Source organism: Felis catus, chromosome C1, assembly GCF_018350175.1.
Source record: "Felis catus isolate Fca126 chromosome C1, F.catus_Fca126_mat1.0, whole genome shotgun sequence".
NCBI classification, from domain to species: Eukaryota; Metazoa; Chordata; class Mammalia; order Carnivora; family Felidae; genus Felis; species Felis catus.
In genome coordinates this window covers 199118771-199190859 of record NC_058375.1, presented here as the reverse complement: position 1 = coordinate 199190859, position 72089 = coordinate 199118771, and the positions used below count along the sequence as shown (strand labels likewise).

At 37.1% G+C, this 72089-nt stretch overlaps 1 long non-coding RNA gene across 2 annotated transcripts; it reads left to right on the top strand.

Moving 5' to 3' along the window:
* Positions 1–29907: 29907 nt before the first annotated feature.
* LOC123379414 lies at positions 29908–47112 on the top strand. 2 transcript variants are annotated; one of them, XR_006583794.1, is made up of 3 exons: positions 29908–30202; positions 37169–37295; positions 47011–47112. It is a non-coding gene; the product is annotated as an uncharacterized LOC123379414 (long non-coding RNA). The 2 variants fall into 2 exon arrangements; XR_006583795.1 differs by having other exon boundaries at positions 37169–37311.
* Positions 47113–72089: the final 24977 nt, after the last annotated feature.

Sequence of the window (72089 nt, the reverse complement as noted above, 5' to 3'; positions counted from 1 at the left end):
CTTGATTGCAGCTCAGGTCATGATCCCAGTGTCATGGGATTGATCCCCGCATCAGCATGGAGCCTGCTCAAGATTCTCTCTGCCCCTCTCCCCTTCCCTCTCTCTAAAGTAAAAAATAAAAAAAAAAATTATAACACAGCGTAGGGTATTTTTTTCCCCTATAAGGATGCGTAAAGTTGCATATTTTTTTAGTGGTTATATAATATTCCAGTTTGGGAACACTTGGTGGTTTCTTGTAATTTGAATTTACATCCTAGAGTTTCTTGAAGTTGAAAAGGGTCTTGTTCTTGGCCTGTCCATATCCTACAAACAACCATAATTAGGGGATGGGGATAAGAAGCATTTCAAACCAATAGAACAGAGCATTAGGGAAAAGGAGGGAATAAGTTTTTTGTTTCTGCTGATGAGACCAGGAATATTGGAAAGGAGGCAGAAGAGCTACAGGCTAACCTGTCACTTCCTTGAGCATAGTTCCTTGTCTGGTCATGTCGTTTCCTAGATATTAAAATTGAGCCACCTGGCCTGCCCCCAGTATGATGAACTTCCTCCAAGTAAACTCAATGAACTTGTGTGGCTGATGATTTTGCTTTTTGATTAGACTTACTTTGCATTTCTTTGTGGAAGTATATAGATCTTTAATATTTTATATCTTATTTTAATATTTTTGCTTTCTTTTCCACCTCAGGTCTGCGAGCTTATTTTTATTCATAATTGAGTTCTTGAAGGTGATAACTAACCTTTCTTTTATAAATATTTAGAAATATATTTTGCTGTTGGTTTCTGATAAGTCCTTTTATCAGATTAATGATATTCTATTTCATGATGAATACTTTTTCTTAAAAATCAGGAATGGATATGGAGTTTTACTCAACTTGTGGGGATATCCATCATAGTGGTTGTGTATGTATTTACTTTTTTCTCCTTTAATCTATTCATGTGATGAATTGCATTAATGCATTTCCTAATCTATTTTCAATCATTCACTTGGCATTCATTTCACACATATTTATTTAGTGCCTTCTACATGGCAGATGCTGTTCTGAGCACCAGTGATACAGTAAGAAGCAAAACAGACTTTTTTTTTAAACATTGCTAAACGCAATCTTACAACATTTAAATGTTTCGTATTTAGGTTTTAGAATTTATCTTAAGAGATATTCAAATGTACACATAAAGATATATAATAAGTGATTATTATAACATTGTTTCTAAATATTTACTTGTCCATCCATAGAATGTCATAATATATTTTAGTTTCTCCACAGCACAGAATAATGTATAGTAGTCCAAAGAATCAGGTAACCAACACACGCAAACATAAAAATATTTTTAAAAAATCAAGTTGCAGACTTTATATATATGGCATCATCATTTTTATAAAAATGAAATAAAAAACCTACTTCTCTGTGTGTTCACACCTTCTATAGAGATAAAAAAAATATCTTGAAGGATATGAAACAACAAACTATTTAAAGCGGATTATTTTGCGATATAAGCTGAGAGGTGAGAAGCATGAAGACAGATTTTCATTTTTCTTTCTTTTTTTAAAAATGTTTATTTATTATTGAGGGGGAGAGAGAGGACAGACAGACAGACAGACAGACCAGGGGAGGGACAGAGAGAGAGGGAGACACAGAATTTGAAGCAGGCTCCAGGCTCTGAGCTGTCAGCACAGAGCCCGACGTGGGGCTCAAACTCATGAACTGAGGTCATGACCTTAGCTAAAGTTGGAGGCTTAACCGACTGAGCCCTCCCAGGCTCCCCTCATTTTTTTAATGTATAACTTTGGCATTGAATCCCTTTTCTTTTTTCTTTTTCTTTTTTGCAACAGGCAGATATTGTTGTAATTACAAAAGGAGAAAAATTAGTGTTAGAGAACTTGAAAGATGGTATATAAGAACATTTTGAACATGACCATCGGTTAATGCTCAATGGCAAGTAGCAGAAGTATCATAGCTAGTTTTAAGCAGAATGGGGTTTTTACTATGTATGACATATTGTAAGAAAAATTATGATTGCGAAAGTCAAAGGAACAGGTGGTAGGTGGAATTTCAGCAGTAGCTCCTGGCCCCAGAATCACACTGCCTCTGTTGTCCCCAGTACAGTTGCCACCGCTGCTGTAAAAAGCTGCTGAGGCAGGAGGCTGGGGAGCAGACACTGCTGAAACATGCAGCCTGTGCCATGATTGGCCTCCATCTACACCCCACAACCTGCCTCCCTCCCCATTCCACTTACTTTCAAATTCTAGCCTCACATGAGGGCATCTGATTGACAGAACTTAAGTCTCATCTGGAACCCTACAAAGCATTGCTGCAAAGGACTCTAAAATTTTCAGCTTTCCAAACACCACACTATAGGAAGATGTACTTGAAAGAGGCTGGAATGGATATTAAGCAGGCAAGCCACACACCGTATGTACTGCAATGAACAAATAGCTTGTTGCTTTTCAAATACAATAAATGACTCTTTTCCCACAAAGGTTGGGAAGAACATTGGTTCACTGGCAAGGTCGTTTTTGCATTGTATAAGAAATATATATTTACTGTAGAAAAAGGAGAAAATAAGCAAGCGCAGATAAGAGAAAGGTAAATAGAAATGATCTGAAACCCCACCATCCATTGTTAATATTTTGATGTATGACCTTTCAAACCTCTAAACACACGATTTTCCAACCTACCCCAACTTAAAAAAGTATAGAATCCTTTTGCACGTTGACAGAATCTGTTTCTAATGTGTAGCAAAGCTTGAAACAATGTTTAAAAAGTAAAGTTAATTAAAAATCATAAAATTGAGTTAATAACTTGATTTAAAAATTCATTGAAGTAATAGATGCTGAGTTTTTAAAAAAATGAAATTCACTTTTAAGTCGCTGTCATCAAGTCAAAATAGGCTATCTTTTCTTCATTTTAATAAACTTTAATTTTGACTAAATAAGAGTTTGTTTTAATTAAATTTTTTTTTTAATTTTGAAGAGCATCCCTTAACGCCTTTTTTCTTCAGTAGTTAGGAAAATTTTGTACTCTTTCCAGTTTTAAAACAATGGAAAGAGATGACTTGATCAGTTGTCAAGCATCCACATGACCCACAAAGCCGTAAAACCTCTCAAAAGCTTTATTTCAATGTTTGTAAACTGAAGAGGCTGAACTAGGCTCCCTGGTCCAGATGTGTGAAACAGAACATTCTGCGAAGAGATTTCCATCCTTAGGTAAAAGTTTCAGTCTACAGAATCCTGGCTTTGATATCCAGGCCTGCTTCTCATGGGCCAGGTGACCTTGAGCTCATCATGAACCGCTGGATGCCTGCGTTTATGAATCTGAGCCCTGAGATTAAAAGTAGTTCCTACTTACTTCCTGGAGGTTGTCAAGGCTGCCAGCTCCCTTGCAGCAAATGTCCTATATACATATTATAACTAATTAAAGTAAGGACAGTAATGTGGTCCAAGAGATAGCTAAACGGAGTTCTTTAACTTTGGTGTAGATTTTAACCTTGAGATGACTCTGTGAGATGTAAAAGCAACAATGACAACATTTTAAGATAACAAAGAACACAGGAATTTATTTTAGATAATGAATGGATGATAAGATCATTCCAAATGAAAAGTTTACCAGGCAATATATATTTCTCTATTTGTAAGCCTACCAATCTAGTGACTTATATTCCATATATCTACATGTATCTGGAAGGGTTTATACAAACTAAATATGCTAATCTCTGGGGGTGGAGTGTTAAGTAATTTTCTGAAATCTCCAAGTCATTAATTAAACAATTTACCTTTAGTGAGCTGATGATATTTTTGTATCTAGATACTATACAATCACCTGGGTTTTTTATTTTATGTTTTGATGAAAATTATGTTTGTTGCATATGTTCTGAGGCTATAGCATCAGGTAGGTGGGGTTACAAGGAGAAAGAGAATATCCCTGTTAAATTATTCTTCCTGTTGTGATGGAGAGATTGAGAGAGAGGGAGAGAGAGAGAGAGAGAGAGTAGAGAATTCCAAGATCCTGTCAGTCGTTCATGATCCTAATTTCCCATCTGTTAGATGACCTTAACCTCTGTACATAGTTTTAGATTTATCTGTAGGAATCAATGTTCTTTTCTCAAAACTCACTTGTCTTTCTCATTATAGGCTCCAGTCTTTACTAGGTGAAAAACTTGACTCATTCGCTATCTCCCTCATCTTCCTTGTTCAATGACCATTTAAACCCATCCTGTTTAGCCCTTGCAACAAATGGTGGGTTCTGGGATCGCCAAAGGAGCAGGGTGACCTAGTTCCAAGTGAGGTTTTCTGCAGACGTCACCTGGACTGTTTCAATAGATTCTGGTTTCTCACTGTCTCCAGCCCCACTTACAATCTTCTTTCAGTTGTTTTAGGAAACACAGCTCAAATATTTTCACTCTCTTACTCAGTAATCACAAGTATATCCCTAGCATAGGAAAACAAACAAACAAAGAAACACCAAACAAAACAAAACAAAACAAAAAAATCCTCTAAAGTCTTTAGGCGATTTTCAAGGCTTCTCTTGTCTGTTCCCCAACCTATCTTTCCAACCTTATTCTTCCTTCTACAATCCTTTCCTTTCCGGCTTTTTGCCTCTACTCATGCCAGTGCCTTGCACTGCCCTTCTTCATCACCTCCACACTTCCATATCCTTGCCATTTAGGACTCAACTCAAATCCCTAGAAGCTTTTTCCAATTCCCTTTCTTGAAATACTATATCTTCCTCTCAGATCCCATAACACTCCATTTTTTCTTCTCTTGGGCACTTGCTACCTTTCACAGTGTATTGTGGCTATTTGTGCCCTCTGGGAGTCCAGCCATAAGCATACTCTGTCTCTGATCTCACTCAGTGTTTTCCATTGTACGCTTGTAATAAGTATGCATTATTGAAGAATTGGATCCAACATTGTTTCTGGGTTAGATTCTACCAGGATAGCTATACGGTGGATGCCTATTGAACTTTAAAAAAATAAAATAAATAAAATAACTTCCCTAGGCCACAGAGGTACCATTTAGTGCTATAATTTATTAAATCTCCCTCTACCAGTTCAGTTATTTTCTTGAAGATGAGTTGCCCATAGTTAATACTATACTGTCTTTTTGGGGGATTGTGAGCTCTTTGTTGGTACTAGCCTTAAATCCACATGGATGACTCCAAAGCTAGAAAACGGGAAAGTAGTTTATCATGGCTTTTGAAATCACAGGCACTGGAATAAATTTTAAACTTCTTATCACATTTTTCCCACTTTTTCTGCTCTGCCTCTTGCCCCTCTGATTTATTTGTTTATACTTTTTTTTTGTACAGGTTGGCTCTAGGCTATTTTTTAGGGTGATTCCATTGGGGTGGCTGCCAACTTCTATTAATGACAACCTGTGAATGCTTTAGGAGGTTAAGTGGGAGCTTGCTGAGAGAGAGCCAGTGAAGATTTTTTTTTCTTTTCTGGGGAGGGGGATGAATCATCAAGGATAGTGGAAGACCAGATTGCCCTTTCCCAGAGCTGTGTCACCCATCCTCCTCTATCCTGTGTGGATACCCTGAGTCAATACAGGAATCCTGAAATCAACAGATGACCATGAAATGACCAGTATAGAATTTCTCTCTTCAGCAACAAAAAGTTTCAAAGTTCAAGATAGGGAAGAATAAAGAAAGTAATGTTTCTTGAATAACTAAGTTTATGATCTGAGATTTGGACCTATTACATTTATATCATTTATGTCACTCTTAGATGATTTTGTTTAGTTGTCTCAAGTCCAATAAATTCTGGCTTCCCTGATTATGTTGAATTTTTAGACTGAAGAGCTGTGATTAAGTCCTGGGGTAATGATAACTTCACTAGAGATATGCTATTCCTGAAAACCTCTTCTGAGTAGCCTGGCAGTCTTCCCTTAGCTTTTGACCTTACCACGACTCTTTAAATTGCTATGGAAATTATTAATGGGGAAAGACAAAGAGTGGCATTGATGTGGACATGGTGACATGTTATAGGGGTGTTTTTTTTCTGGTTACATGTGTAGCAAAATCTTAAAAGAAACTTGTAACTATTCTATAATTACACATTTCAAGAGAATTATCCTATGGTTTTAATTTAAAAATATTTAAAATTTTTGTTGAACACATATATACAACTACTGCCAAATTGATTCCACAGAATTAAATAATTGATAGGTAATTAAAAAATACTCTTTTTTCTTCTTTCAAATCATATAAAATAATCCATGTAGGAGAATTAGAAAAAAAGAGGAAAACAGACAAAAGAAAAATAACACAGCAACATGCAAAACAGTACCTTTTTTTTTTTTTGGCATTGAGTTTCAGCATAGACTTGAAAGGCTAAGGATAACAAAATAGGTTTTATGTACCCCACATTCAAAAGTGAGATGTGGACCATGCACACAGGACACACTAGGAGAGGAGGGATCAGTCAGCAGCATTAACCCAGAGTGATCTTCCATGTGGACAGCATAGAAGAGTTGAGTTGCTTCTTCCTCACCATAGCCAAGTGAGACAAGGAGTTTCAGAAGATTTACTTGGAGGATTTGACATTCATCCCTGGAGTGTGAACTCAGAACTGGGGCCTGATTCTTTCCAGGAAAAATCCAAAGGTAAGAGACTGGCCAGCAACACTGAGAGTGAGCTGTGCTTCCTCTGAAGGTGGGACAAAGGTGTTTCTTTCTTGGAAACCAGATCCCATTGAAAGGAGCAGCCTGTGATTATATTAAAACAGACTGTCCAGACCATATGAAAGGACAATCTGACCCCAGCCTGAATGTGGAGTGCTGGAAGTCCAGGGCCATGGGGGTTTCAGATGTGTGTTCGAGGAGAGGAACTGAGGGTTTGAGAAGGAGCCCCAGTTAGAGGTACAAGAGATGACTATCTCAGAAATTTGCAAAAGATCCCTATGAAAGGAAGAGTCAACTTTGGAATCCCATTTCCAGAGAGCCTCACCATCAGATTACAAGGGAATCATTAGGGAAAAACCTTCGCTGTACCTTTTCTTCTCCTCACCCTTCACTCTCAGCCAACTCTCAAGAGGCCACACATTTCAGCTGCCAAACTGTAGAGGATGCACAGACAGAACAAGCCAAGCTGCCATCCCTTTTCCACTGTGCAGGATTTGTTCTAAAGCAGGGCTGAGCTTTTACTGTTTATTTAAGGTAAAAAGATATATTGGATAAGAATTTGAAGTTTTAGGGGTACCTGGGTGGCTCAGTTGGTTGAGTGTCAGACTTTGTTCAGGTCATAATCTCGCAGTCTGAGCGTTCAAGCCCTGAATCGGGCTCTGGTGCTGACAGCTCAGAGCCTGGAGCCTGCTTCGGATTCTGTGTCTCCCTCTCTCTCTGCCCCTCCCTGGCTTGTGTGCTCTCTCTTTCTTTCTCTCTCTCTCTCTCTCTCTCTCTCTCTCTCTCTCAAAAATAAATAAACATTAAATAAAATTAAAAGAAAGAATTTGAAGTTTTAATATTACACCTGACTGGAGTTGTATGATTCTTGGGTTGGACTGGACATTTTATTATCCAGGCAAAGAGACTATTCTTTTATTATGTAAGAGTGACCAGAGAATATTATGCAAACTCTCTGAAATTTCATCCAAGGGACAGGGCACAGCAAACTCATGAGTGGACCCTAGAAGCAGTGAAGAGAAAACATGTTGGTTTCTGCTTGCTGTTTCACTATCAACCACCCAAGATACTGGCCACCCACATATAATCAGTGCATCTTCGTTTCTTTCTTTTCAGTCTTCTTTGTCTATGCACATTTCATAAAAACAGAATTGGGGTCATATTCTGTTGATTACAGTGTATGTTTCCCATTTATTTTTCCTCATCTTTTATTAAAGTATTTTCTTTAAAAGCCAGAAGACAATAGCAAAGTCCTTTAAAAAATAGATGGGGGTGAATCTGGAAGAGGTAAGTCACTTTAATGCTATTAATTTTCTGTAAAGGTCAAGGCAATTGTGTAATTGTAGAATGACTATTATTAGAAACTATTACAGTGCTTTGCAAATCAGTTTTACTTGCTGCCTTTTGTTGACAGAATGAGGCACTGCAGCATATGAGAGTTTTATACTCCATTTCAGTTCTATGTAGAACTCAAAGTGTGTGAGCTCCTGGTCTGTCCCCTTCACCATGAGTCATCTGTCTCTGTTGAGGTATCCAAAACACCTGGTAATTGCAGCAAGACAACAATCTTGGCACTGTTTCATTAATTATGTCTCCTTCCCAGCTGGCGTTTTTATTTCTGGAATGTTTTGTCTTCCTCATGTAGACTTCATGCCCCCTGGGCAGGGACTGCATTTTCCATTTTGTCTTGTCTTGAGTTATTGCCTAACAAATACTGAAAAATAATTTAAAAAATGGATTTGGTTCACTTAGAATTCATCTACAGAAACTGACAATGCCACAAGTATCTTTTTAGCTTTATGTCTTGCAAGATAATATGTTCCCAGTTATAGTTTATCCAGCATCTCCTTCTATCATAGGCACATGGGAAAAGGATTCATAGCTTCTTTGTATATAAGAATGTCAGATATTAAGAATATTCGTCATCAGAAGGTACAACCTCTTTTAACTAAGGTGTGACTGAGAAATATTGGCAAAGTTGCCTTTTTTTTTTTCCTATCACAGTTGTGAATTGATAGCCTCTGATAGGCTTGCTTTATTTGGTTTACACATTTTAAAAAGTTGAATTAATTAATATGTAGCAATCCAGAGACTCACATAAATATTAAGATACAACAAAAAAAGCTGGAAACTCAAGGCCTAGATTCCTGCATGGTAATAATTAGCTGATTAACTTTTTTTTGGACAGGGCATGGGCACTCCTTAATGCTGTCATCCCTACCACTCCAACTTTGTAGCAATTTATTATTTATCATTTAACATTGCTTGCAGGTTTTATCCCCCCGATATCCAGCTTACTTCAATCACTCATATAGCTTGCTTTGACTCTGTAAGCATTTTAATTTTCCAAGCTTTGCTCTTACCCATATTGTTTTACTGATCTGCCTGATTACTGTTTGGTAATATTGAGGTGCCCATACAGGTATCTTAATCAATCACTGGCATCCCTGAGTGGTGCTGCTGAAGAACCCTTAAGGCAATGAAATCACAAAGGAGTTTATTTTGAAAGAAGTATTATAAAGTGATTTTAAAACAATAAATATACTTAAAGCTCCTTATTAACAAATATAAACAGATTCCTTCTTGAAGTAATAACATTGTTACCATGCTCTGCAAAGCAAAATGATGCTAAGCTCTGCTTAAGACATTACTTATTTAAGTGGTTGAAATTCTGTACTTCTTTTCCAATTCCAGCTGTCAGGAGGACCATATATCTTTATAAGGACTTATGAAAGCTAATCAGTCACTCCCAGGTCCCTGAAAATTATGCTGCAGATCAGCTGCTATTTCTGCCATTGGGAAGTGTAGACAGTTCTTCATAATTTTAAACTAGTTTAAATTTTAGGTAAAGGTTCTGTTTCATTCTTTGCTAGCCTCTTCCTCCTCTAGTGACTTCCAACTCAGTAAAGTTCCTGTCTATCCAGTTGATCAAGTCAGACAGCAGGGTGTTATCTCCAACAGTTTTCTTACCCCCCCCCCCCCCCCCACTAACTTCAGCCATTCAAGTCCTGCTGATTCTACTTCTTAAGTCCTCTTGACTTCTCTGCTTTTCTCCTTAACTACTTCTGCTCTCCCGGTTCAAGCCACCAACCTTCCAGAAAAGCCTCCCAACTCATCCCCTAGCAACCTCTCTTGCCCTTCAGCAGACCAGCCTCCACAGGACAACAGTGGCTCCCCATTACCATCAGGACAGATCCTACCATCATTAACTTCTCTGTAAGACCTTCCACCTTGTACACTGGCCAGATTCCCATCGTCTTCCCAGAATCATTGTCTTTTTTTTTTTTTTCTTTTTTTTCACCACCTCCATGCTCCCTCTCCTACAGACATCATGCATGCTCTTTGCCCATCCTGGGACACTCTTACCCTCACACCTTACTTCACATCTACTTTTCATCTTAAACCTCCTTCCTTAGCCGATCCTTCTTTGCACTCATGGCTGCTTATCACCTTTTAATTTACTTCTTCAATATCCTGTTCTCTACCTAGGCTCTGAGGTTCACGATTCTAGTTATCTTATTCACAGTTGTAACGTCAGTGCTTAACACAGGGTCTGGTACCTGCTTAGTGCTCAGATACATTAAAGAATCTATACATGAAGCCATGAGTTGCTTTCTACATAAGAAATAGTATAAAAGGTGAAAAAGCTGAGCAAATTAGTTATTTAGCACTAGAATATTATAGTTTTATTACTGAAGGAAACAGAAAAATCATAAAATGCACAAAAATAAGTATAATAAAAATCACTCCAAAGCTCCCTTTAAGATAAGTAAGAAAAACTGCAAATATTTTTGTATGAATCATTTTCATATTTATTCTATGCACATATAGATATAGATGTAGGTTGGTAATCTGATTTTTTCACTTAACACATTATGAGACTATTCCTATACTATTAAATATTCTTTAAAACATCATTTTAGCGGCGCCTGGGTGGCGCAGTCGGTTAAGCGTCGGACATCAGCCAGGTCATGATCTCGCAGTCCGTGAGTTTGAGCCCCGCGTCAGGCTCTGGGCTGATGGCTCGGAGCCTGGAGCCTGTTTCCGGTTCTGCGTCTCCCTCTCTCTCTGCCCCTCCCCCGTTCATGCTCTGTCTCTCTCTGTCCCAAAAATAAATAAAAAACGTTGAAAAAAAAATTTTAAAACATCATTTTAATGCTCATGGTATGTATGTTTCATACTTGATGCCCACATTCTTACCTATTATAGAATTTTTAGATTGCTCATATTTTTATTTTTACTTTTATTTATACCCTAAGTATTTGTCTATTAAATGTTATGTCATGTTATGGTTATGCCCTTAGCTTTAGAAATGGCTGGGAAGGACAGTTTATTATTGAAAAACCTTAATACTGAGAAGTCCAATAGCAGAAGGGTTAAGAGTATGGACTCTGGAACTAGATTTCCCAGACATAGATCACGACTCTTTGGCAAACCAGTTATGTGACTTGGACATGTTACTTAACTTCTGGGTACTTTAGTTTCCTCATCTGTAAAATGGAACATAATGCCAAATGAGGATTTTTGTTAATAAATCTCACTCAGACTATTTTAATAGACATTTTTTTCTACTTTCTTTTAATCTTCCCTTCCAATCCAATTTACAGTATGTTTTCTATTGACTCTTCTTTTTTCTTTTCTTTTTAAAATATTTTTATTTATTATTTTTTTAAAATTTACATCTAAGTTAGTTAGCCTATAGTAAAATAATGACTTCAGGACTAGAACCCAGTGATTCATCTCCTACATATAACACCCAGTGCTCATCCCAACATGTGCCTTCCTTAATGCCTCTTGCCCATTTAGCCCATCCACCTCATCCAAAACCCCTCTAGCAACCCTCAGCTTGTTCTCTGTATTTAAGAGTCTTTTGTATTTTGTCCCCCTCCTTATTTTTATATTGTTTTTGTTTACCTTCCCTTATGTTCATCTGTTTTGTATCTTAAATTCTACATATGAGTGAAGTTATATGATATTTGTCTTTCTCTGAATGACTAATTTCTCTTAGCATAATACACTCTAGTTCCATCCACATTGTTGCAAATGGCAAGATTTCATTCTTTTGATTGCCAAGTAATAATCCATTGTATATATATACTAACTCTTCTTTATCCATTATCAGTTGATGGACATTTGGGCTCTTTCCATACTTTGGCTATTGTTGATAGCGCTGCTATAAACATTGGGGTGCATGTGTCCCTTCAAAACAGCATCCCTGTATCCCTTGGATAAATACCTAGTAGTGCAATTGTTGGGTCGTAGAGTAGTTCCACTTTTAATTTTTTGAGGAACCTCCATACTGTTTTCCAGAGTGGCTGCATCAATTTGCATCCCACCAGCAGTGCAAAGGAGTTCTTCTTTCTCCGCTTCCTCACCAACATCTGTTGTTGCCTGAGTTGTTAATGTGAGCCATTCTGACAGGTATGAGGTGGTATTTCATTGTGGTTTTGATTTCTATTTCCCTGGTGATGAGTGATGTTGAGAATTTTGTCATGTGTCTGTTAGCAATCTGGATGTCTTCTTTGGAAAACTCTTTTGCTCATTTCTTCACTGGATTATTTGTTTTTTGGATGTTGAGTTTGATAAGTTCTTTATAGATTTTTTTATACTAACCCTTTATCTGACATAGCATTTGCAAATATCTTCTCCCATTTCATTGGTTGCCTTTGAGTTTTGCTGATTGTTTCCTTTGCTGTGCAGAAGCTTTTTATCTTGGTGAGGTCCTAATAGTTCATTTTTGCTTTTGTTTCCCTCACCTCTGGAGACATGTCAAGTAAGAAGTTGCTGCGGCTGAGGTCGAAGAGGTTTTTGCCTGCTTTCTCCTTGAGGATTTTGATGGCTTCCTGTCTTACATTGAAGTCTTTCATCCATTTTGAGTTTATTTTTGTGTATGGTGTAATAAAGTGATCCAGGTTCACTTTTCTGCATGTCGCTGTCCAGTTTTCTCAACACCATTTGCTGAAGAGACTGTTTTTTTTTCCATTGGATATTGTTTCCTGCTTTGTCAAAGATTAGTTGGCCATATGTTTGTGGGTCAATTTAGGGGTTCTCTGTTCTGTTCCATTGACCTGTTTGTCTGTTTTTGTGCCAGTACCATACTGTCTCGATGATTACAGCTTTGTAATAGATATTGAAGTCGGACTTGTGATGCCTTCAGCTTTGGTTTTATTTTTCAGGATTGCTTTGACTATTCAGGCTCTTTTCTGGTTCCATTCAAATTTTGGGATTGTTTGTTCTATCTCTGTGAACAATGCTACTTTGCTAGGGATTGCATTGAATGTGTAGATTGCCTTGGGTAGTATTGATGTTTTGACAAAATTTGTTCTTTCAATCTGTGAGCATGGAATATTTTTCCATTTTTTGTGTCTTCCTCAATATTTTCTATAGTTTTCAAGGTATAGATTTTTTACCTCTTTGGTTAAGTTTCTTCCTAGGTATTTTATAGGTTTTGGTGCAATTGTAAATGGATCAATTCCTTGATTTCTCTTTCTGCTGCTTCATTGTTGGTGTATGGAAATGCAACCGATTTCTGTGTGTTGATTTTATATCCTGCAACTTTGCTGAATTCATGAATCAGTTCTAGCAGTTTTTTGGTGGAATCTTTAGGGTTTTCCAAATAGAGTATCATGTCATCTGCAAAGAGTGAAAGTTTGACCTCCTCATAGCCGATTTGATGCCTTTTATTTCTTTGTGTTGTCTGATTGCTGAGGCTAAGACTTCCAATACTATGTTAAATAACATTGGTGAGAGTGGACATCCTGTCTTGTTCCTGACCTTCGGGGGAAAGCTCTCAGTTTTTCCCCATTGAGGATGATATTAGCGTTGGGTCATTCGTTCACATATGGCTTTTATGATCTCGAGGTCCACTCCTTCTATCCCTACTTTCTTGAGTGTTTTTATCAAGAAAAGATTCTGTATTTTGTTGGATGCTTTCTCTGCATCTATTGAGAGGATCCTATGGTTCTTGTCCTTTCTTTTATTGATGTGATGAATCATGTTAATTGTTTTGCGGATATTGAACCAGCCCTGGATCCCAGGTATAAATCCTGCTTGGTTGTGGTGAATAATTTTTTTAATGTATTGTTGGATCCGGTTGGTTAATATCTTGTTGAGGATTTTTGCATCCATGTTCATCAGGGAAATTGGTCTATAGTTGTCCTTTTTAGTGGGGTTTCTGTCTGGTTTTGGAATCAAGGTCATGCTGGCTTCATAGAAAGAGTTTGGAAGTTTTCCTTCCATTTCTATTTTTTAGAACAGCTTCAAGAGAATGGGTGTTAACTCTTCCTTAAATGTTTGGTAGAATTCTCCAGGAAAGCCATCTGGCCCTGGACTCTTGTTTTTTGGCAGATTTTTGATTACTCATTCGATTTCCTTACTGGTTATGGGTCTGTTCACATTTTCTATTTCTTCCTGTTTCAGTTTTGGTAGTGTATGTGTTTCTAGGAATTTGTCCATTTCTTCCACAATACCCATTTTATTGGCATATTATTGCTCATAATATTCTCTTATGATTGTTTTTATTTCTGTTGTGTTGGTTGTGATCTCTCCTCTTTCATTCTTGATTTTATTTATTTGGGTCCTTTCCTTTTTGTTTTTGATCAAACTGGCTAGTGGTTTATCAATTTTGTTAATTCTTTCAAAGAACCAGCTTCTGGTTTCATTGGTCTGTTCTACTGTTTGTTTTTTTTTGTTTTGTTTTGTTTTGTTTTGATAGCATTCATTTCTGCTCTAATCTTTATTATGTCCTGTCTTTTGCTGTTTTGGGGTTTTATTTGCTGTTCTTTTTCTAGCTCCTTAAGGCATAAAGTTAGGTTGTGTATCTGAGACCTTCCTCCTCCTTTAGGAAGGCCTATATACTTTCCTCTTATGACCGCCTTTGCTGCATCCCAGAGGTTTGGGATTGTGGTGTTATCATTTTCATTGACTTCCATATACTTTTTAATTTCCTCTTTAACTGCTTGGCTCTTCAGTCTCCAAGTATTTGTTACCTTTCCAAATTTTTTCTTGTGGTTGATTTCAAGTTTCATAGCATTGTGGTCTGAAAATATGCACGGTATGATCTCAATCTTTTTGTACTTACTTAGGGTTGATTTGTGTCCCAGTATATGGTCTATTCTGAAGAACGTTCCATGTGCACTGGAGAGGAATGTATATTCTGCTGCTTTAGGATGAAATGTTCTGAATGTATCTGTTAAGTCCATCTGGTCCAGTGTGTCATTCAAAGCCATTGTTTCCTTGTTGATTTTTTGATTAGATGATCTGTCCATTACTGTGAGTGGGGTGTTGAAGTCTCCTACTATTATGGTATTACTATCAATGAGTTTCTTTATATTTGTGATTAATTGATTTATATATTTGGGTGTTTTCACATTTGGAGCATAAATGTTTACAATTGTTTGGTCTTCTTGGTAGATAGACCCCTTGATTATGATATAATGCCCTTCTGCATCTCTTGTTACAGTGTTTTATTTTAAAGTCTAGATTGTCTGATATAAGTACGGCTACTCCGGCTTTCTTTTGTTGACCATTAACATGATACATGGTTTTCCATTCCCTTGTTTTCAATCTGAAGGTGTCTTTAGGTCTAAAGTGGGTCTCTTGTAAACAACATATAGATGGATCTTGTTTTCTTATCCATTCTGTTACCCTATGTCTTTTGATTGGAGCATTGAGTCCACTGACATTTAGAGTGACTACTGAAAGATATGAATTTATTGCCATTATGATGCTTGTAGAGTGGAGCTTCTGGTGGTGTTCTCTGGTCCTTTCTAATCTTTGTTGCTTTATATATACATATATATAAATATAAATGTATATAAAAACAAATATATATATACATATATATGTATGTATATAATACAGATATATATACATATATATAAATATAAAACATATATATATATACACATATATATATATATATGTATGTATTTTTTTTCCCATCTTTTCTTCCCTCAGAGATTCCCCCTTAAAATTTCTTGCAGGGCTGGTTTAGTGGTCACAAACTCCTTTAGTTTTTGTTTGTCTGGGAAACTTTTAATCTCTCCTATATTTTTTTATTAATTTTTTTTATACTTATTTATTTTTTGAGAGACAGAGCACAACTTGGGGAGGGGCAGAGAGAGAAGGAGACACAGAATCCAAAGCAGGCTCCAGGCTCCAAGCTGTCAGCACAGAGCCCAACATGGGGCTTGGACTCACAAACCATGAGATCATGACCTGAGCTGAAGTTGGATGCTTAACTGACTAAGCCACCCAGGCGTTCCTCTCCTATTCTGAATGACAGCTTTGCTGGATAAAGAAATCTTGGCTGCATATTTTTCTGATTCAGCACATTGAATATATCCTGCCACTGCTTTGTGGCCTGCCAAGTTTCTGTGGCTAGGTCTGCTGCAAACCTGATCTGTCTTCCCTTGTAGGTTAGGGACTTTTTTTCCCTTGCTGCTTTCATGATTCTCTCCTTGCCTGAGTATTTTGTGAATTTGACTATGATATGCCTTGTTGATGGTCGGTTTTTGTTGAATCTAATGTGGGGTCCTCTGTGCTTCCTGGATTTTGATGTCTATGTCTTTCCCCAGGTTAGGGAAGTTTTCTGCTATGATTTGCTCACATAACCCTTCTACCCCTATTTCTCACACTTCCTCTTCTGGGACCCCTATGATTCTGATGTTATTCCTTTTTAATGAGTTACTGATTTCTCTAATTCTTAAATTGTGCTCTTTTGCCTTAATCTCCCTCTTTTTTTCTGCTTCATTATTCTCTATAAGTTTGTCCTCTGTATCGCTGATTCTCTGTTCTGCCTCATCCATCCTTGCTGCCGCTGCATCTATCCGTATTGCAGCTCAGTTATAGCATTTTTAATTTCATTCTGGCTATTTTTTTTACTTCTTTTATCTCTGCAGAGAGGGATTCTAATCTATTTTCGACTCCAGCTAGTATTCGTATTATCGTGATTCTAAATTCTGGTTCAGACATCTTGCTTGTATTTATGTTGGTTAAATCTCTGGCTGTCGTTTCTTTGTGCTCTTTCTTTTGGGGTGAATTCCTGCTGAATTCTGTGGTTCAGGTTGTGCAGATTGTTGTGTTAATCCTCCAATCAGTTTTCTAGGTGTGTAGGTTGGTTTAGTGTTGGTCTGGCTGTATTTCTTGGAAGCAAGACACACAAAAAACTTCCATGCTGTTCTGCCATCTTGGCTCCTCCCCGCCTTTCTTCCTTCTTTAGAAAGGCCTGGATTGTTATATACTTCCCTCTTATGACTGCCTTTGCTGCATCCCAGAGGTTTGGGGATGGGATGTTATCATTTTCATTGGCTTCCATGTACTTTTTAAATATCTTTAATTTTGGTTAACCCATTAATTATTTAGTAGGATGTTCTTTAATCTCCAAGTATTCGTGGTCTTTCCAAATTTTTTCTTGTGGTTGATTTTGAGTTTCATAGCATTGTGGTCTGCAAATATGCATGGTATGATCTTGATATTTTTGTACTTGTTGAGGGTTGATTTATGACCCAGTATGTGATTTATTGTTGAGAATATTCCATGTGCACTCGAGAAGAATGTATATCCTACTGCTTTAGGATGAAATGTTCTGAATATATCTGTTAAGTCCATCCAGTCCATGTGTCATTCAGAGCCACTGTTTCCTTGTTGATTTTCTGCTTAGATGATCTGTAAATTGTTTTAAGTGGGGTGTTGAAGTCCCCTACTATTATGGCATTATTATCAATGAGTTTCTTTATGTTTGTGATTAGTTGATTATATACACACACACACACACACATGTTGATTTATATATAGTTGATTTATATATATGGGTGCTGTCACTTTGGGGGCATAAATATTTAACATTGTTAGATCTTCTTGGTGGAAAGAACCCTTAATTATGATATAATGCCCTTTTTCATCTCTTGTTACAGTCTTTATTTTAAAATCTAGTTTGTCTTATTTAAACATGGCTACTCCTGACTCTAAGAGGGAGAAGATGGCAGCTTAGGAGGATGATGGGCTCACCTCGTCCTGCTGATCACTTAGATTCCACCCACATCAGCCTAAATAACCAAGAAAACCGCCAGAAGACTACCAGAATGGACTCTCTGGAGCCAAGCGTAGACAGGAGGCCCACAGAAGAGGGTAGGAAGGGCAGAGGGGTGGTGTGTGCTACACAGACTGGCAGGAGGGAGCTAGGGCCGTGGAGGGGCAGCCCGCCAGGCAAGGCACAGCCCCTGAAGTCTGGCTTGCAAAAGTGGATGGGCCGGACTCCGTGAGTTCTGAGAGCCAGTGGGACTTAACATCTGAAATGTTAAAAGTCAACAGCTCTGCTTTCAGAGAGTGGAGCGGGCAAGAAGATGCACAGAGGGAGAGTTGTTGAGCCCTGGAAGGACAGAGCTGGGGTTGGGGGAACAAAGGCACTGGCAGGCACCATTTACCTCTCCCATCCCCCAGCTGAAATTCCGAAGGGAACCAGTTCCCACCACTGAACTTGCTTGCAATGTGCAAATGCCCAACACTGTGCTTCTGTGGATCCGTCCTTCTGAGGGGCCTGCCTCCCTCCTGGTGCTGCAGGGCCCCTCCCTCAGGGTACCACCAATGGCAAAGCTAGCTAAGCCTGCCCCTCCTGCCCCTCTGTACCTTGTGGATCCATCCTGTCTAATATGCCCTTGGCCAGATCCCATTGAAACAGCACAACAAGCCTGGCAGAATGCAAGCAGCCCCGACAGGGGCCACACCAGTCCACAGTGAGTCTTGCCCCTGGGCAAAGGGGTTACACACCGGTCTGACTGTGGCCCCAGAGGTGGGCTGGGGGCAGACATTGGGTCTGACTGCAGCCCTGCCCACCAACACAAGTTTCTACAGACAGCAGAGGGAAAGTTTAATGCAGTTTGGAGCCACCACAGGGACTAACCAAATGATGAAATGGAAGAATTCTCCTCAAAAGAAACTCCGGGAAGTAGCGACAGCTAACGAATTGATCAAAACCGATTTAAGCAATGTAATGGAACAAGAATTCAGAATAATGGCCATAAAATTAATCGCTGGGCTTGAAAGAAGCATAGAGGACAGAAGAGAATCTATTGCTACAGAGATCAAGGAACTAAAAAATAGTCATGAGGAACTAAAGAATGCTATATTGAGGTGCAAAATAAAATGGAGGCAGCTATAGCACGAATTGAAGAGGCAGAGGAGAGAATAGGTGAATTAGAAGATAAAATTATGGAAAAAGAGGAAGCTGAGGAAAAGAGATATAAAAATATCCAGGAGCATGAGGGAAGAATTAGAGAACTAAGTGATGCAATCAAACGGAACAATATCCGTATCATAGGAATTCCAGAAGAACAAGAGAGAGAGAAAGGGGCTGAAGGTCACTTGAAGAAACCATAGCTGAGAACTTCCCTGATCTGGGGAAGGAAACAGGCATTGAAATCCAAGAGGGACAGAGAACTCTCTTCAGATGTAACTTGAATTGATCTTTTGCAGGACATATCATAGTGAAACTGGCAAAATACAAAGATAAAGAGAGAATTCTGAAAGCAGTTAGGGATAAACGGGCCCTAACATACAAAGGTAGACACATAAGGGTAGTAGCAGACCTAGCTACTGACACTTTGCAGACCAGAAAGGAATGGCAGGGAATCTTCAATGTGATAAACAGAAAAAATATGCAGCCAATAATCCTTTATCCAGCAAGTCTGTCATTCAGAATAGAAGGAGAGATAAAGGTTTTCCCAAACAAACAAAAACTGAAGGAATTCATCACCACTAAACCAGCCCTACAAGAGATCCTAAGGGGAAGTCTGTGAGTGAAATGTTGCAAGGACCACAAAATACTAGAGACATCACTACAAGCATGAAATCTACAGACATGACAATGACTCTAAACCCATCTTTCAATAATAACACTGAATATAAATGGACTAAATGCTTCAACCAAAAGACATAGCATATCAGAATGGATAAAAAAAAAAAAAACCAAGACCCTTCTATTTGCTATCAACAAGAGACTCATTTTAGACCTGAAGACACCTTCAGATTGAAAGTGAGGGGATGGAGAACTATCTATCATGCTAGTGGAAGTCAAAAGAAAGCTGGAGTAGCTATACTTATATCAGAAAAACTAGACTTTAAATTAAAGCCTGTAACAAGAGATGAAGACGGGCATTATATAATAATTACAGGGTCTATCCATCAGGAAGAGCTAACAATTATAAATGTCTATGCACTGAATTCGGAGCCCCCAAATATATAAAACGATCACAAACATAAGCAACCTTATTGATAAGAATGTGGTAATTTCAGGGGACTTTAATACCCCACTTACAACAATGGATAGATCATCTAGACACACAATCAATAAAGAAACAAGGGCCCTGAATGATACATTGGATCAGATGGACTTGACAGATATATTTAGAATTCTGCATCCCAAAGCAAGAGAATATACTTCCTTCTCAAGTGCACATGTAACATTCTCCAAGATAGATCACATACTGGGTCACAAAACAGCCCTTCATAAGTATAAAAGAGTTGTGATCATACCATGCACACTTTCAGACCAATATGCTGTAAAACAAATCAACCAGAGGAAAAAGCCTGGAAAACCTCCAAAATCATGGAGGTTAAAGAACACCCTATTAAAGAATGAATGGGTCAACCGGGCAATTAGAGAAGAAATTAAAAAAATATATGGAAACAAATGAAAATGAAAATACAACAATCGAAACACTTTGGGATGCAATGAATGCAGACCTGAGAGGAAAATACATGGCAATCCAGAGCTATCTCATGAAACAAACAAACAAACAAACAAAATCCCAAATACAAAATCTAACAGCATACCTAAAGGAAATAGAAGCAGAACAGCAAAGGCACCCTAAACTCAGCAGAAGAAGAGAAATAATAAAGATCAGAGCAGAAATAAATAATATAGAATCTAAAAAAAAACTGTAGAGCAGATTAATGAAACCAAGAGTTGGTTTTTTGAAAATATAAACAAAATTGATAAACCTGTAGCCAGGCTTCTCAATAAGAAAAGGGAGATAAAATCATGAATGAAAAAACATGAATGATAAAAACAGATAAAATCATGAATGAAAATGGAATTATTACAACGAATCCCTCATAAATACAAGCAACTGTCAGGGAATACTATAAAAAATTATATGCCAACAAACTGGACAACCAGGAAGAAATGGAAAAATTCCTAAGCACCTCCATTCTTCTAAAACTCAAACAGGAAGAAATAGAAAATTTGAACAGACCCATAACCAGGGAAGGAATTGAATCAGTTATCAAATATCTCCCAACAAATAAGAGCCCAGGACCAGACGGCTTCCCTGGGGAATTCTACCAGACATTTAAAGCAGAGATAATACCTATCCTTCTCAAGCTGTTCCAAAAAATAGAAAGGGAAGGAAAACTTCCAGACTCATTCTATGAAGCCAGCATTGCTTTGATTCCCAAACCAGACAGAGACCCAGCAAAAAAAGAACTACAGGCCAATATCTCTGATGAATATGGATGCAAAAATTCTCAACAAGATACTAGCAAATTGAATTAAACAGCATATAAAAAGAAGTATTCACCATGATCAAGTGGGATTCATTCCTGCGCTGCAAGGCTGGTTCAACATTCGCAAATCAATCAATGTGAGGCATCACATTAATAAAAGAAAAGAAGAGAACCATATGATGCTGTCAATCAATGCAGAAAAAGCATTTGACAAAATTCAGCATTCTTTCTTAATAAAAACCCTCGAAAAAGTCGGGATAGAAGGAACATACTTAAACATCATAAAAGCCATTTATGAAAAGCCCACAGCTAATATCATCCTCAATGGGGAAAAACTAAGAGCTTTCCCCCTGAGATCAGGAACACGACCAGGATGCCCACTCTCACCGCTGTTGTTTAACATAGTGTTGGATTTCTAGCATCAGCAATCAGACAACAAAAGGAAACCAAAGACACCAAAATTGGCAAAGATGAAGTCAAGCTTTCACTTTTTACAGATAATATGATATTATACATGGAAAACCTGATAGACTCCACCAAAAGTCTGCTAGAACTGATACATGAATTCAGCAAAGTTGCAGGATACAAAATCAATGTACAGAAATCAGTTGCATTCTTATACACTAATAATGAAGCAACAGAAAGACAAATAAAGAAACTGATCCCATTCACAATTGCACCAAGAATCATAAAATACCTAGGAATAAATCTAACCAAAGATGTACAAGATCTGTATGCTGAAAACTATAGAAAGCTTATGAAGGAAATTGAAGAAGATACAAAGAAATGGAAAAACATTCCATGCTTATGGATTGGAAGAATAAATATTGTTAAAATGTCAATATTACCCAAAGCTATCTACACATTCAATGCAATCCCAATCAAAATTGTACCAGCATTCTTCTCGAAGCTAGAAAAAGCAATCCTAAAATTTGTATGTAACCACAAAAGACCCTGAATAGCCAAGGTAATATTGAAGAAAAAGACCAAAGCAGGAGGCACCACAATCCCAGACTTTAGCCTCTACTACAAAGCTGCAATCATCAATACAGTATGGTACTGGCACAAAAACAGACACATAGACCAATGGGATAGAATAAAGACTCCAGAATTAGACCCACAAATGTATGGCCAACTAATCTTTGACAAAGTAGGAAAGAATATCCAATGGAAAAAAGACAGTCTCTTTAACAAATAATGCTGGGAGAACTGGACAGCAACATGCAGAAGAATGAAACTAGACCACTTTCTTACACCATTCACAAAAATAAACTCAAAGTAGATGAAGGACCTAAATGTGAGACAGGAAACCATCAAAACCTTAAAGGAGAAAGCAGGAAAAAAACCTCTCTAACCTCAGCCACAGCAATTTCTTACTTGACACATCTCCAAAGGCAAGAGAATTAAAAGCAAAAATGAACTATTGGGACCTCATGAAGATAAAAAGCTTCTGCTCTGCAAAGGAAACAATCAACAAAACTAAAAGGCAACCGATAGAATGGGAAAAGATATTTGCAAATGACATATCGAACAAAGGGCTAGTATCCAAAATCTATAAAGAACTCTCCAAACTCCACACCCGAAAAACAAATAATCCAGTGAAGACATGGGAAGAAGACATGAATAGACACTTCTCTAAAGAAGACATCCAGATGGCCAACAGGCACATGAAAAGATGCTCAACATCACTCCTCATTCAGGAAATACAAATCAAAACCACACTGAGATATCACCTCACGCCAGTCAGAGTTGCTAAAATGAACAAATCAGGAAACTATAGATGCTGGCGAGGATGTGGAGAAACGGGAACCCTCTTGCACTGTTGGTGGGAATGCAAACTGGTGCAGTCACTCTGGAAAACAGTGTGGAGGTTCCTCAAAAAATTAAAAACAGATCTACCCTATGACCCAGCAATAGCAATAGGAATTGACCCAGGGGATACAGGAGTGCTGATGCATAGGGGCACTTGTACCCCAATGTTTATAGCAGCACTTTCAGCAATAGCCAAATGATGTAAAGAGCCTAAATTTCTATCAACTGATGAATGGGTAAAGAAGTTGGGGTTTACATATATAATGGAATGCTACCTGGCAATGAGAAAGAATGAAATATGGCCTTTTTTAGTGACGTGGATGGAACTGGAGAGTGTTATACTAAGTGAAATAAGTCATACAGAGAAAGACAGATACCATATGCTTTCACTCTTATGTGGATCCTGAGAAACTTAACAGAAGACCATGGGGAGAGGGGAAGGGGGAAAAAAAGTTAGAGAGGGAGGGAGGCAAACCATAAGAGACTCTTAAAGACTAAGAATAATCTGAGGGTTGATGGGGGGGTGGGAGGGAGGGGAAAGTGGGTGATGGGCATTGAGGAGAGCACCTGTTGGGATGAGCACTGGGTGTTGTATGGAAACCAATTTGAAAATAAATTTCATACTAAAAAAATAAAATAAACATGGCTATTCCTGTTTTCTTTTGGTGACCATTAGTATGATAGATGGTTCTCTATCACCCTCGTTTCAATCTGAAGGTATTAGGTCTAAAATGGGTCTCTTGTAAATAGCACATAGATGCATCTTTTTTTTTAAAATCCATTCTGATTCCCTATGTCTTCTGATTGGATCTGTATGGACTTTGGAAGCACAGCTCTGATACTTTAACTCTGCACTTCAAGAATCACCAGTGCTTTTCCATGTGGGAAAATCTGTAGGGTTTTTTTTTTCTCTAAGGAATGCCTCCCTAGCTGAGCATTAAAGGCCCTCCTTGTCTATGCCTTCACTCTACCTCTTGAATCTTATTCTTTGTTCCTTATTTGACCTTTGCCTTGGTGCTTGTTTGTGCCTTGTCTGGAATGCTTTTCTTCACTGCCACTAATCCCTACGAGGAAGCTCAAATTTCATGATTCCCTCTTCCTTAAAGTGCCCTCTTCCTTCTTCTGTGTGCTCATAACACTTTATTTTCCCTTGTCTTAGGTCACTTACATTTTTTTCACTTGCATTTTGGTCATCTGCAATTTCAGGGAGCTCAACATGTAGTGACATGCACACCATCTGTCTCTGATCTGGCTCATTATTTGCTACAGGACCATGTAGGCAGTAAATATGTGCTAAATTAATGAATGGATTCCAAAGAGCTTGGGAACTAGATCCCACTGTACTTTAGAAGAAAAATGAGTTTTTCAGCCCACAGTGATGAACTCATGTGGCTGTAATGAGAATTGGAGCAACAATACATGAAAAGCACTTTAATTCATGCAGTGCCATCTTTTCCTACTAGTTTCTTTTTTTTTTCTTTTTTTTCTCAAATACTTTACACCAATAGACTAAATAACAGTATTTTCCAGCAAGCATTGCTAGCAGCCTTTTTCATTTCCGCACCTCCGTAGAGAGTGCTTTTCTTGTAAATCATTGCAGTGGCCATGTTCAATGCTGACCTCATTGACTTTTCACCATCACATTTGCTGCTCCCTGGTTGCATTCAGGAATGCACTATCTGTCGATACATAGTAAAAGATGAAGGTGAGGACAGGTTTATGCATAGGGTGCTTTGCTTGTCTTGAAGAACAGTAGTCTCATGCACTTAAAGGGTGGTTGCCCAGGGTTTTGGTTGGCACCAACTGTAGAACTTGAGTCAGGGAACAGACAGCAAAGGAAATTGACATGTCTTCTTACCTTAATTCATGCTGCTTGTGATTCATGAAGCAAAGCCTGGATCAATTGTCTTCAGTTCACAGGACTCAGAGTTAGGGTAGAGACCCCTTGAATTCTGGCATTGTGCTATACAATAATTTGAAATGTAAGTGTTACTTGTAATCTCTGAGTTTAAATGGAAAGTGGGAAAGTCATATTCCAAGTACCCTTGGGTAAATAGATGTCTTTGTCACCTGGAAGTCATGAAGCACAATTAAAAAAAATGTTTTATTTTTTTTATAATTGAAAGTTTGTGTATATAGCTGGTATAGCCCCATTATGCCATAATAGCAGCTTGTGTCCTTGTGTAAATGCCAAAGTCAGAACAGCAGTCTGTGAAACTCCCTGTACAGATGGCATTCCACTTACTCCATGGTATTTGGATATATATCCAAATAATTTCCACATGGTGTAGCTTTGATCAGGATGACAATGAGCCTCCTCAGTTGCATTTGGGCAGGGGAATCCTCCTTCAGTTTTACATCAGATATAAGATGGCAGGAAAGAGAGAAAGGTATGGGTGCAGAAGTAAGACACTTAGGTCAAGTTTACCAAGCTTGCAGAGGCTCCGCTGTTGGAAGTCAACCTATGATTCTTCTAAGAACTCTAACATAGAACTCCGGGTGGCTATGCTTCCTTTAAAAATAATACTATGGGACACCTGGGTGGATCAGTCAATTGAGCATCTACCTCTTGACCTCAGCTCAGGTCATGATCTTGCCATTCATGGGTTTGAACTCCACGTTGGGTTCTGTGCTGGAGGCACAGAGCCTGCTTGGGGTTCTCTCTCTCTCTCTCTCACTCTCTGCCCCTTCCCCACTTGCACTCTTCCTCCCTCAAAATAAATAAATAAACTTAAAAAAATTAATATCCCATTTTTTTTTTTACAAAAAAGAGGATGAAGACAGAACACACACTGGTTTTAGAATTCAGGAGAATGGATTTATTTTCTCTTAATCACCATAAAGCCTAGAACTTGTTTCTTGCTTCACTTTGAAGTACCACAAAACATACATAAATTTCTTGTGGCATAAATATTTCTCAAATATTAGCATATGGACTAACTAATGGTACTGAGTTAAAAAATTTTAAATCAAGTAATCAAGAGAAACAAGGACGTTGATATTATTGCTTTATAATGAGGATTTGAAACTAGTAATTTAATCATTAGCTGCTTCATGATTGCAAAGCAATCAGAAAGCATAAAGTGCTATGAAAAGACTCAGAAGAAACACAGTGAGGTCAGACGGTGCTTTTAAGTACATTAAAGAAAGAAAATGTACAAATATGCCCTGGAATTTTCCTTTTACTTAAGAAAGGACTTTGGAAAGTCTTAAAATATTGCCCCTTCAATATAGAGCTTTATCTTCTGCCTTTCTTCAGCTCCCCACCCAGCTGTGTTGATGCTGAAACCAGTGTGCACTGGTGGGTGTGAGCTGGCACAGGACTGCTAGTCTACCTGAGCTGTGAAAGGCATCCACATAGCGCTTGGTGATGAGGATTGGGAGGCTTTCCTACCACACATGCCCTGGGCAAAGGCATCCAGCTGTTCCTGCTCATGGAGTTTGTTCTTTTGGCCTCAGGATGCGATTTGCAAATCCTGCTTGGCCACTATTTAGGTTTCTTACTCCTACCTCTGGTTTGCATCTGGGTTTCCCTGGAGTTGGTCAGCATTCACCCAAGTTTGGTGTAGTGCCATCTGCCCCATCATCCTCTAGTAAAAAATGAAGATTCCTAGTCTCCATCCCAAACCCATAGGATCAGAATCTCTGGGAGTGATGCCCAGGAACCAGCATTAACCATTTGTTTAGGAAGACTTTAAAAACTCAGGAAAATAAAATAATTTTTCAAACACACACATACCCTCCACTAGAACTAACAGACCTAATTTTATCATTTTTGCTTTGAATTTTACATGGAAGAGATAGTGCATTGCAGATACAATTTAATCTCCTTTTATTTATCTCTGTATACTCATCACCCTGTCACTTCTTAACTATAATCACAGTCAGGAATATTTCTTGAATCCATGTTTTATTAGTGTATGTAGTGGTTTCCATATGGGAATTCCTTCTTAACGTTTCTTAGGAAATTTATTAATTTTTTTCAAATCCCAAATCTTCAGAAAAATCTGATGAGAAATTGGGAAAACGGGAAATGTAATTCTCTTGCAGGAATTAAAGCTTGGTGATCAACACAAACATTGCTGGTTGGAAGGAATCCATTCATGTCAAGTTGAAGGCAGTAAGTACTCACAAGTGGAGTTGAAGGTTACAGTGAAAACCTTCAGAAACCAGGATAGGAGTGTGTAGGAGAGAAGTTGGACACCATCTGACCAGATAGTCTTGCTTGTGACTATGGCCATAGTATGAGGGTATGCTCAAGGTTCTGTCTGCTGCTAAGAGTGAGTCATTCTTGCAAATAAAAGGAATATTTACAAATTTATATGCATAATACTTTAGAAAAATCTTAGGAGTGATATCCCAAGAAATAACAAGTTTGAGAAACAAAATAAGTCCTTTAGTTGGCAATTTTGGCATGTGATTCTCTGTAGTGTTCTCACCTTGCTAGTAGATTCAAACATTACATTACTTGACTACTGCCCAATAATGCTCATTGACATTTTCCAATGTTTGAATACTCATTATAAGTTACAGTTTACTATAAAGAAGATAAAACATTTTCCTTGGAAGCAAAGGAAATTAGTTCACATTTTGCAACATGTATCCTAACATCCAACTTGAAGGTGATCTTGTCTGCAGCTTTAGAATTTGACTAGTGTTAATGTTTCTACATGTAGAATCTTAATTATCTTTCATTTAAGAACATGACTTTTATTGACATTTTCTGTGTTAATGTTACCTTTTAAAATGTTTTCTGGGGTGCCTGGGTTAAGTGTCAGTCAGTTAAGTGTCAGACTTTGGCTCAGGTCATGATCTCATGGTTCTGGAGTTCAAGCCCCGCATTAGGCTCTGTGCTGATAGCTCAGAGCCTGAAGCTTGCTTCGAATTCTTGTCTCCCTCTCTCTCTGCCCCTCCCCCACTCACACTCTGTCTTTCTCTCTCAAAAATAAACAAAAATTAAAAAAGAAAAAAAAAGGAGGCAGACTGTTAACTGACTGAGCCCCCCAGATGCCCCCAAAATAAATAAACATTAAAAAAAGAAAAATTTTTCTATTCTCTCATATCTATATCAGGTAGAGATAACTTTATATGTCATTAAAATATATTTGTATCACCTTAAAGGAATGAATAATAATCATATGTTTATTATTATTGCTATTTTTTACAAGATGCTTCTAAAACGTTCAGTATAACCCTATCACAAAAAAATGACCCCTGCTTATTTTTTTGGCTACTTATTATTATTTTAAAAACTTGTTAAAAGTCTTGTGAAAAACACAATAAGTAATGCTTTGAGGAATTCCTGAGAATTTGAATTTTCATTCCAAATCTTGATGATTAATGTCTGCCCAGAATATAGAAAGACTAAATGATTCTTGGTGTACTTCTGCTACTTGCTTTCCTCACGCAATATTGTTTTCAGGTATATTGTAGTGAAAGGCAACACTTCTGAAAAGCTCACCCTGTACAAGGCTGTTTTAAGTGCTTTACATGTCTCTACTCATTTAATTTCCACAACAACTCTATGAGCCAGTTTATCATTATTATTATCTTTTGTTTTGAAGAAACTGACACACAAAAAGATTAAGTGACTTGCCCATGGTCATTCTACTATTCATATTGATACACGGATTTTTAGTTTATGTAGTTTAACTGTTATAGAATATTTCATCATACAGAAACTATGAGTTTTCTCCCCTTTCTTAGCCTTTTGGATTTTTGGGGTTTTTTCTTTCAACACTTTAAATATTTCATTCTTTTTTTTTTAAGAGAGAGAGAGAGAGCGTGAGTGGGGGAGAGGGGAAGAGGGATAGAGACAATCTTAAGCAGGCTCCACGCTCATCACAGAGCCTGATAAGGGACTCAATCCCACAACTCCTGGCATCACGACATGAGCTGAAATCAAGAGTCAGAGGCTCAACCACCTGAGCCACCCAGGTGCCCTGCCGCATGATTTTTGAGAAGTTGGATGTAATTCTTACCTTTGTTCCTATATAGTAAGGTGGTTTTTTTTCTTTTGGATTCTTTCAAGTTGTTTCCTCATCTTTGATATTCTGTGGTTTAGGGTATAGGGTTTGTTTTCTTGTTTGTTTGTTCTATTTTTTGGCACTTATCCTACTTGCTGTTCTCTGAGTTTCCTGAATCTGTGTTTTGGTGTCTGACTTTAATTTGTGGGAATTCTCCATCATTATTGTTTCAAATATTTCTTCTGCTTCTTTTTCTCTTTTCTTCTCCTTCTGGTATTCCCATTACATGTATGTTATATATTTTCCAGCACCCCACAGTCCTTAGATATTCTATTCTAAGTTTTTAAATCTTTGTTTTCTTTGTTTTTCAGTTTTCAAAGATTCTATTCTTCTAGTTCAGAGATTCTTTCCGCAGCTGTGTCTGGTCTACTAATAAGCCCATAACAGGTGCCTTCATTTTTGTTACTTTCTTTTTTTTTCCTCTAGCTTTTTTTTTTTTGGTTCCTTGTTAGGATTTCCGTTTCTCTGCTTGTGTCATTTTTCTGTTCTTGCACAATGTCTATTCTGTCCATTAGTGTCCTTAGTTTATTAACAATAGTTGTTTTATATTTCTGATCTGATAATTCCAAAATCGCTGCAATGTCTGGTTTTAATGCTTACTCTCTCTTCTTATTATGTTTTTTGCCTTTTGGTATGCCCTATAATTCTTTTCCTGATAGCTGGATATAATGTACGGGATAAATAAACCTTAATGGTCCTGGGTGTGAGGGTAGGGGAAGTGTTGTCCAATTCTATGATTGGGTTTCAATCTTCTAGTAAGCCTATGCCTCTGCACTGTGAACTTCACAAACGTTTCTGGCTCACTTCAACCCCCCCCCCCCCCCCCCCCACCAAGTGGGATGATTAGATCCAGCTGGAGTTGGGTATTTCCCTTCCACCGGGTCATTTAGGCAGCAATAAAATCCCAGCAGGTTAATTTCAGGTTAGCTAGTTTCCCCTGAGGGCAGGTGTTATTAAGAAGAACAGTGTTCTGATGGACTTCAAAATGGTTCCTCTTCCTCTTTCCCTGCTAGAAGTCTGAGGGCATTTTCCTTTAATATTTACTGGGTATGGATTGGGGAAATCTACTCGAGCTCCTGGAAGTAAATCTCACAATACTGTGGGAGCCCCACTAAGTCTGGATTCCCCTATGACTTGTCTGCACTGAGCCTTCAAACATTCACCAATTACAGTTCAGTGTTTCCTTCTCAGAGCTGGTTTCCTGGGTGGATTCCCCTCCTTGAGAGTTTCTACTTTGGTAAGCCATAACTCCCATATTTACCTGTTTGTCTCTCCATTCTTGGGGACTGTGGTTTGCTGTGTGTCCTCCCCTCTCTTAGGGATCCAACAATTATTGACTTTTTAGTGTGTATAGCTTTATACTTGTTTGAATATAACCATGACTTCCCAACTCCTTAAACAGGCAACTGGAAACTCATCATTCTTATTCTCTGTTGATGGACCTCTGTTTCCAGTTTTCTACTTTGAGAAATAATGCTACAATAAGCATACTTCTACAGTTCTCCTAGAGGATATGTAGGTACACATAACTAAAAGTAGTATTTCTGGCTTATACAGTACTATGTTGTCAACTTTACTAGATTTTCCCAAACTGTTTTCAAAGGTTAAACCAAATTACCCTCCCATGAGTATGGCTGAGTGTTCTTACCTCCCCATTTCCTCATCAACACCTAATATCACCAGATTTTTATCTTTGCTGGTCTGATAGATGTGAAATGATATTTTATTGTTGTAATATAGTGGTATCACACTATCCTCACTTAAAAAATGCAGACATTAAGGCATAACAAGTTTAATAATTTAAAGACACAGACCTAATAGAGATTCCTATAGAAAAGGAAAGCTGGGTCACTGAAATAAAAAACTTTCCCTTTTGATTCTCTCCATGCTCGACGTTCCAGTTGTATTCAACAAGTTGTGAAAAGAAAACTGGCCAAAAATAACCTGACTTTTAGAAGTTTTCAATCCATAGTAGATTCTTGAGAATATCTAAGTGGTATAGTGTGTGTGTGTGTGTGTGTGTATATACACACACACACACACACACACACACACATACATACATACATATATACATAAATATATACACACATATATACATACATACATACATACATACATATATATATATATATTTTTTAATGGCCCTGGGCTGGGTAGAAGGGTTGGGTTATACACCTGATTTTTATCACTAGATAATTGTGGGTAAACATTTAATCTGTTTGATACTTAGTTCTCTCACCTATAAAATGAAGGAGTAAGATCAAAGAATTTTATTTCTCATGTCTAAAAGGACATTCCAGGTTCTACCCCCCCCTCCCTACCCCATTTGATAAGAAAGAAGCTGAACAACTTTGGTTAGAAAAGAAAAGGCCCACTTTGCCTTCTCCTCATTTTCCATATTCTCCATTCCACTTCTGTGTACATTTCTTAAGGCTCCAGGGAATACAGCTTAAAAACCACTGGACAAAATAGTTTATGAGACCTGTTCCTGGTGCTAATAGTTAGCAAAAGTGCATATCCTAAAAAAATGGTCCAATGTTGTCAAATGCACGTGTTCCCTCAACTTGGGGCTATTTTTAGCAACGATCTTGTTGTGCCATGAGGCAATTTGTATCCTTTAAGCATATGCTGGCATTTAACAAGTGATGATGCTGATATCTGTCCCTCTGACAGTTTTGTATTTATACCAGTAAAAGCCTTGTTCTGGATTACCTGACTCAGGAGAGATGCATTTTCATACACAAAAGGTCATATTCCGTATTTAAGCATTGGTTACCAATTATTTACTCAAATGCTTATAACTATAATGACTCACCCCAACATGTAGTAGATGGAGTTCCAGAAGCAATCTTGGTGTCCTAAATGATGACTGGTTTCTGGTCTTTTTGTGCAAACTGCTTTAAATGGCTCCTCCTCCAACTCTATTAAGAAGGAAAATCACAATGGATTCAAGGAAGCCAATTAGAATATATTTTGCTTTCTTTTGCCAATTTGCTTTCAGCTTATATGGTCTTTTCTTGTGAGAATATATCAGTTTACATTTTGCATGGAGAGAGTGAGATCTTTTGCATTTTTAATATTTAATTCCCAGCCAAATGCTCCTCGATGCAGTGGAAAGCTTATTATAATTAGTCCCTTGGATTTGATAAACATTCATGCGATTAAACCCAGTGATCAACATGTAAGCACACATATTTATTAACTGGTATCTGAAGTATTATGGAACAGGAAAAAGTATATGTGGGAATGATAGAAAAAAATTAACCAGGGATTTAAGACTAAGCAACCTGATGAATAATTTATTGCCTTTGGATCATTTTATTTATTTATTTATTTATTTTTAAATTCATGAAGGCATGAAAAATTAAGCCACAGAACTATTTCCCTCTGCTAAGGGAAAGAAAACATCGAAAGCCATTAGCATCACATTACTTTAAGAAAACTGGATCTCTGCTGAAGTGCTTGAATTTTCTAAACCAAAGCCTGGAATTTTCTTCAGTGATGATGGTGACTTTTAGGCTGGGCAATTGGGTACAGACTGGTGCTGTATAAATCTTCTTCTGTTAATTGGAAAAGGAGACAGTAAAATGAGAAAGAATAAGAGTTGCATTTCCCAGAAATGTAGATATTCTCTAATTGGCTACTTTCAGTGTCAAAGGTGATCCTTACACAGGAAAAATAACAGAAAAGAAATGGAGAAAACAATACATTGGACAAGGAAAAGATTTATTGATTTATTTTTTTGCTTTTTGAACAGAGAAGAGGTTTAAAGAAAAAAATGATTTTGTCATTTCACATAAGGATAACAAATAGAACACTGTTTAGGCTTGAATACCATAGTTTAGAGATGAACTTGGGATTCGAAGTGTTCATCCTCTTGTCTTGAGTAATTGAAAAAGTAGAATCACTTTATTTCTGCTGTAGGATCTTCCTGAGGTTTATTAAATATATTGTTTTGTAATTAAAATTTAACAGCACAAACATTAAACATTTGGGGAACAATTAACATATTTTATAGCTCAACCATATGCTGGAATGTGCTGATTAAAATTATACCCAAAGAGCTACTAAAGAATTATTTTTTAATAATATTTATTGATATGAGAATGCTCATCTATAATTGAAAAAAGAAGCAGATTACAGAATGGAAATTGACATATTGTCTCAGTTTTATAAGAAAATGCATATTTACATATTGTGTATATAGAAAAAGGACAGGTAAGAAATAAAACACTATTCATTTCCCTATCCGTAAATATAAAATTACTAAAATATACAAGCAGTTTCCTTTGATTACTTGGTAGTTTTATGATAAAACCCCTTATATAAACATTTTTCCTTTTCCTTTTTTAATTCTTTGTGCCACAGCACAGTGCCTGACATCTACTAGATTGTTAACTTACTGAATATGGCAGTAGATTGTCACAGTTGAGTACACTGTAAATACAAATGAGGAAAAATGTGCTTAATTTTTCTGTCTTGTATAGAGTTATTTTAATGAGGAGATTATGTGTTTTGTATGGTCCGCTGCTTAAAAGTATAGGTTTCAGAATCCAAATGCTTAAGTTCAAGTCCAGTTTGATACTTAGCTGTGTGACTTCAGACACATGGCTTACCCTCTCTATTTTGACTCAGTTTTTTATGGGGGTACTGGAAGCACTGAATGAGATGACCCTTTTAACAGTGCTTAACATAATGTCTGACACATTGTAAATGTTTATGGTAGCAGCATTTTTATTAAGACAAAAAAATAAACTTAGAAATAATTTATTTGAGTGGTTTAAACTGGAAAAAGACTAGGTCACAGCATAATGATTTTTAATGAGATGCTTTAAGGGGCTAGATGATGATTATCACAAATACTTTTAAAATTTGACACATAATCTTATTCTGTAAAGAAAAGATTCTGTAAAGTAGTATGTACATGTAATCCCATTTATACAAATCTTTTTCTATTATTTATTACTCAGCTATCCACCTATCCATCTATCCAGAGAGATATCTAGAGTGATGTTAGCACTGGTTATTTCTGAGAGGTGTGACTTTAAGCGATTGCCTTATTCTTTATACTTTCCTATAATTGAGCATTTTATGAATATGCATGATTTGTAGAAAGTATAAAGATATTATTTTAAAAATCATAGAATAAAAATGTCAACTCGTCCTTTGTTAAAATAATTATAAATCTAATTTAGTAGAAACAGAATTAACAAAATTTTGCTGTAACCTATAGGTGAAGTGACAGAATTGAATTTGTACTATTATCTTTTCATGATACAGAGTTGATGTAGAATAAATTTAACAGAGAATTTGTAATTAGGAGAGATGAGATTCTCACACATTTTAAAGCTTCATTTTGCATAAGAAGAATAGGTCTTATGTTCTGGAGGATTTGAGCAAATATGTTCTAATTGCATATGGTTGTAGGAAAGTATTACAAAAAGATATTCATGTTGGAAATAATTATTTGAAATTATTTCTATGTTGTTTCTAACACTAATATTTTTGATAAAAATGAGAAAGAATTACCTCATAATTATTGAGTTCATATAGAAAATCTCCATAGAACAAAACCCCAGTTGTTGAATTCCATTTACATGAGTTGTTAACAAACACAACTCCTTGCTACAGTGGATGCTGTGGTGCAGCACCCACATCCTCCTCTGGTTGTGCCCAGTCCCCAGCTGCTCAGCAGGAGGGATTCTCCTACAAGCTCAGGGAAGCTGCTTGGAAAAGGCTCTGTCCTGGGGCACCTGGGTGTCTCAGTCAGTTGACCATCTGACTCTTGGTTTTGGCTCTAGTCATATTTTAATGGTTCGTGGGTTCCAGCCCCATGTTGGGTTCCGTGTTGCCAGTGCTGCAAGTGAGGAGCCTGTTGGGATTCTCTGTCTGTCCCTCTCTCTCTGCCCCTCCCCTGCTGGTTCCCTCTCATAAACAAACAAACAAACAAACAAACAAACAAACAGACATAAAAAAAAGTCCTTGTCTCTTCCTGGGGGGCAGTAGGTTTATCTTGGGCTCCCATCTCACTCCTACCTCCTCAAAAAGTTAGTTACCTCAACAATGCTGAATGGCATACTTCTACATGTATTTGTTGACTTAATGATGTTAAGTAACCTCTAGATACTAACCACTGGGAAAACTGAGGAATTTAGTAAATATATGATACCTTTCATTAACTTCTGGATTTTTAAAGTACTATTCTGTTCTTCTAATTGTTACTCTAGAATTATAAATTATATACTTAAACCTCCAGTTTTTGAACCACTAATTTTAAGCAGTATTTATTGATGTAAAACGATTTCTTATCTTACACTCTCTGCCACTCTTTTTCACTCCTTCTGGTCAGCAATTTCATTGATTTTTTATAGAGGAGATGAGTATTAGGATATACGTGTATACATATTTTTATACATATATGTGTGTGTCATTTGCACATACGTAGATATAGAAATATATTTTTTCTATATACTTGAAAGAGATATAAATATATTTGCAAAATATTCATTCTACGATTTTGAATCCATTTGTCCCAGGTTAATATAAAATTTAAAACAACAAACATTAAATAATATATTATTATTATGTGAGTTTTATTTGTTGTAGAACTAAACCAAGAAGTTCCTGATTAGATCCAGAAAGAAGGAAATATAATGCTATGTCACTAAATGTTTCCATGCTATTTGAAAGAGAATCTTCTCCATGTTGAAATCAAATGGATTCTTTTTTATTTTACTCAATAGGTGGCTTCCTATTTGGACCCTGGCTTCCTTTTATAGTCTTTTTTTCTCCCTAGAGTTTCTAAATGCTTTTTTTTTTAATGAAACCTTTAAGATTTTCTGCATTCTTTAAGAAATATGATTGAATCACTCTTCCCAGGGACCTCTCACTTGTTATTATAATCTGACCTGCCTTACTGCTATACTCCTGGGATATCCACTTACACTCCTGGGATGGGTTTACTCTTTCTTAGGCTCCATTTCTTTTTCTTGGATTTCCTTTTTCATTTCTGCAAGAATATAACTTTCAGCATTGTTTCCAGAAAGGGTCTTGGAGCATAAATTTTCTGACGCCTCACATGTCTGAAAATGTAATTTTTTTGTCCACACATTTGCTTTATAGAGGTAGCCATAAAATTATAAGTTTAAAAAATTTTCCCTCAGACTTTTGAAGACATTAATTCTTCTCTTTCAGAGTTCCATGTTGTTAGGGTTGATATTCACTGGATTCTCTTTACTATCAAATTTGCCCTCCCTATACCCCAGGCTTTCAGAGCTTGATTTTCATCTTACACTTGAGAAATTTCACCTGAAAATGGCCAAGTGGGAGCCTTTGTCATTCACTCTTCTTGACATTAGATGACTCTTCAATCTGAAATGTGTGTAATTTTTAGGGAAATTTTTTCTTTGCTTTGCTCATCTCTTTGCGTTAATTTTCTGTATTATCCTTATGGAACGCCTAGGAGACAGATGTTGTGCCTTCTGGATCTAGCTTCTGTGTGCTTTAATTTTCCTCTGCTTCATCGTTTTGTCTTCTAGCTTTAAATTCCAAGTGATTTATTTTTGTGTTATCTTTCAGATGTCTAACTTGGTCTTCAGCCATATCCATTCTTAGATTCAATCTCTCTAGTGAATTTTATATTTTGGTAATTATATATCTATGTAATTTCCAGGAATCCATTCTTGTTCTCAAATTCCTTTTTTTTTTTTTTTTGTAAATAGCAACCTGTGCTTATTTTATGGAGGTAATATTCTATTATCTTTGGAGATAATTACAGATTAATTAGAATTGAATTAAACTCAAAATGGAAACAAGGTATTTCCAATTATTTGTATCAGTTCTGTTTCCCCTACTGTTACTGTTTGTTCATCTTGGTCATCTTCTCTCCTGCATTTATTTTTATTAAATGTCTGACAAGACTAGGTTAACTTGTATAGATGGCAAGTGTAGATTTCCTTTGCTGTTGAGTAAATCTTTTATTAAAAGACTTCTCACTTGAATGAAAGGTATGTTGGGTTAAAAATGTCTGCAAATTCTTTGGTACTTTCTTCGTTGAGAGGTGAGAGGGTCCATGTCTCTGCCTTTTGATTCTGGATAAATTCTGGTTATTGCCTCACTAATAGAACACAGTGACAGTGGTGATGCACCAGTTTCTGAGATCAAGAAGTAACTTCTACTTCCTGTCTCTTGGAAAAACTAGCTCTTGGAATCCAGTCACCATGCAGAGAGGAAACCTTATGGAGAGGCCACATAGGAGAGGAACAAAGGTTCCTGCCTGACAGCCTGGGCAAGCTCTCAGCCAGAAGACAGCACAACTGGCCTGTGATGTAAGTCACCTTGGAAGTAAGTACTCCAGCCTCACTGATGCTGTGTGGAGCATAGATGAGCTGTTCCCATCAGGTTCTACCCAAACGGCTAGGAATAAGTGCTTATTGCTTTTTTAAGCTATTAAGTTTTGGGGGTGGTTTATTATACAATAATAGATAAGTAGAACAGAGTCTGAAACAGGATCTGTGAGCATGCCCAAGTTCTGTTGATGGAAGAGTTTCCTTTTGAGGTATGTGGGCACGGAGCAGCAAGGCAAAATGAAACTCAGGAAACATTATGCTGAGTGAATTAAGCTAGACAGAAACCAGAGTATGTACTGTATAATTCTATTTATGTAAATGTGCAGAACAGACAGAACTTCTCTACAGTGATAGAAATCAGATCAGTAGTTGCCTGGGTAGAGCATGGAGGGACTGGCTGAGAAAAGTCATGAGGGAATCTTTGGGGTAATGGAAATGTGCAGTATCTTAATTAGGATGGTGATTACACAAGTATGTACATTTGTCAACACTTGTCAGACTGTTCCCTTAAAACAGGTGCATTTTACTGGATGTGAATCCTGCCTTTATTAGGCTGATTTTTAAAATATGATTACTTGGGGCACCTGGGTGGCTCAGTCAGTTAAGCATCCGACTCTTAATTTTGGCTCAGGTCATGATCTCACGGTTATGAGACTGAGCCTCTTGTGCAGCTCTGTGCTGACAGTGTGCAACCTGTTTGGGTTTCTCTCCCTCTCTCTCTCTCTCTCTCTCTCTCTCTCTCTCTCTCTCTCTCTCTCTCTTCCCCTCCCCTCACTTCTCTCCCTCAAAATAAATAAGTAAACTGAGAAAATGATTACTTTTCTCCTCCACCATATATATTCATTTATATATATAAATAAGTAAAGTGAGAAAATGATTACTTTTCTCCTCCACCATATATTTTCAGATTCAATGCCACTTAGCCATTTTAAACATATCCAAATTTCTTTCTCTGGGATTCCAGGCTCTCCATGCTCTGGCAAATGCATTCTCCATGGCCCATGCCTATCAATCTAGTCACTATTCCCAAATATGGGTTTTTTTTTCCTTGTATATATGGCTTAGCTCTTCCTATTACCTCCTCACAAAAGGCTTTCCTGCCATAATTTTTAAATGATCAAATCCTACTTTTAAGACTAAAGTCTAATTAAAAAAAATCTTTCTGGATTCCACAGTCTGAATTGCCTTTCTCTTTTTGAGCTATGCCAGTACGTTCCCACACCATTCCTGTAGAATGTGTGCTCCTAGGCCTTATGCTATAACCAGATATGTATGGTTGTCTCTCTCAGCAGACCTAAAGTCTTAGAGGACAAGGGCTTTTTCTTACTCAACTTATAACTCCAACAATTCTCTGTAGTAAATGCTCAATAGATGTTGGTTAAATTGAATTATCTGAACAATTCTAAAATATCTTCTTTTTGGATAGGGCTGACTGCTAATTACGATTATATTCTTTTGTACAGCACTTTCCCCCTGCCTGTCACTTCAAATTAGCTTTATTGTCATCTTGTGATAGGACTTACTTGTCATATACACTCCCATCCATCCTTCTCAAAATCTCTATTGTATTGCTATCCCCCCCCCTTTTAAAAATAGTCTTTTTAAAAAAGTGTTTGTTTATTTTGAGAGCAAGAGAGAGTGTGTGTGAGCCAGTAAAGGGCAGAGAGAAAGGGGGAAAGAGAATCCCAAGCAGGCTCCATTCTACGAGCTTGGAGTCTAATGCAGGACTTGATTCCTCCATCTGTGAGATCATGACCTAAGCTGAAATCAGGAGTCTGATGCTCAACCAATTGCACAACCCAGGTGCCCCTGACATTCACCTGTTATTCCAGGATCCTTTCTTATAAAACCATCTGTCTTTCTACTAAATGCTGGGCTGGTTTTTCTCTGGGTCTGCTGGACTTTGACCACTCTGGGACTTCCTGTGCCTCCTGCTACACACCACACATGTTAACTCTGAGAACATGGCTCCTTCTGCTCTGCTCTACTAATTATCCTTTCTTCATCCAGCTTTGCATCCTGGAAATCCTGTGAAATCTCTCAAGTACCTCCGTTCTAATTTTTTTGCTGTTTTGAGTTCATAAACATTTACCAGGGGCGGCTGTGTGGCTCAGTCAGTTAAGCATCGGACTTCAGCTCAGGTCATGATCTTGAGGTTTGTGAGTTTGAGCCCTGTGTCTTAGGGCTCTGTGCTGACAGCTTGGAGCCTGGAATCTGCTTCAGATTCTGTGTCTTCCTCTCTCTCTGCCCCTCCTCCTGCTCACACTCAGTCTCTCCCTCTCTCTCAAAGATAAACATTAAAAAAAATTGAATAAAAACATTTACTAATATTTTAGTAAAGATAAATGAATATGAACATTCAGTATATTACCTTTAACAGATATTTCCAATGTGATATTCTAGATATCCTAATCCTTTACAATTATACAGCATCATTTCTTTACTGCGTTATTTTTGCAAACCACTCCTCTCCTTGCGGCTTCACTTCCTCATTTATAAAATGATCGAGGTAGACAATATGAACTTTAAAATATTTCAGGTTTAACATTCCAGTGCATTAGAGTTCTAAATAGATAAAAAGTTATTTTTCCAATATTGAAAATTATTTACATACACCTCCCTTAAGATGCAATTTTTAAGGAGAGAAAATAATACTGTAGATTTAAGTGAGCTTGCATATGTTTTAGCAAGCATTCCCATTCACAGTTTTTGAATGAGCTAGAAAACATTGTTTCCCCACAGAAAATCCTTATTTCCATTTTGCACAGAGATCCGATCTTCCTTAAAGAAACCAAAACGGAGGCTAAGAAACTGAAACTCTCATAATCCCCGAATGTGCTGTGTCAGCTCCAATGTGTACGTGTAGCTTTTTAGAATGATGTATTTACTGTGCACATAACAGGGTAATCTTAATTGTCATTGGAATGCTTGACAAATAAACACAAGTAGTAAGAAGCTGTCATTGTGAACAATGCATCCCATGTTATTTATCACTGATTACAATATTTACTCGTATATTTTCTCCAAATTTCCAAAGACCTGTACCATTAAAACAAGGAGAGGTGCAAAGTTAGGCCCATGATAGTGGAAATTTGATCATGGCAGAGTGAAATGCAGTTTCTCTTCTGGTGGGTTGTGTAGTTTTTGTTCTTTTGTGGGGGAACTTCATATGTACACTTAAATATTAGTGATTTTTCAGTTAATAATTAACCTAAGTTCCCATAATTCAGGGATGTAGGACTGTTACTATTGGAAATTATATATTGTAGCATAACATTAGTATAGGAGAAATAGAGAATAAAGAGCCTTTAACAGTTCAGGAAGGGAAATCCCTGTGTAACTATGGAGCAAAGTATGCATTTGAATTGAAGGGTGAGTGGGGCTCCTTCTGACCTGTGAGGAAAAGGAAGAATAAGCAAAAAAAGGCTCACATCCTGGTGTCTGGACTTCAAAGTAAGGAAGCAATCAGAATCAGGGGGGGATTGTCAGTACTGTGAGAACACCCCAGGGAGAAGAGTTGCTTGTTAAGCAAGTACACCTAACTCACTATTAATATTAATGCTTTGGTTATACAAAAACAAGATCACATTTCAACACCTTAGAATTCCCTCAGGGTGTGTTTTAGCTTGCCTTTCATATTTCCATAGAGACTTGTGTTATCAATTTAATATGTAAACTACTCTATTGTGATGCAGGACCCCTACCTGGAAGGGATAAAAAGGGAATGTTTAGCCAGTTCCCCTTTTGGAAACAAAACCTGAGAAAACCATGTTTGTTTTTCATTTTCTTGTTCCAAATGATGCAAGATGAAGCAAATGCCAACAAGGTTAAAATGAATCCATCAAACACACTTGCATGTATAATTTAATGCGTGTCCAGTAGCAACATGAGACACACGCATTCTAAGAACTCACTTTTGCAACCAGAGTCTCAATGAGAATAAAAAATGCCATGGTAGGTATCTGAAGTTCATAACTGATGATGTTTTGAGTCTGGCCAAATAAAACCAACAACCAATGATACAATTATATCATTTCAACCAGGATCCCTTACTTTTCTCAGGTGGTACCCAGTATAATATGACTCATACAGCAAAACAATAACGTGATACTAAAATCAAAATTTTTCATTTCCTCTTCTCAAGATCTAATGGGATCTATGCAGCAATGGTTACCTTTCTTCTTCTTTAAAACTTATAAATGGGAATGTTTTGGTGTAATATTGTTCAACTTTCACAATCTACTTTCAACTATTTTAACAAACCTCAGTGGTAAGGTTCGTTGTTGGGGTGACTCAGACATGTTTCTGAGGACACAGGGTTTGTTTGTGGATGTCCTCATGAGATTGATGCTTTCAGAAGCAGAGGTACTTCCTAGTGATTGCTGGCAACACCAAAACAAAACAAAACAACCCTGCTTTTCCCTGATGATATTCTTGATGCTGCTGCTTATCAAAGGTTGTCAAGGCATAAAATCACCTTCAGCTACCCCTCCATAAAACAAGAGAATTCGGGACCCATTTACACCCAGGTGAACAGAAAGGAGCAGCGTGGTGAGGATAACTTAATAGCAAAGGGCAAGTTGAGAGCTCTCTCAATGCTTAGAGATCAATTGCCTTTCCACATAAAATGAAGTGGTCATATTTCTAAGCATCTCCTCAACAGCTTCATTTTCCCCTTTATTTCCACCTTGACTGTATATGCCCTATTGGGTTTCATGAGAGATGATGACATAATTTTCAGAAGAGCCTTACAAGTCAAGATGTAGGTGACTCAAGGTTTTATAGGAAATCTGCCTTCAAGAGGGATGAAATGATTCTGTGGGACTGCTTCCAAATTTATCACTGCCTAGAGAGCTTACTGTATTAATTTTATGCATGAATGCCTTATTTGTTTCATATGAGATCCAGCACTACACTACTGGAGCAAAATATTACATCTGGGAAAGGATTGGGTCACTAATGCTTTGTCATCAAGGATCATTGGACACAGATTTTGTGCAATCTTTCATGTGTTTATTAAGTGATAAATATTAAAGCATATTGGTCCGTACATGCAAAGGAGTGACATTTGAAATTGGTTAGTGAAGTGACATTCCACTTACGGCACAAGTGCAGCTGTGTCTGTCAGCAGTTCAATCTACTTGTTGGTCTTACTCTTCTAGTTTTGACTCTGGCATTTATGGAAAAAATAATCTTGGCCTGATTTTACTTCATGGGATATTTTCTCATGGCCTAATGGCCAACTTCTTGCTTTGAAGAAAAGGGGGAAGCAGGGTAGGATGTGAGGGGCAGGTACAGGTGCTTATGGATGTCTCTGCCTATCTATAAAGTAATTGTAGAGATGGAATTTATGTTGTATAGAATATATGGTTGACCCTTGAACAACATGGTTTTGAACTGTGTAGGTTCTTCACTTATACAGGGTTTTTTCCCCCCAATGAATATAGTCCAATGAATATAGTACTGTAAATGTATTTTCTCTTATGATTTTAGTATTTTCTTTAGCTTACTTTATCATAAGAATACAGTACATTATATATGTATTATATATACATCATATATATATATAATACATACATATATAAAACATACAAAATATACATTAGTCAACTGTTTATGTTATCTATAAGGCTTCTGGTCAGCAGTAGTCTATTAGTAGTTAAGTTTTAGGGAGTCAAAAATTACATGCAAATTTTTGACTGTGCGGGGCATCAGCACCCTAACTCCCACATTGATCAATGGCAAACTGTAGACAATTATTCTTTTATTTGGTGATTCGTAACAGATTCAGATTGCTTGGGTTTGATTCTCAGCCCTGCTGACTGTAGCTTTCAGAACTTGGTCAGGTTAATCAATCTCTCTACATGCAACTCTACATTTTCTCTGTTTTATTGATGGGGAAGTGAGGGTGAAGAGAATTTATTAATATTCCAGAGTCTACACATTTACTAAATGGTAAAGTTGGGTACGCTGTCAGTTCCCAAGTCCGGGCTTTTTATATCATGTTCCACTGCCTTCAATTCATGTAAATACTTAGAACAATATCTGGGATTTAGTAAATGTTTAATATGTCTGAGAACGTTAGCTATCATCATTATTATTAACATTTTTGTAAACCACATATGCCAGTCACTATGCTGGATGTTGGGGGGGGGTAAGATTGAACCCAAACCAGTACTATTCCCTTGGAGATGATGATTGATCGGCAGAGAATGGTGCTTTGAAAGTATACTTTAAATGACACTTTAAAAAGACTAAAAAGTGTCTAATTATAAACTATAATAAAGGCTGTAAAGTGAAGATACTTGGGACTCTAATAGTTTATAACAGGGGAATCAGACCTAAACTAAGGAGAGGGAAAGTCTTCCCCAAAGAAGTGATCTTTAAACTGAGATTTAAGAGTGAGTAAATGCTAGCTAGATAAAGCAAATGATTGGAGGAAAGAAGTGGTGGTTGGAAGGATTATGTTCCAATCAGAAGAGAAATGGGAGGGAGTAGAGACTATTTGGGATGACTGAAGATGGTAGGCTACAGGAAATGGAGGCACAAAATGAGGGGTCAGCAGGGAACAGATATTGTAGGATTATGTGGATGATGTTAGGGCATTTGGGTTTTTCCTAAGTGTATGGGAAATCATTGTGGAGGGGGCATGGGTTTAAACTGAGGCTTACAGGTCTTGTAAAAAGGTCATTCTGCCATCAAGATATTCACATATCCCAAACTTCCCCACCAACAGATTACTCAGAAACTGTGATCACTCAGAATAAGTACCAATGGGACACTCAACCTTCCCCATCCTTTTTGATCACGACTGTTTAAAAAAACAGCATCAACTTCTAATGCTGTGAATTTTGCTCCAGGGTCCATGGATATACTAGGTACAATTGCTTTCCTCTCTTTTGGCGAACTCTAAGCATGTGAGTTCAATGTTAGTGTCAATGTTCTCAATATTAGTGTCAGGAATTATCATTGCTATATCTCAACACTGTCTGGTACTGTTGCTGGCCCAAGGTGGTTTTCTTCCTCTTGCAAGTTATAATTTATTATTTAAAGTTCTGTGTTTGAACCATTTCCCTAATTTCCACATTCATTGTCTTTTCCATTGATTCTGTACTATAATCTCCATTTTTATAATCTATCACTGATTCTAGCTATAATCTTCATTTTGTTATCTAGCAAATATTTCTTTCTTCTTTGTAAGTATGAGATTATGTGCTGAGTAACACAGCTGTGAGAAGACATGGTTCTTGTCTTTGTGGAGCTTAGATTTAGATCTGGAGGTGACTTCCAAAGGTCCAGAACTGTTCATCCAGCGGTCTGTTGGACTGTCTCCAGTATCAACACTTGGAAATTACACAGTATATTCCCAGCAAATTTACTATGACAGTTCCAAATTTTAAACTTTAGAGCTTCCTTGGCTGTCTCCTTCCCCACGTCCTATTGTCCCATTTACCCCTCCTCACTAATTCTCCTAATTGAGACACTCAGCAGAAACTTCCCCTACTTTGTTCTGCACATTCATCTCTTCCTTTCTATTTCCACAGCTACCATCCTAGTTAAGATTAGTGCTTTCGCACTTGGATTGTTGCTTTAATATCCTAGCTGATCTCATGGATCCGTAGTCATTCTCTTTAGTCCTTGCTACGTCTTTGATGGCAGATACATCTTCTTAAAATAGTTCTGCTATGTCAGTTTTAACTTTCATCAAAACTTGAAAACTCTCTGGGGCGCCCACATTCCTACTGAAAGAAATCCCAACTGTTCAGATTGGTACTCCAGACCCAGACTTTCAGTGTAGTTTTTGCCCCTTCAGTCATCCTACATTTCAGTTAAACTATATTACTGCTCTTCTCCAAACATGCCTCACAGTTTCTTACTTTTGTGTCTTCTGCTAATGAGGCTCCCTCCATCTGGAATATCTTTCTGAAACATGTCATCTGTCAAATTCCATCTTTCAAGACCCATCCAAAATGCCACCTACTTCATTAAGCCATTCTTGAGTTCCCCATCGAAATAGTGTTATTTTTAATTTATTTATTTTTTTACCCGGAAAGCAGACAAACACTGATAAAAGTCTGCTTGTAAACAGCTGTTCATTTAAGCAGCTTTTTATTAAACTATCAAATTAAAAGAAAACACTGAAACAAGTACACTTTCTCAGGTTATGTACCTATCCCAGCCTATACTATCATCCTGTGAACTTTAAGCTTGTGTATTCATTCATCTTACAAATATTTGTTGGACATTTGTTATGCTCCAGACCCTCTGCCCATGGGTGGACAAAAGTGGAAAGCTCCTGAGTCTATAAGGTAGGTCCATAAAGAGGTTGTCTTTGTGCTAGCCTGGCAGGAAGTTTTAGAATTGAAACCTGGACAAGTGTTCCCCAAGGGGCAGAATTAGTGATTTTATTAAAGAATGTGTGTCTGAGGGTCTAAGTGGCTCAGTGTATAAAAGGCAGCAGACCCACAGTTCAAACTCTTTTCAAGTGGTGGTGGGTTCATTCTGTTCCTCCACTGCACCCTAAGGCGGTGACAAAGGAGGCCATGCTATTTATTTATTTGTGTCAGTGTCTGTATCTTCGTCCTCCATACATCCTATGCTCTGCTTTTTTGATGAATGGAGAGCAAATCAAATTAAAAATCCATTTTGAACTGTGCCCAAATGATAATTCTCACCCTGTATATATCTGGTTAGGATCTTCAACACTCAGTTTTTGAACAGTCAAATCTCACAAAGGTAGGGAATAGGCTTTGGCACTCCACACCATCAGTATACACTTTGATATCTATTAAAATTAAAATTTGTTAATGTTTTTATTTTTGAGACAGAGAGAGACAGAGCATGAGCAGGGGAGGGGCAGAGAGAGAGGGAGACACAGAATCCGAAGCAGGCTCCAGGCTCCGAGCTGTCAGCACAGGGCCCGATGCAGGGCTCGAACTCACAGACTGTGAGATCATGACCTGAGCTGAAGTTGGATGCTCAACCAACTGAGCCACCCAGGCGCCCCAGATATCTATAAAATTAGACTAGACCCTTCTTGAACTTCCCAATTTCAGAAGCTGAAGCATCACACTTTTTAGAAAAATAGAAAGGAATCTGGTCATGTGACCTCAGTTGACTGCACACGTTTGTCTGTGTGTAGATAACCCCAAAAGCTGCCATTCTCTCTCAGGGGAACAAAGATTCTCTTCATTTTGTTTTCATCAGGAGGAATTTTTTCTAAAAACTCCTAGCTCTCTGTACTGTCTCCTCCTCCCTGCAGAAGTAGAATGAGTTACCTAGGTGGTGGGTTGATTGGGGAAGTTAATTTATCAAAAGTTTGTACAAGGTATATTTAGCGTAAAGTGAATAAAGCATTACCTTCCTCATCTGCAAAGACTGCTTCTAAGACCTTTTATAAAAATAAAAAATCATCATACTAAAGGAAAGAATGAATCATTTTTATCCCTATAGAAAATATTAAAGAATTTTTGTTATTATACACATTTTGTTATAAAAAGTCAATGAAGGCATATTCAGTGGAAAAATATGTAGGCAAAGAATGTTAGAGGGGAGTCTCAGGAAATTAATCAAAGTATTATGTTATAATATGTAATATTCATTAGCATTGAAGTTTTAAAAATTTGTGATTTCTCTGATTCTAAATGAATATTTACTTTGTACCTAATATTGTATTTTTGTTTTTGTTAAAAAGGGTCTTGGAATTGTATTGACTTCAAGCTCTTCAATGCCCGGATCCACCCCTGGCTTTCTGCACTTTACACTATGGACCAGTGAGAGGTGATGGTCCTAGGTAAGTGTGTCTGCTCTGCAGATCCACACTTTTCTCTGGATGGGCTGTTTCAAGTTTTAGATCGGTGGTTTAGCATTCATCTGAATCACCTGGTCCATCTGCTCCACCACCACTTCCCCCTGTGTTTCTGATTTAGTAGGTCTGGGTTGGGACCTGATTTTTATTTCTGACAAAATCCCTTGTGATATGGAGGCTGCTGCTCCAGGCAACCCACCTTGAGAACCACTACTCTAAACCATTAGTCCTTTGGCTATACTGGAAGCACCTAAGTAGTTTTTAAAACTACTGATGCCTGGGGCCAATCCTTAGTGAATCTTTTAATGTAATTGGCCTGGTCATGATGTATTTCATAAGTTCTCCAGGTGATCCTAATGTGCAGTCAAGGTTGACAACCAGTGTCTGGACTCTGGGGCAGGATTCCCAGTACACTTAAGTAGCGATCTAAGCAGATCTTCAAAATAGCATTATCAATAATAAAGGTGACCTTTTACACATTATTGTGCCCATTATATTCCTGATAGCATGAAGCCTTTGTTATGTAAAACAATTGTACATACCACTACACCACCAGCTTTTTATATTTTCAAAATATAATGTCAATATGTATTTGGAAAATCAACAGTTTATATGTTGAGGCGCATTTTGCAGGGAGGCCGTGATAGAGTTCATTAAATGTAGAGACATTCTACAAGAACTCAGCAAATTAACAATCTCTATCTGAGACTAGAAGTCAGATTTTGTAGACCTTGGATTGGTGTGCATATCGCCTACATAATTTATGATGCTCTAGAAATCTAAAATAGCTTGAAGGTTCTTAATAACATTTTTTTTGGTGTTGTAATTTTATTTTCTCAACTAATCTCATGTCATTTTCGTATTTGATCTGGTTTAGTAACTCTAAGAAAATGTGTTATAATACTTTATTTAATGCTCAATTTACAATTTTTTTTCTCATCAGAAACTAAAGCCCTTATAATGGTTTCTTTCTAACATAGCTATTAGCCTCAAACCAAAAGTATTGCGGCATCTCTAGACTTCTCTTTAGCAGGGCCCTAAAAACAGCTGGCCATTGATCCTCTGGTGAGCAGTGGCTTGAGAATGAAAGTAATTTCTTTCTTTGAATATCTGGGTGCCTCATGGAGATGGGAAGTCTTTAACTACATATTATATCTCTATACTTATTATCATTCCATTTGGAAAAACATGTCACATAGGGCCAAAGAGATCCAGTTATGCTGTGGATTCTGCTTAAATGAATACCTGATGAAGCGATAAACCCATTTTAAAATGAATTTGCTGCTCCCATCAATTCTTTGCGACTCTGTTGCAAGCCTGAAAAATGTATCAAATAATGAAACTTGATAATCTGACCCTGCTAAACGCTGCAAGCAATGTCCCAGTCTGCACATATGGTGAGCCCTTTATTTATTTAATTTCTGATTTAAAAAAAAAAAAAAAACCCAAAAAAACCCAAACCCTTGTGGAGGAATGTCTTTTCCATCTTTCAGATAATGCATTCAAAAATCTGGCTGCACAGGAAACTTAAACAAATTGTATTGCGTTATTTGGACAAACATAGAATTAATTTGCATTAAGTAGAGTATGACACTGTCATTAATTATGATAGAGCATTACAACAGGAGCAAAAAAAAAGCCTGATTCTTGTGGCTGACTCTACCACTAAACAGATGATCCAAGGGGCCAAATTTCAAATAAGAGAGTTGTCCTAATTGGTAGCTGAAAGAGCCCACCTAGTGAGGTCATCTCTTTCATAGCCTTTTGAACTCCATGTGAATAGTCCTTGGGGCGAGAGAACATTTTTGATCCAAAAGTCATTATCAGGGATGGAAATTCATGCCTCCCAGAAGTATGACTTTTATCTGAGTGCCTCATTTTACCCTGGTGAGAGATTAGCATCCCTCATAGGAGCATTGAAACTAATTGTTACAAAAAATTAATTAGTGACATATACAGATGGAGGCATATCCTTGCAGAGAGAGGGCTAGAGAGGCAACGTATATCATTTTTCTTAATAATTTAATTATAATGGAATGATGATGATAGCACCTCGTTTCTGTGGGTCTTCAAAAATTGAAGGCTTAGGTGTGATTTAATCAGTCGCGGAGGATGCGTTTAAACAGCCTTTCAGTGCCGCTCTATGTTTGCTGTTTTCTCATACCTTCTGAGCAGCTTTCAAATGATAGCTATGACTTACCATAATTATGTGTCCATGTGACAGCGCAGTGTTGACCCTCCAGCAGTAGAAAATGGATTTTTAATTATTTCTTTTTCCAGTTGTGATGATGAGTTTAGACTGAGCTTGCCATGCATTCTGACTCCACTACCTTGGTGACTGATAGTATTTTTTTTCCTGAAATACCCACTGTTGAAGTCTTAATTTGTTATCTATTGGTTTTGTCTGCCATTTGCCCTTCTGATGACAGCACTCCAGGTTTCCTTTGGGGACACCAGTCCTGACCCATTTCTATCCACTTGGTTGGGGTGGAGTTTGATCCAGCTCCTAGGTTCAGGAGGTGGGTGCATGGACCAGGAATATACATGACAGCCCAGCATCTGCTTGGATACACTGGTTGCTCCAGGGTGAGGCATGCAGTAATGAAACTTGGGATGCCTGCTGGAAATTTTGGAAGAGTTTTATCTTTTGTTTCTGGTGTTGCTAAATCGGTAGGATGTGATTTGAGAGTTCCTATTGGATCTTTGTGTCATTGAGGAGAGCCTATCTTAGGAAAATAGACCTGAGAAATGAAAAGGAACTGATGCCTGAAGTTTGAGCACCTAAATCCAGTTGTGCCTAAAGTAGACTTTGAAATGATGAGAGGTCAAAAATCCGTGTTGGGGATTTTTGTTGGATTGGAGCGGGATTCTAAGTACTCACAATCAAAAGAGTACTCTCAGACATTTGTTCTGTGGTCATCATTCTGAAGATATTAACAAGGGGGGAAAATGCAAATAGTGTCCCCCCAATTATATCTGTGTATTGAAGAATTCAATGCATTTTGTCCCCAGCTGATTTCTCTGCTTTATAATCCATATCAATTCTAAAGCTTAGAGTACCAGAAACAGGAAGAAGCTAAGAATTTCCCACTTTAAAGAGGAAAAATTTGGAAATTTGAAATGCTTTCATGAGAAACTTGGAATGTTATTACTATCTTCTGTGTCTGAATGTAAAGGCCTTTATCTTTATTTACAACCAAGATTTGACCCAAACAAACAAGAAGCAAGAGAGAGACATAAGACTTTTTTCTTTTTGTAAAGTTTATAATAGCTTATTCTGTAGAATGTACAATCTTTTACAGAGGAAAAAAGTTAAATGGTTGATAATGGGAATAAAATATTTGTAGGTAATGATTATTCAGTTTAAACTTATATGCAATATTATTTTAATATGATATTTTTAATTAGGTAGAAAAGTGATTACATGAGAAGAGTGTTGTTAACCCCAGGCTATGGCCTCTTGAAGCCATTTTATCCCAATTTGCTGTTCCCAATTATTCGTTTGCATAGACTGTTCCATTCTGTGAAGATTTTTTTTTTTTTTTTGCACGATGTTAATCACCTGGTCATGGAGGTCTGAAATAACATGAGAAGTGTCATTTGAACGAGGATAAAGTTAGCCTCCCATTGCCTCTTTCCTGCTCTTGAGTTATAAATTCTGGGATTCAGAATAGAAGTCAAGGCCTTTGGAACAGCCAGTGCTCTGTTTTTGATTGACCTCAGTTGTTCTGTGGGTCAGCAGGCAATAGCAAAGTGGCTGGCTATATGTAGGGATGAGTGAAACTAATTAGTTCTGATAGGAATCAAAGGTAGGATCTTGGCATTGCTAGCATTATCCTCCATGCCCCTCCCCCACCCCCCCTCAGCAGCACACTGGTTGTGGAGTGACACGTGAGAAGCTGGCAGGTCCAGCTTTTTTTTTGGCCACAGGGCTCACCAACACCGGTGTCCTAGTGCATCTCAAAAGGAAAGAGCTGAAATGACACATCTCATTCCACCACTCATCAGCCCTGCCTCGTAACATTTGACCAATGAATTAATATCGATAAATTAAAGTCACTTTTAGTTGGGGATGAGCTTTACATTCTTAAAACATTTAAGGTCTAATATCTATTTCTTCAAAAAAGAATATATAGAAAAAGATGCATTATTTAAAGAGTTTATTAGCATAAGGCATTTTAGAGCAATCTCTGTTTCTTTCGCTCAATAAAAAAATGGGTTTTCTTTTCTTTTTTAAAATCAAAGTCTATATTTATTGTTATTTTTTAAGTATTATTTATTTATTTATTTATGTATTTATTTTCAGGAATAGAATATAGTAATTCATCCCTTATATATAACATCTAGAGGTCATCTCAACCAGTGTCCTCCTTAATGTCCCTCACCCCTTTAGCCCTTTCCTCCACCCAACACCCTGCCAGCATCCTCAGTTTGTTCTCTGTATTTAAGAGTCTCTTATGGTTTGTCTCCCTCTCTTTTTATGTTATTTTTGCTTTCCTTCTCCTATGTTCATCTGTTTTGTTTCTTAAATTCCACGAGTGAAATCATGATTATTTGTCTTTCTCTAATTTATTTTGCTCTGCTTAATGCATGCTAGTTCCATCCATGCTGTTGCAAACAGCAAGATTTCATTCTTTTTGACTGCTGAGTAATATTCCATTGAATATATATACCACATCTTCTTTATCCATTCATCAGTCAATGGACATTTGGGTTCTTTCCATATTTTGGCTGTTGTCAATAGTGCTGCTATAAACATTGGGGTGCATGTGCCCCTTTGAATCTGCATTTTTTTTATTCTTTGGATAAATACCTAGTACTTCTATTTCTGGGTTGTAGGGTAGTTCTATTTTAATTTTTTGAGGAACCTTCATACTGTTTTCCAGAGGGTTGCACTAGTTTGCATTACCACTAGTAGTGCAAAAGGATTCCCCTTTCTCTTTATCCTTGCCAACATCTGTTATTTCCTGAGTTGTTAATTTTAGCCTTCTGACAGGTGTGAGGGGGTATCTCATTATGGTTTTAATTTGTATTTCTCTGATGATGAGTGATATTGAGCATTTTTTCATGTGTCTGTTAGCCATCTGGATGTTTACTTTGCAAACGTGTCTATTCATGTCTTTTACCCATTTCTTCACTGAATTATTGTTTTTTGGATGCTGAGTTTGATAAGTTCTTTATAGATTTTGGATACTAACCCTTTATCTGATATAACATTTGCAAATATCTTCTCCCATTTTGTCAGTGGCCTTTGAGTTTTGTTGATTGTTTCCTTCACTGTGCAGAAGCTTTTTATCTTGAGGAGGCCCTAATTTTTGCTTTTGTTTCCTTGTCTCTGGAGAAATGTCAAGTGAGACATTGCTGTGGCTGACGTCAAAAGAGGTTTTTGCCTGTTTTCTCCTTTAGGATTTTGATGGCTTTATTTAATACTTATTAAAATGTACATAAGATACATTTAGGTCTTTCATCCATTTTGGTGTGGTGTAAGAAAGTGGTTCAGGTTCATTCTTCTGCACGTTGCTGTCCAGTTTTCCCAGCACCATTTGGTGAAGAGATGGTCTTTTTTCCAGTGGATATTCTTTCCTGCTTTGTCAAAGATTAGTTGACCATACGTTCATGGGTCTATTTCTGGGTTCTCTGTCCTGTTTCATTGACCTACATGTCTATTTTTGTGCCAGTACCATACTATCTTGATGATTACATCTTTGTAATACATCTTGAGATCTGGGACTGTGATGTCTCCAGCTTTGGTTTCCTTTTTCAGGATTGCTTTGGCTATTTAGGGCCTTTTCTGGTTCCATTAAAATTTTAGGATCGTTTGTTCTAGCTCTGTGAAGAATACTGGTGTTATTTTGATAGGGATTGCATTTGAATGTGTAGATTGCTTTGGGAGATATCGACATTTTAACAATGTTTCTTCTAATCCATGAGCATGGAATATTTTTCCATTTTTTTGTGCTTCTTCAGTTTCTTTCATAAGCTTTCTATAGTTTTCAGTGTATAGATTTTTTCACCTCTTTAGTTAGGGTTATTTCTAGGTATTTTATGGTTTTTGGTGCAATTGTAAATGGAATAAATTCCTTGATTTCTCTTTGTGCTGCTTCATTATTGATGTATAGAAATGTAACCAACTCCTGTGCATTGATTTTATATCCTACAACATCATGGATCAGTTCCCCTTGTCGATTTGGGTGCCTTTTATTTCTTTGTGTTTTCTGATTGCTGAAGCTAGGACTTCCAACACTGTGTTGACTAACAGTGGTGAGAGTGGACATCCTTGACCTTAGGGGGAAAGCTCTCAGTTTTTCCCCATTGAGGATTATATTAGCAGTGGGTCTTTTGTATATGGCCTTTATGATCTTGAGGTATGGTCCTTCTAGCTCTACTTTTTTGAGGGTTTTTTTTTTTTAATCAGGAAAAGATGCTCTATTTTGTCAGATGCTTTTTCAGCATCCATTGAGAGGATGATGTGGTTCTTACTCTTTCTTTTATTATGTGATGTATCACATTGATTTATTGGTGGATATTGAATAAGACCCACATCCCAGGAATAAATCCCACTTGATCATGGTGAATATATATTTTTGAATGTATTGTTTGATCTGGTTGGCTAGTATCTTGTTGAGAATTTTTGCATCCATGTTCATCAGGGAAATTGGTTGGTAGTTCTCCTTTTTAGTGGAGTCTTGGTCTGGTTTTGGAACCAAGGTAATGCTGGCCTCGTAGAATGAGTTTGGAAGCTTTCCTTCCATTTCTATTTTCTGGAACAGCTTCAAGACAATAGGTGTTCACTGTTCTTTAGCTGTTTGGTAGAATTCCCCTGGAAAGCCATCCAGCCCTAGACTCTTGTTTGTCGGGAGATTTTTGATTACTGATTCCATTTCTTTACTGGTTATGGGTCTGTTCAAATTTTCTGTTTCTTCCTGTTTCAGTTTTGGTAGTTTATATGTTTCTAGGAATTTGTCCATTTCTTCCAGATTGCCCAATTTGTTGGCATATAATTGTTTATAATATTCTCTTATTATTTGTATTTCTGTGCTGTTGGTTGTGATCTCTCCTCTCTGATTTGTGGTTTTATTTATTTGGGTCCTTTGCTTTTTCTTTTTGATCAGTCTGGCTAGGGGTTTATCAATTTTTGTTAATTCTTTCAAAGAACCAGTTCCTGGTTTCATTGATCTGTTCTACCAGGGGTTTTTATGGTTTCAATAGCATTGATTTCTGCTCTAATCTTTATTATTTCCCTTCTTCTGGTTTTATGCTTCATTTGCTGTTCTTTTTCCAGCTCTTTTAGGTGTAAGGTCAGGTTGTGTATTTGAGATCTTTCTTCCCTCTTTGGGAAAACCTGGATTGCTATATACTTTGCTCTTAGGACTTCCCAGAGGTTTTGAGTTGTCACATTTTCATTTTCATTGTCTTCCATGTGATTTTTAATTTCCTTTTTAATTTTGGTTAAACCATTCATTCTTTAGTAGGATGTTCTTTAATCTCCATGTATTCATGATCTTTCCAAATTTTTTATTGTGGTTCATTAGATTTTCATAGTGTTGTGGTCTGAAAATATGCACGGTATGATCTTGATCTTTTTGTACTTATTGAGGTCTGATTTGTGACCCAGTAGGTGATCTATTCTAGAGAATGTTCCATATATATTTGAGAAGAATGTGTATTCTGCTGCTTTAGGATGAAATGTTCTGAATATATCTGTTAAGTCCATCCAGTCCATATGTCGTTCAGAGCCATTGTTTCCTTATTGATTTTCTGCTTGGATGATCTGTCCATTGTTGTAAGTGGGTATTGAAGTCCCTTACTACTATGCTATTATTATCAATGAGTTTCTTTATTTTGTGATTAGTTGATTTATATATTTAGGTTCCTCCGATTGGGGGCATAAATATTTATAATTGTTAGATCTTGGTGGATACACCCCTTAATTGTGACATAATGCCCATCTTCATGTCTTGTTATGATCTTTATTTTAAAATCTAGTTTGTCTGATATAAGTATGGCTACTCCAGCTTATTTTGATGACCATTAGTATTGACTATAGATAGTAGGTTTTATGGGTTGAATTTTGTCTTACTAAAATTCATATGAAGCCCTAATGCTCAGTACCTCACAGTGTGACCTTATTTGGAGATAGAGTCTCTACATGTGTAATCAATTGAAGTGAGGTTATTAGGGTGGGTCCTAATCCAGCATGACTGGTATGCTTATAAGAAAGGGCATATTGGAACAGATGTGTACAGAGGGAAGACATTATGAAGATATGTAGGGACAAGACAACCATCCACAAACCAAGAAGAGAGATCTAGCCCAGATCTTTCCCTCATAGTCCTTAGAAGGAACCAATCCTGTTGACTCCTTGATCTTGGATTTCTAGTCCCTGGAGCTGTGACACAATGCATTTGTTGTTGAAGCCATATAGGTAGTTGTACCCTGCTGTGTTAGCCCTAGCAAACTAATATGCACAGTTGGCCAGTGTCCAGGGCTCTGTAGCTCAGGATGTAGCATATAACCATCCTCTGTGAGGGTGTTACTACATTTCAGTTTAAAACTCAGGAGTCATGTCAATGAACACACAGCTATCTAGTGGAAGAGCTTGGATTATAATATGGGTGTTTGATTCCAAGTTTAGTGGGTTTTCCTCTCCTATAAAACAACTTCAGGAAACTAAGGGATTATATATTATCTTAAAAAGGAGAAAAAATGATTATAAAGCACTCATTTAGTTACCATCCAAATTTAACAAATGTTAACATATTGTAACATTTCCTTCAAATATTTTCTCAAGAAATAAATCAATTAAGATATTTCTCTTACATTTCTGTTTATAGATCGTTCTGTAACTCCTCCAAGGTAAATGCGACCATTAATTTGGTTTCTATTCAATCCATATTTTAATATTTTTACTATATTATCTAGTAAAAATAATTCTGCACAATGTAATGTTACAATGGAAATCACTGAGCATTTTTGTGTGTGTATGCTTGTAAGAGCTTTCTTTGGATTAATACTCCTAAAAACCAAATTGATAGGTTAGGTAGGCACTTCTCCATTTTTAATAAATATTGTCAATTTGATCTTTAAGTGGGTGATATCAAATCATACTCTCACAGTGTATGAGAATTAGTTTTTCCCCATATCCTTGGTATTTTCATATTTTAAATTTTTATCAATTTGATATAGTTTGCAAATATACATATGTATATAAACACACTATACATGTACATGTATAGATATACATATATAACCATAAAGAGCATATAATATTGCTTCCATGTTTAAAAATTATATGTGGAAGGTATTATACTTTATGTAGTCTACTGCAACTTGCTTTTTGCACTTAATATATTCATGAGATTTATCTAAGTTGATATATGATTTTCTAGGTCACTCATTTTCACTGGTATGTAGTAGGTCATTGTATAACTATATCATGGTTGATTTATGCATTCCCCTCTTGATGGATATTGAAGATATTTACGATTTTTCCGGCCATGGCAATCAATACTGCTGTGAACATACTTGCACATGTCGCCTTGTACATACATGTAAGACTTTCTCTGTTTTCCCAGGAATGGAATTGCTGAGTCAGGATAAACACCCCTTTAACTTTACAAATACTAATTGTTCTCTCAAATAGTTAAATTACTTTGCAAACCTATTAGCAGGGTATGAGGATTCCCATTACTATACATCCTTGTTAATAACATTTGGTATTATTATATTTTATACTGTTAATCTCATAGGTATAAAATAATAAGTCTGTGTATGCTGGTAAACTGGCAATAGAAAAAAAAAGTTCTAAATGGCAGCACTTGTCCATTTGCCTAGTGTAAATATTGCCATCATGGCGAGTTGCAAGTTAATAACATGACCTCACTTAATGTGACAATATGGAGCTGGGGAGAGATGGGTACAGTCATCTCTAGCATGACGATTCAAACTGGTTTCCTTCCACACACCACTGGTCATACTTAGATTTCTCTGATTAGCAGTTAGATTGATCATCCTTCCCTATGTTTTTTCATCATTTGTGTTTCTTACTCTATGAAATTCCTGCTTGTGGTTCTGATCATTTTTCTCTTGGGCTGTTGGTCTAGTTGTTATTGATTTGTAAGAGTTCATTATATATTTCAGATACTAATTATTTGGTTATGAATAATGAGTATCTTCTCCCACCTCATCCTAGCTTTTCACTTGTTTTAATGGTATATTTTTGTGGTGCAGAAGTTAAATTTAATGTAGGCTAGCTTATCATTATTAGTTTTTTTTTTTTCCCTCAGTGTATTTAAAATGATTTCCTACCCCAAGTCTATAAATACTTTCATGAATTTTATTTTAAACATTTTAAGGTTTTTGCTTCTATTTTAACATTTAATTCTCTTGGAATTATTTATGGAATGAAGTAGGGATTTTGTTTCACTTGCTTTGATAATATTTGTTTGGTGTCATTCATTTCTCATTGATATATATTGTCCTCCCACTCATAAATCAAATGTGTAGGCTGTTTATACGTTCCTCAGTTGGCTTCATTGGTCTGTTTACTTATTTATGCATAATTACCAAACTGTGTCAGTCTATAGTGATAAAGATATCTACCCAAACCCCATCTTGTTCTCCCACACAGTTATTTTGGTAATCTTGGTGGTATGGTATAGTGCTTAAAAGTACAGTGGGGACAACCTGGAGAGGAATCATTGTTCTGTTTTTCTGAACTTGAATTCAAGATTTTAATCTCTTTGTGCCTTAGCTTTCTCACAAGTAAAATAGGGATGAAGTAGTATCTACCTTGTAGATATGGTTATTATGGGTATTAAAGAATTGTGTGTGAAATTTTTAGAAAAGTGCCCAATTCACAGAAAAGGCTAGTAAGAATTTGCTGTTATACTGTAAGCATACTCTAGAGTCAGTTTATCAGGTCTCATAGAATAAATATTCTACCAGGATTTTCATTGAATTTGTATGTTAATATGGAGAACAATTGACATCTTTGTGATACTGAGTTTCCCTTTTCCTACAAATAGCACATTTCTTCATATATTTAAGTTGTCTTTATTTTTTAAAGTTTAAAAATTTCCTTCATGATACTCATATAGATTTGTTGTTATATCTCTTATTAAATACCTTTCATTCTTTGCTGTCACTATAAATTGTACCTTGAATTTTTAGACATTTTCTTTGATGTGAGTTTGCAAATCAGTTTAAATCTTATAAAATGTTTAGATTTTGATGATAACTTTATTGAAGTCATGGATACTTTGGAGGAGAATTTTTCTGCTTATAACATTCCCTTTATGAAGATGGTAGATGTCTTTTAATTCTTTTTAAGTCCTTGATTAATGGCATGCAAGATATGTTAGTGTTATGCCTGGGTACCTTATAGTTTTTTATTGTGAATGAGATCTTTGTGAATGAGACCTTTTTATTGTGAATGAGATATTTGTGAATGAGATTATATTTTCTATTTGAGTGTAACTGTAGATAGGGATGTAGTTAATTTTTGTATATATTAAAAAAATTTTTTTTAATTTTATTTTTGAGATGGAGAGAGACAGAGCATGAGCAGGGGAGGGGCAGAGAGAGGTGGAGACACAGAATCTGAAGTGGGCTTCAGGCTCTGAGCTGTCAGCACAGAGCCCAACGCGGAGCTTGAACTCATGGAGCGTGAGATCATGACCTGAGCTGAAGTCGGACACTCAACCGACTGAGCCACCCAGGCATCCCTAATTTTTGTATATTGATCCTGTTGTAAAACTCTATTAGTTTCTGCAGTTTCTCTGATATTTTCTTGAATTTTCTAATGTAGATAATTATATCATCTACAACTGATGACAATTATGTCTTTTTGTAAAAATGATTTGTCCTTTTTAAATAATTTTTTGATGTTTATTTATTTTTGTAAAAGAGAGAGTACAAGCAAGGGATGGGGGCAGAGAGAGAGGGAGACACAGAATCCAAATCAGTCTCCAACCTCTGAGCTGTCAGCACAGAGCCCAACCTGGGCCTCAAACCCACAAACCATGAGATGTGACCTGAGCTGAAGGTGGATGCTTAAATGACTGAGCCATCCAGGTGCCCCTCATATGTCCCCCTTTTTTTTAAATTTACTTTTGAGAGAGAGAGAGTGTGAGTAGAGGGAGAGAGCAGAGAGAAAGAGAGAGAGAGAGGATCCCAAGCATGGAGCCCAATGTGGGGCTCAAGCCCAGGAACTGTGAGATTATGACCTCAGCCAAAACTAAGAGTTGGACATTTAATGGACTGAGCCATCCAGGTCTCCCCATATGTCCTTTTAAAAATTATTATTTTTATATTTACTGGGAAATCTAATGGAATGTTGAGCAGTAGGAATGGTAGAAAATAATTGTTGACATTTTTCTTTGGTAGTACACCAAAACTGATGGTGCAAGGTAAAATCTGAAATCCTATCAATAACCCATTTGTAGTCTGTTATACTAATATCCATTTGCACTTTGAATAGATTCTTTGAGCTGTGCTTGTTTTTTGTTTTATCACTGTGCATTATCATTTGGAAAATGTTGGTTCACTGAGTTATGTAGATATTCCAAATGACAAATTTCATTATACAGCATCCCCCCAAAATTTCATTCATTAATATAACTACCAATATCATCAGAATAGTCTTTAAATAGCAGGGACACTATCAAGTTCATGGCCATGATCACAAGTTTTCCAAAATTCTAATTTTCACTGAAAACTTAAATTTTATCAATTGGCAATGAATATTGTTAATTGTCAGTTTTCCTTAAAGTCACAGACTCACTATGTTATTTTTTGAAAAAATGAGTACCAAAACCAAATGTTGATAGCCATAAATTCTCTATTAGTCATTCTTTCAAGTAAAAATGGTGTTCCATGAAAAATGGCAACTCATTTTGCAATTCAAAGAAACAGTTTCCTCAAGATAGCCCGAGCATGTCAATATGCAACAGAAAGTGCTTTATGTGTACTTCTTATTTTGTTACAGTGAATACTAAAAAGAAACAGATTATCTTGGTTTAGATTTAATAAAATTAATAATACCACCACTTCATGGAGGTCATTCTTAAGCAACATTGGCTTTCTGGAGGGCTCTTTTCTGTAAGTGGATGAAAATAAAACAAAAAACACCAACTCGTACAGTTTAATGTCAGTGCTTTGGTTTTAGCAGTTTACCCACCAGTGTTATTGTAATTTCAGTACAAATGTCAACATAATTAAAGTGGTAAATAACATCTTAATATTATTATAAATATAATTTTAATCTTGTATATCTTTTTCAATCTCTTTAAGTTTTCAGTGTTATATTTTATGTGTTTCTTTCAAAAATAGATTATTGCTAAAATGAAAAGTATCATGTTTGATGGTCTTTTATTAGGTACTTTTAATCCATTTACATTTGTTGCTATTGCTGGCTTATTTGAACTTAATTCCTCTCTTTTATTTTCTACTACTTTGTTGTCTGTTTTTTCTTTTCCCCATCTTGTTTTCTGACTTTTATTGTTGTGACATGGATTGATATTTATTTTTCAACTTTTTTCCTGCTACTTTGAAAGTTTGATATTTGATTCTGGTTTTTATTATATACATTTTTGTTAAACAATTTAATATCATCATTTTCACTGTCATTATATCTTAGCTTTTCTTTTGTATTATATTTATTTCCCTCTGCTTCATTCTGACTGAACACTTTCATCCCTGCCTTCAGATTATTTCTCACTTTGTATCTAGTGAATCATTTATAACCTATATTGACATTTTTATTTTAGCTAAGTTTTAGCTAATTTTTAATTTCTAAAAATTCTAATCGCTCTTTTTTCTTATCTATTCTCGATTCATGTCTGACTTTTAGTTTCATAATTTGTTTTTCCTATTTTATGAAAATTATTTCTCTCTTCATTTCTTTGAGGCTATAAAACATGCCTACATGAAAATCAGTTTTGATGTTCCTAAAATTGATTTTATTCCCTTAGCTCTGTTATTTATCATATACTTGAAATTTTAGTTTGCAATTTCATCTTGAATAACAATCCCTTTCCATATTCTCTGTGCTCATTCTTTCCTGTCTCTGGGCTTCTTTCTTTCTTTCTTTCTTTCTTTCTTTCTTTCTTTCTTTCTTTCTTTCTTTCTTTCTTTCTTTCTTTCTTTCTTTCTTTCTTTCCTTCCTTCCTTCCTTCCTTCCTTCCTTCCTTCCTTCCTTCCTTCCTTCCTTCCTTCCTTCCTTCCTGAGAGAGCCAGAGTGTGAGCAGGGGAGGGGCAGAGAGACAGAGGGTGACACAGAATCTGAAGCAGGCTCCAGGCTCTGGACTGTCAGCACAGAGTCCAATATTGGCCCTGAATCCACCAGCCCTGAGATCATGACCAGAGCTGAAGTTGGATGCTTACCAACTGAGCCACACAGGCTCCCCCTGTCTGTGGTTTTGAGGAGGGGTCTACACAGACTTCTTATCTAGAGCCAGGTTTCATATTGTTGCCTTTGTACTCTTGTCCCATGATAGTGGAGATTCATTTATGATCTTTTGGGCATCCTGGCTGGGGTCCTACCTGCTTGGCTGTTTCTGGCTCCTTGATAGTCTCCCCTACCCGCTCCGCCCAACCTCCCCACCCCCCCCCCCCCCCATCCAAGTATATTGCTTCATATAAGCCAATGTCCCGTGAAGTTGCATAGCTTTTCAGCTTCCTTTTAATGTTTCTGATACCTTATTTCAGGTCTCTTGTTTAATGCACTTAGTCTGGCTCAGCTATTTCTCCACATCCTACTGTGAATCAAAATCTCAACTGCTTTTTTCAGTTTTAAATTCTCCATTAAAAAATGAAAAAAAGAATGCACTATTGTGGACTCCTTGCTCCCCTGAATTCATATGTTCATGCCCTATGTTCATGCCATATGTTCATATGTTCATGCCCTAACACCCAATGTGATGGTATATGGAAGCAGGGCCTTTGAGAGGTAGTTAAGTCCAGAAGTAGTCATGAGGATAGTGCCCTCATGATGGGTTTAGTGCCCTTATAAGAAGAGGAAGAGATGTGACAGCTTTCTCTCTCCAGGACCATGCACTGAAGAAAAGGCATGTGAGCAAGTGACAAGAATGTGGCCTTATGCAAACCAGGAAGTGGACTTTCACCAGAAATGAATCTGTTAGTACCTTGATTTTAGACTTCCCAGGCTGAGAAATAAATTCCTGTTGAAGCTACCCAGTCTATAGCAGCCTGAGCTCAGACATGTACTCTAGACAATTCTGGAAGCTGGTTGATCTAGTGCCTGTAGCCCCTACTTACTGCTGTTTCTCTTCTATTTCCAGCTCTTTGTGTGTATTTACATCTTTTTTTAAAAGATGTCCACGTTTTAAATATTTTTTTAAGTATACTGTCAGTACTGTGTGTGTGTGTGTGTGTGTGTGTGTGTGTGTGTGTGTGTGAGATGGAAAAGGTTGGAGCATTAATTCAAGCCACCATCTTGATTGGAAGCCTTTAGGCTATTTCCTTAGGAAGTTCTATTAAGTAAAAATGTAAGCTCAAATGGTAATACAACAGAGATAGAGGTACAGGATTAATTAGTAGAATGTTTAGGACAGGAGCAATTATGCATATTGAAATCTCTGCAGCACTGCCACAATGTTTCACATGAAATAGCTACTTATTATCCATTAAACCCCTGGCATTTGCAGATTTAACATTTGTGATTTTGAATTTTCCCAAGTGACCTCCAGAGGGCCGTGAAATTTTGCTGCTCCCAGCATGTGCGTCTCATGGTGACTTTGTGGTTCTCTGTTCTTTATCAAGTGATCTGTATTGCATACCATTATCAACTCTTCACAACTGATTTCTTTTTATATGTGGAATAGAGGTGACACATGATTTAATAAAAATTTAAAAAGTGGTAAACTTACAGCTTGGACATCTAAAGGAAACAGGTGATTTTCAATATAATGTCATTCTGAAGAAAACTAAGAACCTTCGCAAAATATTCTGAAATAGTGAATTCAAGAATATGTAGAAGATTCTGGAAGTATTCCCAAAGAATGTCAAATATCCACTCTAAATATTTGTTGATTGGAAATAATCTGAATTGGTCTTAGAGGTTGCATGTGTGATATGATTTGAGAAGCAACAGGAAGACTCCACTGTACCTAAATTCTTCCCCTACTATCAGTAGGGAATATTTTATCGTGAGAGATTAATTACTTTGTGCTAAGTATTGGCCTCTCTCTGAAGGCATGTATTAACATTTATATTCATCTGTTACTGTGAAGGGAATAAGCACATAGTCACCAACACTTTAGGCTAAAAGTTTTCAGATCCCTGGACCCATCACTTTTTGAACATCTCTTATGCTCTTATGTGCCAGAGACTCTTCTAGATATTTTATGGATGACACAAAGATGACATATAGGTACTTGTCTTTTGGGGATTCACGGTTCAGTGGAAAAATGGATGGAATGAAATATTAAGACATAATGAGTGACAGTAATGTAATGAGTGACATTTGTATGAACAAATTTATCCTCTGGTAGCTTAGAGGCGGGAACAATCAGTGATTCCAGGGGAAATCAGAAATCTCTTCAGAGAGGAGGCCACATTTGTATCTTGTGAGGGAATAGGGGAATTTGCTGACAAGAAAGAGCTGGGAATGACTCTTGTCAGGATTCTGAGGCATTCTGAGGACCTAAATCCAGACTTGGAAGGTGATAAGATGAGAGATATGGAGCTCTGGGAAAAGGAGTAGGAATGTAAAAGACAAGATTTATTTTTCAATTGTGCTGTTATATGCTCCAGCCACTTAAGAAACAGTAGGAAAAATCCTTTAATTCCGTGGCATTAGGCACTATTCCTTGCCTGAGTCAGACCTCAGTGATTTTATTTCATTTATTTTTACTAGATGCTTGGGATAGAGTGAAGATAAAACTTGCCCAGAAGTCTGAAGACTTGGCTTCTAGACCAGTTCATCACTTATTAATTCTATAATTCGGTGCAAACCATTTAACCTCTTGGTGCTTCTGCTTCTCCAGTATGCAGGAGTGACAGCTGCTCTGTCCTCACAGTGATTTCTGAGGATATAAAATCAAAATACATTGAAAACTACAAAGTACTATACAGATACAAAATTAAGATGAAGTATCTTTCAGCAAGTTACGGTGGGTCAGACTAATGCAGGGATCACTAGGGATGATGTGTCAGCAAACAGTGGGTTTAAGGCACACAGGCTAGTAGAATGGTATAGGAGACTTTTTGCCACAAAAGATATTTTCTGGATTGTATTTGAGCTTATGATAGGATGAAGGCTCATATACCATACCCTTCATTATCCCAACCCTCATGCTACTGCTCATCTGCCATTTTGCAAATGAGGATATTAATACAGCTGGGGATATGCAAACTTTTCATTAATAATAAAGAAACAATTTAAGGGAATGGCACTTGGCCAGAGGGGCGTCACATTTGTCTACAAAAAACCACTACTTTAGTCATGAGGAAGGTGATTAGAGCTGTTCTTTCTATAGCACATACTTGCTAAGTCAGCAGAAACTGGGACCCCTATCTCCCATTACACTGTTGTCTTGTGTATTTTGAGGAAAACAGCATTGCTACTTTTGTTTTTTTGTACATGATACAAAATTAGCTAAAGACTAATAAGCTAAAGCAGTAACCTTGAATTTTGTGAAAGTTAAGGAAAATTTAATGTCAAGAGTTATACATTTGCAACCGAAATTAGTCCCAGTGCACCCTTTCTGCTCTCAGATTCTGGGCATGCCAATAAAATACCAGAAGACATGCAATACAATGAAAATTGGTTCTCTGGGTATCATAGCACCTTGACTTAGAAGAGCTTTAACCTTGGCCTCATGCTTCCTATGGGGCCTGTTGCTGATGCTGCGTAAGTGCTAGAACTAGCAAGCAGTGCTCAGAATTTTTCATCTGAGTAAAATTAAAAATGAAACCTTCAAAGTCCTATTGATCCTAGACATGTTCTATATGCATTAAATTGAACCTAATGGACTGAGAAATGAGCATTTCAGCACGTATAGGTAAGAATTATTTGTATGAGAATAGATTACTCACATGCCCTTTTTCCAGCACTATATGTGTTTATCTACATGGATAGGTAACACTAAAACATTCTGTTGAATCTCTTCAAGATAACAGAGAATCAATTTTCATTCAGGCCGCTTAAAGTTTGCTCAACATTAATCCATCATTAGCTCTTGGCTTTTCTTCTTCAAAATAGTGGACAAGGTTTTTTTGTTTTAAAGATTTTAATTTTTAAGTAATCTCTACTCTCAATATGGGTCTCAAACTTACAGCTTAGAGATCAAGAGTCACATGGACTACTGACTGAGCCAGCCAAGTGCCCCTAAGTGGACAAGATTTAATGCATATTTTGACCTTTGGAGACATAAGTAAGGGCCTTACCATGAATAGAATACAGAGAAAAATGTGTGGCTATACAGAGTTCTGAGCTCCTGATCATTGTCCCCATGTGTCTTCATTTGGCATGTTTCTCTGTGTCGTAATGGGTATTTTCCCATCCCCATAGTCTTTTCTTGTGCAGTCTTGCCTGCTTCTGGATTTTAATTATCCTCTATATTCTTTGAGCTCTCTGTCCTATATTCCTATCTTAAATTTGGCCTTGAACTTCAAACTCATATATCCATTGGACTGCTGGAAAAAAACTGCTTAGCAATTACATGGTCACCCACAACTCAACATGTCTAAAAGTTTAACTTGTCATATTTCCACACACACAACCTGTACCCAGGAAGCCTTATATTTCAGGTCTCACTTGAACTATACTACTTCTTTCTCTCAGATCCCATATTCCTTTAAGTCCTCATTGCTTTTTGCCTAAATTTAGCTCATGTGGATCCACCTCTTTTATCCCTTTAAACGGTGATCTAGTATAGACTCTCACTGTCTCTTGTTTTGAGAGCAGCTGTCACCTAATCCTGCTTCCAGTATAGCATCACTTTCCCCAAATGCATTTTCATGGTGTAGCCAGAACCAGAATCCTGTCTCTAATGTGCAGATGGGACTGTGTATCTCCCCCCTCTTTGGAATATCTTAGCAGTGTCTTAACATCTACAAACTGAAGATTAACTTCTTAACAGGACTCACAGATCGTCCCTGACTTGGCCTGCCGTGCCCTGTTACCTTTGCCTCTCAACCTGAGTGTACCATGGATTTATCCTCTACACTTGCCGCCTTGCTTTACATTCATGTCTTTATTCATGGTGTTTCCTCAGGAGGCAACAGCCTGCTCTTATCTCCACATTCAGTCAGCTCTGGTTCATCTTTTAAGACTCAGCTACAGTATCCCTTCTCCAGAAAGCCATCTCTGAAATCCAGTTTGAAGTAATTAATCCCCTTTTTTACTTCATCACATCCTTTGCAAACCTCTATATATTGAAATTTCATTGACAGTTTTGTGTGTGTCTCCACTAGGCTATAATGTTTTTTGAGGAAAAGCCTATTTGTCTTCATCTAGTGCCTTCAACATGAAGCCCAATGCCTTCCATTTGGTAAATGATTAAAAATGTTTCTTAAATTATCTTTGAGTTAAATTAATACATTTAATACTTTTACGTAGAATATCCTTTCCTTTGGTTCAGAGCTTTATAGAATTGAGTAGACTATTGAAAAAAAACCTTGGAAGGAAGAACTCTCCATTAAGACTCTCTCTTTGTCACTTGTAGGTTGAAACAGGTTTTAAGAGGTTTTTTGTTTGTCTGTTTGTTTTATGTCCTAAAGGGTATATACCAAAGTTTCAGCTTAGCTTTTTAAGATATTGGCTCAAAGTTTCTGGAAACCCATTGTACTGCCAGGATTATAGAATTGTTGCTACTATGTGTAATAACATCTACTATAAATCCATTTTAAATATTATAAATGTAAATACCTTTATGTAAATTGTTAATAGTTAATGCCCCTCACATTAAGTAATTATCAGCAATCTATAACTGCAAAGACTGGACCCATCATGTGACCATCTGCATTACTTTTGAAGACAGCCCAGACTTTATAAACATGAAAATATTAATAGGAGAGTATTAACATGTTCTCTTGGTCATGTCAGTAAATTTCCTCATAGTGTAAGAATCTTGAAAGTGGAGAAGACAAAGAGTCTAATTTCTCTGGGAGGAAAAATAAGACAAAACAGGAAGTTAACATAAGAAACATAAAAACACAACACTTTAGCTATCTCTTCTCTCTTCCAAATATCACATGGTAAATGGATCTGCTAGATGTGGTGAGAAGGCTATGCATCTTACAACTCTTTTTAAAGATGTCTCTTTGATCGTTTACATTGGTTCATTTGTCTGAGATGGTGTAAAATGCTTATTTCTAAGTAAACGTGTTTGTTCTACTGAACTTCCATTTATTTGGTAGGTTTTGGTACCATAATGTTGAACTGCTGGATCCCTCTTTCTCTCTCTCTTTTAAAGATTTTATTTAAAGTAATCTCTACACCCAACATGGGGCTCAAACTCATGACTCCAAGATCAAGAGTCCCACACTCAACCAACTGGGCCAGCCAGGTGCTCCAACCTATTGGGCCCTGTATTTAAGAAACCTATAGTGCATACATTCCCAGAAATGAGAAAAACAGCTTGCATTTAGAAAGAAGTGGATTTATAGTGACACTCAAAATTTTTTTGTTTAGAGAGACAAAAATAAAGAGAAATGCAAAGGTTCAGGGGTAAAAGTGATACTGTATCTTTAAGATTCCTAATATATTTTTTTTATTAATCCACTGATTCAGGAAATATTAGATGAGTATCTGCTATGCACCAGGCTAACTGGTAAGTGTCTTGCCAACGTAAAGTCTGATAAAAGGGACAACCAAAGAATAATTTTTTTATAGAGTGATGGATTTTCCAAAAAGAGAAGCCCTGGGTGTCTATGGGAGAACGTCTGGACAAACAAAACTCAATCAGGGTGTGAAGTTGGTGTTCCTTAAAAATGGTATTAGGCTGAGAACTGAGGGGTGGAAAAGAGCTAGCTAAAGGAAGGACTGGAGAATGGTGTATTATTACAGGTTTTCCAGGTTAAGGTTATAGAGCATACGATTCCTGCTAGGATGAACTTTCCTCCTCAGGAAATGTGTTAATACGCCTGTTCTCCAGTGACACCCACCCCCATCCTGGATATCATAATGCTTTTTCCTTATCCATTTCAAATCTGACCTTTCTGAGCTCACCTGTCAGAGAGTCTTGCTTCTCTTTCTAGGCTAGTATAAGACTTTACTGAAGAGTGAAGGCAGAAGGTGGTAAATGACAAATTCAGCTAGAAGTGATGAGATACTACAGTAAAGGACAAGTCCTCTCCTTCAAAAATAGAAACTTGGTGTCACTGCTATAGCTCTTTAACATTTACCTCTGCTTAGAAGCAGTTCTCAATGCAGAGGGCCCATAAATTCCTAGATTAATGTGTGTTAAGAGATCCCTATAAGAAGAGAAAATGACAAGTTTATATAGATTTTCCATTTCTTCATCATATCTGATCTTTAGATGAGATTTTAGGTTTTTTTTTTTAATTTTTTTTTCAACGTTTTTATTTATTTTCGGGACAGAGAGAGACAGAGCACGAACGGGGGAGGGGCAGAGAGAGAGGGAGACACAGAATCGGAAACAGGCTCCAGGCTCTGAGCCATCAGCCCAGAGCCCGACGTGGGGCTCGAACTCACGTACCGCGAGATCGTGACCTGGCTGAAGTCGGATGCTTAACCGACTGCGCCACCCAGGCGCCCCGAGATTTTAGATTTTTAATATGAATAATTACACTTCTCCTAGGAAATAAATTTCTCCTAGGAGTGTAGTTTTATCAGTAAATTCAACATTTTTGTCATAAAGGGATGCCACAATATGGATGAATCCCACAAATAAAATGTTGAAGATGCTAGGTTCAAAAGATAGTTTTGATTCTATATACACAGTTGTAAAACAGGCAAAAGTTAATTTTGCTGTTTTGGAATACATCCATTCCTGGTGGTGTTATCCTTGATGGTGAGGAAGGGGTACAGACTAGAAAGGGTCACATGAGGGCCTCTGGGGTACTAGTGATACACCCTATACATCCCATATTATAAGTGTTTTTATAATATGTGTGCTTTTATTTATATATAAGTCAATACAAGTTTTTTTTACTTAAAATGAATAAAGGAAGAAAGCATTTGCTCTTGCAAACATGACTCTGGCAATATCTACAGAGCCATTAAGAAGTAGGCCTTTACAATGATCTGGTTTCTTTGATTCAGCTCAGTAGGCATACATCAGGTATCCCAAGAAAATTACTTTGGACCTGAATATTTAGTTCAACCTCAGGTCTGATTATGCTAAGTATGTAATTGCTCAAACTAACCAAACAGTTTTAAAAATAAGTATCTCATTGTGTGCCAGAGCAATGGGTTAGACAACACAGTTCTAAGTTGTATTTCATTGCATGCATGGTGCATTTCCAATATGTCCTTTTATCTCTCCAGGAGACAGCTAAAGAAAACTGTATAGTGTTACACTTGGTCTACATACAGTGGATTTATATGCACCGAAATGTAGATTTTATGGTAAACAAAGAATATTTTCCTGAGTTGACATCATTTCAATACGCATGTGAGTTTGATGACTAGCCTTCCATTTTCTGTGAGAGCAAATCAATGGGCTGGAATATGTGATTACAGATGTATGTTCTGGTTTTACTTCAGCAAGTGCAAAGAAGGGAAGTGTATCATTGCATGCTACATTGGTGTTGTGAAATATCATAATTCTGTGTCTCTTTCCTATTTCTTAAGTTACTTTATGCTTTTCAGATGCATCATGTCACAGCTTTGCTGCTGTGACCCTGCCCTCCCTGCTTATTGGAGGGTAGCTGAAGGTTGTTAAAAAAAGACCCAGTCCTATAGTTTAATGAAGCTGTTATAGGATGCCGACTCTGGAGTCTTGGTAGCCGGTGGCCTGTCTGTTGATGAAAAGCACTCTGCTGGAAGAAAGAGGGTGGGGAATGGAACACTGGTTATCTCTGCTCTCATTCATGAGTGGTGCTGGGCCCCTCTTACTACTATTTATGTCCAAAAGATGCCTTATAAGGCTGTTCAATAACTCATGAGTTGGAAGGTACAAGTGGGTATCTAAAGCAAACTCAAGCAATTCAAGTTAACATTCCTGAGAGCAGAGTACTTGTCAAGCTGAGAAACAGGCAATTGAGTGGTGAGAAACTCCTAGAACATTTTGGGGTCCTCTGGAGGACTAAAGGTAGCAGAAGCCCCAGTTGCAGGATAGGACTGTGTCTCATGAAAACAAGTGAAGTGGCTTGAAACACATTCTTCTTCAGCTGCGTGCAAATATCCACAGGCATATCTGGATGCCCAGGGAAATCCTTTTCTATTCATCTTATAGGAGTGGGGCCCTGCAGGGCCACATTAGATGGTAAACAGAGCAGGTAAATGAAAGAGAAGGCCTCTTAAGTAGAAATGATGATCTAGTTGCAAAAAAAGAAAAACCCAAATAAAAGCAAACAAAACCCCAACCGTACGCTCATGTTAATATTTTGCACATTTAATAAGAAATACTGTTTTCTTTCTTACACATAGATCTCATTGTCACTGCAATGATTTTTAGGCTCCACAACAGCTTATTTTCATTCTCCTTGGCAACTCTTCTTTGCTCATGTTCAGCTTCTCTCTGAAATCGATGGATCACATGAGCCACAAATGATTAGGGATGGAAAATTAAATCTATGAACAAGCAGAACTAATGAAATGCTTCACAGTAAGGCAAAGGTGGGATAAGAATTACTGTAGGCTAAACAAGCCTGCAATTATTAGGTGCGAAAGTGGGATAAGAATGTACTAGCTCTGTGGAGATGTAGCGCATATGTGATCTTAATGACACAGCCATCAGTCCACCATAATGCCTATAGCTGTTTACATTTCTATGGATATATAGACCCGTTACTATTTACACATAGATACAAGTATACACACATATGCACCTTAGACATTTTATAGCTGCAATTTACAAATTGTATGTCTTATATTTATTATATCCAATAACCTCAAGTCTTATCTGTAAGATGTTGCCTAACATCTTTTTATTATCTGTTTATAAAGTTGTAACACAGGAAACTTTTCTGACCATTGGTTTGAAGTCTACTCATAGATTACAGGGCACGTGTCTGTCCTCATATTGTCATTTCCAAATATTTGGAAAGGGACCTTGCTCAAAAATATGTCTCTTGCTTGTTTCCTGATGCTTTACCTAGGGTCACAGCCTTCCATTCCATACTAGAGCCTGGCACCAAGTAAGAAAAGTCAATAAATGAGGTTACAAATGCAAATACCATTGAAGGATGAAACTGCCCAAATTTCCACTTAGATGGAAGGAAAACTTTTGATAAAACACAGTACAGTAGGCAAGCAAAATTGGGTAGAAAAGAGGGAGTTCCATGGGTCAGCAAATTGACTACAGAGAAGGAAGGCTAATGGCACCAAGACAAATAAGTCATTCCTTCACAATAGGGAGGTGGCCCATTGTGGCTTTCTTTATTTTCTCAAAGCCCTTGATTTGGTGCCAGGTACATATTTACTGATTTGGATGGATTTCATTATTAGCAAAGCAGGGCAGTCACATGGTTGGAGCTGTATCAGTAGAAACTTCACCCTATATGCTGCAAGAGAGTATTGGCTCTTTCCCTCATTCTTCTAGTCTATTCCTCTTTTAAAACTCATATTACAAGTTACGTCTCCCAGGAAGGCTTTCGACAGGCCCGTGATGATGCACTGCCTTTTGTAAATATTCCCAGTGTACCTCTTCACACCTAGAGCACAACATTTTCCTCTCTGTTATTATGGAATTGTCTTGCTGTTTGCCTCATCAGACCATAAGCTCCTTGAATGCAGGGGGGAAAAAAGCCTTATCTAGTTTTAACCAGTGTCTAGTTTCCCAGTTGAAACATTGCTTATTGAATAGATGAAC